The following is a 71,420-nucleotide window of genomic DNA, read 5'->3' on the forward strand; positions in this document are numbered from 1 at the left end:
CAAAATCACAGCTGCGGGTGGTCAGCAGAGCTCTGTCAGAACGTGGCTGTGGGCCCACACCTGAGCTAGAGCAAATCTGCAGCACCTACAGCTGACCAACAGCACTGCCTGGGTCTAGCATTAATGGTCAGGGGTCTGCTGAGTTAATTAATAAATATTATTAATTACAGGGATCTGACAAGGGTTATAGAGGAAGCAGGTTAAGTAAATAAATCTAGACACTCAATGAAGAAAAGAAGAAAACTGGTTACTTTGATTGATGTGTCCACAGTCATTTTGTGTTTTGAGTACTCTGAATGTATTTGTTATTTCAGTGAAAGATTGGATACCATGATGAAAAACATGTTATGAGATCATCAGCAGGTAGGTAACTCAACCGGGAATACAAAATACCTTGTTCTGACAGCTCAATCATGGGATATATGAGTCATAATCTTTTATTAATAGTTCCATTTATCTCATTCAATATGCTGCTCTTTATCTTTATTACCCAATGAAATAGAAAGCATAACATAACTGCATTTTTGTGATTTATTTTCCCCTTTCAAAAGCTTGCAGAATATAGGGAATATTACCTATGCACATATTGGGTGTTTGTCCCTCAACAGCTGGCCCTTTTTGTCCCGCATGTCTATTTGGGATCTTGTTGAGAAGCCGTTATCACGTCCTAGAGTTCAATAGAATAGAAGTATCTGTACAAGCCAGGACCTTTATAGGAAAAAATTGTCTCCAAAACCAGTGTATCACAAAACTATAGTGCTCCCTAGCACATCTCTCTGTAGCTTCTTGGATGCTGTTGACATTTGCTGTCAGGTTCTGGAGTCTTTCCTTACATCTCAGTGCTTCTAGCCTCACACCTGCGTCACAGTCACTCATCTGACATTATCTATTTGTCCACACCCTGGGACAAAGAACAAGAGGGACAGTTCAGAGCTCAAAAAACAAGATGCCAATAAATACACCAGGAAAATTACTGATCCCTGTTATTGAGCTTGTTTACTTGTTTTATAAGGCATGTTCTGTCCTAATGATTTTCAAAGAGTTTGAAATGGATGATAATAGGGACAGATAGCAAAATAGCTTCTATTTTGAAAGCTAGTGTTCTAAGAAAGAAAAAGGAAATGGGAAAAGTCAGCCCTGAGCAGTGTAATAGCATAAACGACTTCCCTCTCTCCTTCAAGGAGATCTCTTTTTTCTGCATTATCCGTGTGCCATCTGGATGCTTCTCTCCTCATCGCCAAAAGGTTGCCCTGAAGGGTGACACTGCCCTTCAATTACTCTACCTCAATTAGCTGGTCAAGGAAAGTCTTCCCATAAAGAGGGAATATGAGTCAGACAGAGGCCACAAAAGTCAGGCTGGGATACAACACATCTCTGTGCAAACTCTGGTTGTCCATTTGCAAGGACCTTCCATTACCAGAGTAGTTTTTTGAAAACACTTGGAGTAACAGAATCCCGTTTGCCCCTCAGCACTACCCAGCTTCCCCCATGCCACCCCAGAGGCAGTATGCAGCTCCCTACACACCCTGCCAGCACCGTGGTTTAATGTCTGCAGGCTTCTTCTCAGACACAAATACCTGAGTGTCACAGAGGCAGCATAGCTAGGCAGTGGAATTTGTCTCTGATCTCTGTACCCAAGTCAGCCTTGTGTCCATCTACTCTCTTGAATCTATGTGTCTCCAGAAGGAAAATGCAAGCTGCAGCAGTGAGTAGTAGAAGAGTGAAAGGAGACATGAGGATAAGTAGGTTCTCCAAAGGTGTGGTGGCTGTGCAGAGTGATAGAGCCAAGGATTTTCGTAAAAGCCCATGGCAAGGGAAAAAAATCCCATTTCAGGTGAAATCTACTGTGAGATAGGGAATGAGGAAAACTTCATATTCTCCTCTCTGGCCCCAGGCTGTCCTGTGTCTTTAGCCTCAAAAAAATACAACATGGGGCAGGACAACTTTATCTTGAAGTCAAGCAACAGATTGTGTCTATACTGGTGTTTTGTTGTGATGCCTAAAGACGAAGGAACAGGGTGAGCTGTGAAATGGGCTCAAGTCCAAATCCCAAAACAACAGTCATAGTTGCATTATTGGGCTTGCATCATATATTTACAGATGGTTTGAAGCAGGATAGCTCCATATGACAGCACAAATTATTCACAGGGCTGCAACAGGACTGTCCCTGGCTGTTTCTTTTTGCTGTTCTCTTGCCAGTTACCACCCTTGCAGTTCTGTTACTGAGAAGGACAGGATGAATGGTCTTCTTCATAGAATTTTTAACATTTAAATCTAATGCAGTCAATTCTACAAGAGGTAGTAAAAGAGCTTGGAGAGCCGTCCTGCAAAGGAACAGATGGATTTTGGCCAAAAATAACCAGGCATTCAAGTAAACAAAATGGAAACCTGCAATGTGATATGAAACAAGGCATCACAAACTTGGGAAATTCCATTTTCCCAGAAATACCTTTCATAACGGACTTTAGCCAAGCTTGAAGACAGCTGGCCAGAAATCAGCAATTCTGCTTCCTGAAAAGCATCACACTGATGAGATGTTTTTATTCTGACTCACAACACAAACAGGGTCCCTCCTTCCCTCCCAGTCTCACTGGCTTCTCACCCACATACTGTGTTGTCCCCTGAAATAGCTGATAGCCTGTGGCATGTAGCTGGAATGCCACAGATCCAGGTTTAAAAAGTGATATGAACCTGAGTCTCACGGAGGAGTGGCTATCCAATTAATCTCCTTTTTGGCCTGGAGAACCCTTCCTCCGCCGGCACCCCTCAAAAAAACAACCAATGAAACAAACAAAAAATCTTTTGGTTCTCTGCAAGCAATCTTTCCCTATGAAAGCCAAACAATCCTGGCCAGCTCAGCTTTCATTTATGCATGCACTGCTGTCTCTCCTAGGCAGAAACCAACTCTGCAGAAACAGATTGTCCTTAATTGAAGAGAGCAAAAGAGAAGACCAAGCACACATGGGTGGGATTTACGTCCTGACAGTTTCATCTTCAGAAGGCTGAGGCTTTTCTTAAACACATTATTGGACTCTACTGCTGTAGCCAGTACAGCTCCTACCTTTTCTTTTCCTGCTGTTTGCCACCCTTAGGGTCTGTCACTGCCACTGGGGCAAAAGCACACTGTTCCCTGAGGTAAGTCTCTGAGTTTTAAATAAGGGGTGAGGACTGTCAAAGCCAGAGGAACCGCTGAGCTGGTTAGTGTCCACGGCTCACTGAAAATAGTATCGATATTCAACATGATAGTGGGGGAAAGTCCTTCTACCCCCAACAGTGAATAGCCATTTTCACTGTGCTACAGACGCAGAACCTTTGCTTTGCTGGTGTATCTCCTCCAGTCTGGGATCCTGTCATCTTTATCATCAGACAGGAAAAGATTACCTGTGAGGCTGTGTAGCAGCATACTAGATGATAGGTGGATAGGGCTTTCTTCTAAGACACAACGTTTTTTGACACAAATGAAGAGCATCTGCATACATGCAAACATTGAAACACCTGGAAGTTGGAGGTTAAAAAACTATTATTACTTTGGCTTCTGTGAGCATGCAAAGAAGCCTGATGCAATCTGTCTGTAATTTAGGAGGCAGAGTTGAAAAGCAGATGAAGCTGACAGGTTGATACCATCCTCTGGTTTGCTTGGAGAAATTATCACAATGCCAAAGAGACTGTCACAGCAGCATGGTTGGTAGAAAACTCTCAGCACTGATGTGTTTGACAGTGTCCTCAATATTGCCAATACCATGCATCCTGAGAGCACCTAACTATTTCCAATATAAATGGGCAATAATGGACTATCATAAAACAGAACAAGAGAACTCTCCCTTTCCATGAAAGGGAGAAAAATAAAAGCAAACCAACCAAACAAAACCACAAACAAACAAAAAACCCCTCAAACAAAAAAAACAAAAAACTGGTATGGTGTCTGCATCCTTGTAGCTGCTGGCAGCTACTCTTGCAGTCACATTGGTGCAAGCAAGGGGTGCATCAAAATCTACTCAATCAGCAGCTATGTTTGTCTTCAATTAAAGTTTGCTTTGGTTACTGGCAAGACTGCTGCATGTCACAAAGAAGTAAGGAACCAGAGCAAAGAGATACAGAGTCACGAAGGAAAAAAATACAGGGAGATGAGAATCTGGAAAGCCATCTGGAGAGCAAAATGAACAAGAAAAAATGCATGAGATAAATAAAAGCAAATAAGAGAGAGAACAAGAATAAGCAAAAAAACCCAAGGGAAGATCAGAGATGAGCCAGGCACAGGAGACTTCCCTGGAATGCCACGCTTCCATCCTGTCTGTGCAAGGGGAAGAAAATGCTGGATACTCCATGTTATGTGTCTCACTCCTCCCATGCACGGAGAAGACAGACCAGAAGAGCATGACAGGTGGTGAAGAGGAAGGAAATCCTTCCCCTCGCTCAGCTGAAGCCTTTAATCTTTGCAAGCCTGTCTCCTTGCATATGCCCCAACCCTGCCAAGAACTCTATATCAACAGTAGCATCTTAAAGCAGGGGAAGTTCAACCTCACTCATAGCCTGCTTGATTCCCTCCAGGAGCTCAGGCCAAGTAACCTCATAGTTTACACTCTATCGATTAAGAACTTCAGAACCCATCTTAGTTGAAGGGCCCATTTGCACAAGAAAATACCCCCAGTTGTGGCCTTTATCATAAAGGTATCCAGCTAGAGGAAACTCTAGTGTGTAACTCACCTGCAGCACAGGTAGCAAAAATAGCATCCACAGAGAATTTGAGTGGTCTGCAGCAAAGTCAGGAGCTGGTAGCTGTGACATACTGAAAGAAACACAAGTAGAGAGCAGTGAGTCTCAGCTACTGTTGAGAACAGGTAAGTCAACACCTCTGCAAGATTTCTGTAGCACAATTAGTTTTTCCTCTGCAAAAAGGCAGTTGCACTCTGGCATGTCACCCTAGAAAGAATGCTAATCCCTCCCTCTGTACAAACAAGCAAAGATGTGCATTTTGCAGTGATTAAGCTAGGCCCACCTTGCAGCCAGTTAAGTTGATGCCAATGCAAATACCAGTTTATAGAGCCTGTGTTGGGAACTTGCTTCCAGGAACAGAAATCATGGCCAAAACATGGGTGCAGGTGAGATTGAAAGACATTGAGGTACTAGAGAGAGTTCAGAGCAGGGTGATGAAGCTGGTGAGGGGCCTGGAGCACAAGTCTTATGAGAAGTGGTTGAGGGAACTGGGGCTGTTTAGCCTGGAGAAAAGGAAGCTGAGGGGAGAACTCATTGCTGTCTACAACTCCCTGGCAGGAGGTTGTAGCATGGAGGGTGTTGGTCTCTTCTCCCAAGTAGCAAGTGACAGGACAAGAGAAAATGGCCTCAAGTTGCTCCAGGGGAGGTTTAGATTGGACATCAGGAAAAAAAATCTTCATGGAAAAGGTTGTCAGGCATTGGAACAGGCTGCCCAGGGAAGTGGTGGAGTCACCATCCCTGGAGGTGTTTAAAAGGCATTTAGATGAGATTCTTAGGGACATGGTTTAGTACTCGGATTAGGTTATGGCTGGATTTGATGACCCTGAGGGTCTCTTCCAACCAAAATGATTCTATGATTCTATAGCGAGCAGGGGACAAAGAGGAATTTCTCAGTCACTGCGTCATGCAGTACTTTTCCTTCATGCAGCTGCCAGCTTGAGATCTCTTGGAGGAATGTCTCTAGGAGATGGGAATGGCGGGAAGACAAACGCCCCCAGCGTATCTCAGCCCTGTGTCTCAAAAGGGGCTGGGGCATCCGGGGTGAGCCCGCTATTACACCGAGCCCTCTCCATCCGCTTTCCCTCGGTATTACCTTGCCCTGCTCGGGAGAGGCAGCAGCGAGAGGGATAACCCACCCCGTCTCAACTCACTGCCTCTGCCTTGCCCAGTCCTGCTCCCCGTACGAGAGGGAGACCGCCACCTCCCAGTCTCCTCAGAGGCTTTGCCCACTTCACCTGCCGTATACTCGGCGGCACTAAAAACTCCCTAGCCACCCCGGAGGCTTTGGGGGCGCTGGGACAGCCTGGGGGGCAGACATCCCCCAGCACCGCCCCGGCTGGCCGAGCCACCGCCGGCGGGAGCGGCAGGAGGTGGATAGGAACCGTCCGCGTCGGCCCCACCACGGCTGTCTGCTGCCCCTCGGTGGCCGTCTGAGGGTGAAGCAGCGGAGAGTCGGGGGGATCCCCCTGCCCCAGTCCCCCGCGTTCAGCCTCAGCGCGACCTAACCCAGAAACCTGCCTTCGCAGGCCGAAGGATGCTCTGGCTTCCTAAAAGGGACCTGTCAGCAAAATGCTGGCCTCGGGAACCTTCTCCACCCTTTCCACATCCCTCTGTCCCAGGACTGCTTCTCCTTCCTTTCAGGGCATAGCCACTGAGTTTAGGTGGGCTTCAAGCCGAAGGGCTGAACTGCAGACAGAACTCACACCTTCTTTTCAGGTGTGAGATGGAGCTGACTGCATGAAGCAGCAACACCTGTGGAGCTGCTTACTCAGGTCAATGCAGTTATTTGGACTAATGTGAAGTGTCATGGGACCAGAATCCATCCCTGCTGAGAAATTCTCCCAGTTACACAGAGGGAAAATAAGTCAGCACCTGGCCCACTGGGTTAATACCCTCTCTTTGGTCTTAACTTCAGGAGGTTGAAACAAGATGTTAATGTGTTTCATCATAAGGGAGGATTTAAAGTTAGGAAGAGGATGTTACATAGAACAGCCTGATTGTCAGCATTTTATTTTCCTCCTGTTTCCTGCTGTCATAGCAGACTACTGTTAGCAGGTTGCTGGCAGCTCTTGGCATTTCCATGACTGCATCATTCAGTGCTGCGAGAGACAGGTTCACGTGCTCCAAGCAGCTTTCTCAAGCCACTGGAATGACAGTATATGAACGACACATACAAGGGACAGACATTGAATCCAAATGACCTGTGTACACCTATTCTCTGGGGATCAAATAACAGAAAGTGAGTGTAACTGGAGCTGGCCGTGTACAGATATTTTTTACCTTTATGCCACTAACTGATGTTGATGCTATATTCCCCTTCCCAGCCTCCACTATTCACTGGATTCAATTCCTAGACAAACGACATCCAGTTAAAAAAGCTACAACAGCTTCTCACTGTTCGTCTCTTCTTTGTCTCTTTTCTTTCCATCTTAGCCAAGTTGGCTGCCTAAATATCCTTAGACAAAAGCAGGTAAATCTTTTTCTTCCTTCAGTTCCAGACAACATCCACTTGTAGATCCCATTCCACAGCCCTGGGCTTCACTGGCAGGCACTACCATTCACATGTAGAGCAGGTGTCAGCCAGGGAGCCTCACACTCTTATCACTTGCTAATCACTCGTGAATGCATGTGCAAGAGCCAGTCTTGTAGAAAAAGAGAGGGTAGACAGGTGAGGGTAAGAGTCAGGCATTTTGGGGATCCCTGTCTCAACTCCTGACAGATGTGAAAGATGAGCACCCTTTTCCCTAATTCTAGCCTTTCCTGTAATTAGACACTTGCCTCACAGATGATCTGCTCTTATGGAGACTTTCTGAGGCTTAAAAAAATCCAGATAGCATAGAACAGGCACAATGACTTGCCTGCAAAGTATATGCTAACTTGGAAGAGCTCAGTTAGTGAGATGTATTCTAGATTGTGTGCCCACTTAGGACCTGCACAATTGTAATTACAGTCACCCACTTGGCACATAATACTCATTAGTTCTGTTCTGATATGCATTAACAGTGGTAAAATACATGGTATCAGCCTCAGATGTGCGATGTGGAAGAAAGCAGGTGACACAGTGCAATGAACTCGAGAGAGCCTTTAACATGCACAGAATCTAGCTACCACTTCAGTGCCATGCTCAGACTAGAGGCTCTGGCAGCTATGGATTTTGCAGAGACTTTTCCCACTGACTGAACTGTAGGAAATTGTCCCCATCAGAATAGGAAAGATGAGCAATGAAGCCTCAGGAGACGAAAAAAAAAAAAAAAGGCAAAAAAAAAAAAAAAAGCGCTTCTGTTTCGTTTCATTTCAGAGTTCATAAGTGGTGTGTGTTGGGGGAACAAAAGGTAAGCTGCCTGATGCAGAGTATCTTTTTGGAGGAGAAAGTAGGAGGTGACTCATGCTTTGAGGCTACATGGGGCCTTGGTACATTGAGAAACACAGGTGGGGGAAATGGCAAAAAGCATTTGAACACAGCTTTGTCTGTGCTGTTTGCTTTTATTAATAAGATATTTAATGAGCCTGTAGGAACAAACACACTGTGGTTAAAGGGAAGAAGGGAGAATTCAAGCAGAGAGGATGCTCAGAAGATTTTTGCTCAATATGCACAATCTCTCCATGTACCCCCAGGACTTTTCATAACCCTGGCTCCAAGTTGTGCTGCTTGCAAGTCTTCCCTTTGAGAGACTATTCCATATTTCAGCTGATGGGCACTGGTAGGGAAAGCTTCTTGAGATGAGTGCTTACAACTCTAAGCACTCCAGTATCATGTCCATGGCAGGCATAGGTGAAACATTGGTAAAGAGAGATGAAACCCCAGAAATTTGAGTTGGCTCGCTAACCTGTTTCCCACATATTTTTTTTTTTTACTCAGCTTTCCTGCCTTTTCAGGGAGCCTCTTGGTTTTGTGCCATGGCTCCTCTGTCCTAGTCTACCTCTGCTAACAAAGGGCCACGTCATCCAGTAATTCTCAGGTGATTGAGATTGTTAACGGGAGGGAGACTCTTTGTCCTTTGTCCTTTTCTCGACCTGCTCCCTCAGAGAGTCAAGGGAAAGGAAAACTGTATTTTAATATGAATGAAGATCTAATTTTTGTTATTCTTTCTTCTCCGCCTTCCTTCCACCAACATGACATCTTGGGTCCAGACCGTGAGCTGTGACCGCGCTACGGGGGGCAAGCTGTCCGGAGCCGAGTGCTGGGCGAGCGCTGGGGGCTGCACAGCGGGAATGTTTTCACACGCCTAACTCAAGGAATGTTCAACTTTTGTAAAAAATAAATAAATCAAAGTTGTCTGCCTGCGAGAAAAGCCAGACAAGCTGACGTACTGTATATCGAGCTCAGCAGAATGCAAGAGAGAGATTCTACCTGCCTTCCCTAACCACGCACATCGCTGACAGTGAATGATGGCTTCCAGGGAAACCTTTGAGGGTTGTGGTTCCCTGTTCACTAATACCAAGCCTGCACCCTTCCGCTTCATGAGCAAAATGACACAGTGACACTCAGTGATGCTTCGCAAGTATTCACCAAAACACAGATGACTCGCGTTTGAGCTAGCTACAGGATGACAGAAGAGCACCTAATACATACATATGATCTGAGACAATCTCTACTGCTATAACATCAACCTGATGATGAAAATGAGTTTAGCAATGCTCTAAGGTAGGAAATCATAGCATTTCTGACCCAGTGGTATGAGCTCTGGAGCTGGATCAGGCAGCTACTGCTCCCACAACTGTGTAAACTGCTGTGTTTGCATCATTTCAGTGAAAGGTTGAGTTCCAGCCCTCTGAAGGTAGTGAACCTACTGACACCAAGGGATCCCTTATAGGAGGAGCTTGCTGAATAAAAATATCTTCCAGCCATGGTCCTGTCTCACCTGTGCTTAGGTCAAGCGGGCAAACTGCTTTTAGACCTAAGCTTCTATCTTTGCTGCTGAAGGACTATGGAGAAGGCTTGTTAGGGCATACTTCAGCCCAGTGAGTGGCTATTCATTTCCATATACTTAATCAGCCAAACTTATGCTGACTCACCTGACTAATGTTCCACAGTATTAAGCACATAATAAACTAAGAATTCCAAAAGCTAAGGCTGGCCACGTGAAGGGAGAGTTGGACACAGCCTTGGGTCAAAACCCAAATTTTTGCTATTTGGTCCTGTTGGGAACAACTGGACTAGATTAGATCTGAGCGGTGTTGCTGTTCCAGCTGAGAACAGCTCAAAAAAAACCCATGAGCCATGAGTGGATACTTCCATCTGCTCTATGATTCATTCCCAATAGGTATTTTTAAAAGCACATCAGCTGTAGGAATTCATGGGTAGTGCATCCAGTTTGCAGGCTGATGGTACCGCAGGGTCTCAGACCTACCACCCTGAGGAGCCTCTCAACGTCCACATAGTGCTTCCATAACATTCTCTGTGCCAGTATGACTTCTGGATTTACCTTCCCAATATGTTTTTATGTGTATCACCTATTTGGGGGGGAAATAGCTGGATTTCTTTTCCTAAATAAAGTTTTACTTTAGAATGTATGGTTTTATACATTCACACAAGACTTGTTTCCCCGCCAAAGACATTTTAAAAGATATATTGGGTCACCTGATTAGAGTTATGGTTGGGGAGAGGGAGGAGATTATCCTCACTGGAAATAGATATATAGAAAAGAGATTTGGAGGTTAAAGGATAAAAACAAAGTGAATAATTCCACAAAGATAAGTGGAATGAGAAAATCAAGACATGAACAAAGACGGGGGGGGTGGGGGAGGAAGGAGAAAAGAAGTAAAATCAGTTCCACGCACACTGCAAAGTAGGTCTGTCTCTGGGAGGGAATCTGATCTATATGTGAAAACTGATCTACACATGAAAACTGCAAATTCTGAGCGGTTCTGTTACGTTTCCAAACACACATACACACACATGCGCGATTCCCCGAGGGAGGATTTGCTGGCAGAGGCTGTAAAATAATAATCCCTCAGCTGCGGGTGTCCGTCGCAAACCGTGTCCCCTCCGAAGACTCGGGGGTTCCTGTAGCCTGTCAGCCGGCTGGCAGTACCCTCGGGAGCCCTCCGGTGCCGGGCGGCCTCTCCAGCCGGGTGCCCTTGCCAATAGTAGAGTGTCAGTACAGAAAATTATTTCGTCTGTCCCACGCTGTGGAGGCACACACGGGACACCCCTTGAGCTGTCATTGCCGAGAGACAACCCAACATAAGGGCTTCGGTTTGTAGACACAGCCCCCCCGCTTCGTCTCCCCCCCACCCCCGCAACCCTGTACTTTTCTCCGTTTTTACAACGGGCCGGTTTTGGTGAACTCCGAGAGTCTCCGCGGGGATAACGTGTCCCGGGGCAGCCCGGTCCGCGAGGGACGGTGAGGACCGGCGGCCCTTGTTCCCACAATGGGCAGCATGATGGCTTTACATCTGTGGGGGAATCCCTTTCCGTGCTTGCATCAGCGGGGCTGAGAGCAACAAGCAAGTGAAACCCCCAGCCCGTGGCTGCGAGGGTGGCCCCCGGGGCGGCGGGCAGACCCTCAGCTGGCACCGCTTGCTTCGAGGCGAGAAGTGGGCTCCAGCTCTTTATTTCATCTCTTTCGCCCTATTATAATCACTTTCTCTCGCGTTCCTAATCGTCTCTCCATCTGGATCCTGTCCGGATTCTAACCGAGAAACGACATTACTGTTAATTACGAGGTGATCAAAGGTGGGTCCGACAAGGACCCCTCCAGGCGAGCAGCGCCGCAGCGTTGCCTTACGGCGGTAGGCTCAGGGTACCAGCTGGGGCTCGTTTCACTTCATGACTCAAGAGGGGAGGAGGAAATATATGGAAGTCAAGGGAGGGCCGTCTCTGTCATCTCCAAAAGATTTTTGCTAGTGCAACAGGTTGGTAGCTACTCCCCGGCTTTAGTATACAGGTAGGTGCTTGTATCCTGTTTCCTTGCCCTAGGGGAGTAGGGGAATTTACTTGATGTGTCACGTGCCCTTATTTGTACTTATTCCCTGTGTTTTTCCGGGTTTTGTAACTCCCAGGCTGTGAGATCCTCCCCGTAAGCTATTAATTCCCTTTAAAGAAGCAGTGATATTTGGAGGGAGGGGTAGAAAGAGTTTATCTTCCTCAAGCAGATTGCAGACCATGGCTTCAAATCCTCAAAGTCCATAAGGCTTTCTTATACTTGTACTGCTCTTGTTTTCTTTGGCACCTGATTGGGTGATTCCCACCTCTCCCTGGTGGGTAGCAAAAAAAAAACAAAAAACCACCTTTTTTTTTTTTTTTTAGCCATCACTTCTTTCAAAACAACAACAAAAAACTGTCAAATGACTAAGGAAAGAGGCTTGAAAAAAGTGAAGTGACATTCCTCTGTGCCACTCTAAAACAGGTCTTCTTGTCTCAGCCTTGGGTTAGTCAATGGAGAAGCAGCTTGTTTGTCTTTGAGACCCCCTCCCCACCGTACAGACACCGCTCTGTAGCGCCGTCCCCCCTGCTCCCAGTCTATGCTTATTTGCGGGGAGGTGGAGGGCTTATCTGTTTGCAGTAATGGTTGCGATCTGCAATGCAGACACGCAAAGCCTCCACATGCCCCGAGGCAGGCTTTGGGTTCCACTCCATTCCTTGCATTTGGGTGGGGACCGGTGAGGAGGAGGTGGGAAGAGTGTTAAATGTGGGGGTAGGAGGGTGTCTGCCAAGCCCTGTCCAACTCACCCGGCGGCTCCGCTCGGGCCTTCTGGCCCCGAGGGGAAAACAAGGTCCTTCCTCCCACCGCCGCCCCCCCCCCCCCCCCCCCCCAGCAGGAAGGGGTGTGCTGGCATCAACGACCTGACCCCCCCCACCCCGAGGAGCCAAGTTGGAAAGTGGGGCCTGGTGTCCTAGCCCTCCCCCACGCCCTGAATACCCCCAAAGCCCCTCCCATCCAATCAACAGACTTTTAACATGACAATGGCCATGACAATCCCTTCTAGCCAAAGCCAGGCTGGGGAGGACATAAAGCATCCCCCCACCTCCGCCTAATGGGGTACCTGCCTGCACGTTGTCTGCAGCCTCTACCGCCAGCTTGCCGCCTGCTCGTGGCTGGGGGACCCGGCCTGGCCATGAATGCCCACCTGGCTATGCCGCCCTACCTGCCCTACCCTGGTGCGGTCAGGTATGGGGACTACTACTGGCTTTCTCCAGGGAGCATGGACAGCATGCCCGCCGAGGAGGCTCCGCCGGCTGACGCCCTCTCCTTCCCTGCGGTGGAGAAGACGCCCAGCCACCCAGGTACGCGCGCCAGCCCGGCAGACCCCGGGGAAGGGATCGGCCTGCTCTCGACTGAGGGATGCTTTTGTCTCTTGTGTGTTTTCTACCCTGGGGGCGAGGGGGGATGCCGGTGCTGCCGGCGGCCGCTCGTCCCGGCGAGGATTCGACAGGCGCTGCTCTGCCGGCTGCCTCGCTGGAAGCGGTGGCGGGAAACCGGCGCGGCTGCCAGAGGCCCCTGTGTCCAGACGGGACGGAGCAGAAGTGCGAGCAGAGGTTTTTGCTTCCCCTGACCCGAGGGTGACGGTACCCACGATTCTGCTCTGCATTGCCTGCGGCGCCCCTTCGAGTCCTGGGGCAGCTGCCATCTTAAATTCTTCAGAGCTGGACTGCAAAGTCTTTGGGTCTTTTACATCTGACCCTGGTCACCCCAATTATCTCTTCTCCTCAGATATCTCTCCGGCTTCCTCCAGCTCTGGGACCCTCATCCAATACACCCCCGACTCTGCCACTAGCCCCACCACAGACCACCCATCTCCCCATCCCTCTTCCCAGAAGGTCAAGGAGGAAGGTGAGGGTGTGGTGAAGAAGGCCAAGAGCCGCACAGCATTCTCCCAGGAGCAGCTACAAATCCTGCACCAGCGGTTCCAGAGCCAGAAGTACCTCAGCCCTCAGCAGATCCGAGAGCTTGCTGCTGCCCTAGGGCTCACTTACAAGCAGGTGAGCATCTTGCTCTGAGCAGCTGAGTCACATCCCTGGTGTGAAGTGAACTTGTGAGCAAGTTTTTTTGTGTGTTTTTACTTAGACCTCAAAGATGAGTTTCTTATGTGGTCTTGTTTATGCCACTACTTATGTGAGAGAGCAGAGAGTGTGAAGACTTATGACTCAGTCTTCCTCTTAGTGTTTGGTTCTAGCACCAACCACCCTCTCTGTGCAGGTGTTTAAAAGTGCATACAGAGCAGGGCTATGCAGAGACAGGTTACTATCTTGTATGGACATGTGTTGTCCCTCAATGCGAAAAGTCACATGCACTGCTATGCAAGCTGTGTTTCATAGAGTGGCACCTGGGTCTATCCCTAGACAAAGGGTCCCTGCCACACCGGCTACTTGTGTCTGACTGAAGGAATGACTTACTCCTGAGTCTGCACTGATCTTGGTGCAGCAGTGAGATGCTACTGTACTAGCTGTGTTTCTGTAGCTGTCCTGGCCCATCTTTCAGGTAAGGTTTTTGATGTCATTAAAGATCCCATGGTGACCTGAGGAGTAAGAGTGCTAGTTTTCAAGTCTCAGCTCTGTGAATCTACAGCTACATGGGTCTGCTGCATATTGTTAGCTGCTGAAATTTTCTATAGTATTAGAAGACAAGAAGAAATTGTGTTGTAGTAGAAGGCAAAACATCTTTAGAATTTGTAGTAAGCTCTAAGAATTAATTTCTAATGCCCTGTGTCCTTCCCCCATGACTTCTAGGTGAAAACATGGTTTCAGAATCAACGGATGAAATATAAACGTTGCCAGAAGGAGAGCCAGTGGATGGAAAAAGGGGTGTATCTACCACAGGTGAGAGAATTCCCCCATTACCAACAGTCACAGTTCCTCCAGTTTGTGGAGTGAAGTGCATCATGTCCAACTTGCTAACTCGAACAAAGCACAGGATTCGATATTACTGAGCCAGTTGTATTTCTCATAACAGGGCTTACAGTGGCATCTATTTTAAGCCTGCCCTGGCACTGAAAGAACTCAGTTTCCAGTCCACTTATCTCCCAGTTGAGACTAGACAGAAAATAAAACAGCCAAAGAGGGCCAGCAGAGCTACCCACGCTGTTTTTCTCCCCAGCACTGTGCTGCCAGGCACGTTGAGCTGGAGATGATGAACTTAAGATATTGTCATCTCTTTTATTATCAGTTTATAGTGAGGACCATGAGTACAAAAAAGACACTACTGTTTGGCACAGGGGAGAAAGGGAGACCCATCCCAAAGAATAGGCAAAGCTGGTGTGATGCTTTCCATAACTGAACAGTCTTTGTCTCTCCTAGAATGGGTTTCATCAGGCTGCGTACCTGGATATAGCCCCCACATTTCACCAGGGCTTCCCGGTCAGCACCAGCAGGAACCTTCAGGCTGTGACCAACATGCAGCAGGCTTACAGCACTGGCCAGACTTACGGGAATGGGCAGAGCCTGTACTCATTCATGGCTGTGGAGGATGAGGGGCTCTTTGGAAAAGGTGGGACAAGCTGCAATACCCAGCAAGCCATGGGTTTGTTAAGCCAGCAGATGAACTTCTATCATGGCTACACTGCTGATATGGATTATGTCAACCTGCAGTCAGAAGATACCTATGGCTTCCAGAGCACCTCTGACAGTGTCACACAATTCTCAAGCTCTCCTGTACGGCATCAGTACCAGGCCCCTTGGCATCCCCTGGGGACGCAGAGTGGTTATGAATCTTAGGCCTAAGTATTATTTTCTTCCTTTTGTTTCCTCTTATGGGGTTTCTAGGGTCTTAACTCAAGGATCCAGTTTGTATTCCTTTTTTTTTTGCCCTTCCTCCCCTACTCCTGTTTAAGTCATTGGTGGGGCTCACCACCCTGCTGCCTTGGGATAGTTTTCTGTTTAAAGGCACCTATCTGTCCATAGCTAACCCTTGGCAAAGGTGTTTTGTGTGCAGATAAAGTGGTAAAGGTCTATGTTGGCTGTCCAAGTTTCATCTTCCTCTGCTGCCTCTTTACCAGGTGATCTCTGGTCTGTTCCCTGTCATGTCTTGCAGCAGATCTTTGCTGGAGAAGAAAACTCAGCACTTCAGCAACTTTCCACCAGAAATACACGGCTGTAGCCCAGAATCTTCCATTCTGTCTTGCCTATTTCTGTTGTTATCTCAGTCAGCTGACTGCTAATAAGGTTGTTCATCTGCATCCTCTCCTCCCTCACTGAGAAGCTATGAGTCATCTGATTTCAGGTTACTTGATCCAGTCACTCCCAGCAGCTCCTCCTGGAGGGGTCAGCACCTGCCTACCCCTTGCTCACTGCCCTCCTGTGTACACAGGGCAGTTGAGAGGAAGTGAGGCGCAGAGGAAAGCGGGTTACTGCCCATATCTGACATGTAAACTTTGTTTTCCAAAACTGTTAAATTACTTGTGCCTGTCAGCTCATTCAGGATGGTGTCTCTGGGACCTAGCCCTACCCAGTTTAGGTCTTGCCCTTCTGCATCGCTGTTGAGAAACTGTTGGCCTGTCCTAGGTCTGTCCCAATCTGTAAACTGCAACAGCGGGTAGCCCTGAGCACCATTGTCGCAAGTGTGAGGAGTGGCTGTGTGTAGTCATTTTCACAGAGGTGAGAACAGTCTGCTTATCTGTACATGATGCTTCCCTAGCACTTCATAAACACAGCACTGCTACAGTGCAGCTTTCTCTGGGGTAGAGGCAGGTAGTTAGGTAAAAGATTTTGTTATTGTAAACATCAGTTTAATGTCACTTATCCTGGAAACTGGATGTTAGGGATGGGGAATCCTGTTGGGTCCCAGCAGAGTTATAATCCAAGGGACTAGAGCAGGATGGTTCTCTACTCTCTTGTCTAATCCCAGTTTTAAGAGTATAAACTAGTAGGATTTTTGTCTCTTGCTGAATCATCCTTTTCCAGTGTGAAGAATCTGGAAGTCAGCTCCAATCTGTGTAAAACTGACCTTTTTGGTTTTTGGGGTGTTTTTTTTTGTTTGTTTTTTACAAGATATGAAACTGCAGAGTTCAACCTGCCACTGCCCAGGAATACAAAATGGCAGGAGTTGGCCAGAGTAAATGAGATGGTAAAAGCATATATATTCATGTGGTAGAGTGTGGCTTTTTTTTTTTTTGGTTTGGTTTGGGTTTGTGTGTTTGTTTTGTGTTTTTTTTTTTTGTTTTTTTTTTTTTTTTTTGTGGTTAGCACACATTTTTACTGCAACCCTGTCTTCAAATGTCTGCCCAAGGGTTGTATGTCATAGTTAAGCTTTCACTGCAAAGGAGACATTTGTTGTTCCAGAATAATTTTTCTTGAAGTCTGTTTTCTTGCAGTCATCTCAAGAATGTTTAATGTTAATGTGCATGTTCTCTTTTTATACTTTTTTTCTGCTTAATGTTTTTAAAAACTTGTTTGAATTGAAAATAAATTGGTTTATTTTAATGTTGCAACAGTGTCACCAGCTTGCATTGGAACAGCCTGCTACAAGAATAGTTATTTTGCACAGGTTATACCAGCAGTACTGAGGAAAAGAGGTAACCCTACTGTGTTTCTTCCAGAAGTAGGTTCAAGTAACTGTTTAGAAGTAGGTTCAAGTGACTGTTTAAAAGGACTAGGTCACAGAAGTCCATCAGCCTTGTTTTCAACATGCAGTTGTGTTGCCTAGTGCAGATGAGGGGCGCTTCGGGGCAGGCAACTGGACTGTGCATCAGCATCCACTGTTTTAGAGATCCAATGAACCTCTTTCTGCTCAGTGAGCTTTGGTTCATCAGAGCCTTGCTTTCCTTATGTATTGCTCAATTTGAACACCTGTGCAACTTGCATGCAGCCAAGGGCTGCAAGGGTCCATGGAGACCAGCACTAGTGGAATAAGGCAGCTGTCTGCTCTCAACAACTGATCCTATTACTGTGTTGGCAGAGCCAAGCTCCTGTTAATAGCCACAGTTTAAACCAGCAAAAGTGATCTGTTTGGCTTCAATTTCAGGTTCATTAAACTACAGTACACCGCCAAAGCTTTTCATCTTTCTGAAAGTGATAGTTCGATAGATACTCCCACTGAGCACAACTAGCTAAGCTGACAGATGACTGCCCAGGCTCAAACTGCCACAGGTCCTTTGCTGACCAGAACCTGCTTGAGTGGGTGCCAAATCATGTCTGCTTTCCTTTTGCAATACTGTAATGCTCTGCTTCCTAGATTGAGGTGGAATATGTGCTGGAAGGAGGAGGAGTAGAGGTTTGAGCCTGTAGAGGAGAAAGCAAGCTTGAATTGTCCATGTGTGTGTTGCCAACCTTCAACAGTAGAAAAAGGTAAACCTGGCCTGGAAGAGGGGGGAATACCACATTCACAGAGTTTCTTGTATTGCAAAATGGAAATCCATTCTCATCCTGACTTGTCTCATGTCCCAACATCAGTTTGAATGAATTCTGGGTAATGGTCTAGTAGTAGTGTTAGTTTCAACAATTCATGTGAAAAAAAACATGGTTTAACCATATATCAATACTGAAAACTCGCCCTCTGGCTTTAAAATTAGCAGCTTCCAGGTGGTGGTGGTGTTTTATTTTATTTTATTTTTTTTTTGTTTGCTTGGTCTGGTTTTGTTTTTAAGATGAAAACTTGAGCTCTAAAGAAATACACAAAGTGTGCAGGTCTTTGCAGAATGATTGCAGAGCATGCTTGCTACAGATTACACATGTTGCTTGGATGTGTTTCTCTTCTATGTTTCTGACACAAGGAGGTAGCCAGAGCTTTGCTGGTAGATGTCCTCCTGCAGAAACAGATCATTGTGAAAATAGCCCTGGGACTGAGGTGGCTTGCTCTGCATGCTGCAGTTTGTGTTTTTGTGCATTTCCTGTGGGACCATTCTGCAAAAATTGAGTGTTTCTTCATGGGTGTGCTATTCCTTGAGTTGCATGGAGGTTTGACAAGCATATGTAGTTGTAGAGCTGGAGGGAACACGCAGAGTGGCTGTTGTTGGTTGGCATTTCAGTGCGTGGGCCAGAAGGGACTGCTAATATATCATGTAGGGTTTCTAGAAGCTGTGAAATTAAGTAGGACTCTGCCTTTCCACAGAACTGGAGATACCCTTTGTTACCTTGATATGCCTGAGCCACTTCACCATATGAAACAACTGCACAGGTGATTGCAGCACTACTACCAAAAAGGTGGAGTTGCAACTAATCCCATCAAACTCATACTTCCTAAAGTTCTACCCAAACTACCAGTTCCTTGGAGGAAGTAAGTGAATGTCAGCAAAAGCCCCTTATGTTGAGATATATTACATCTGTTAGGACTGCTGCTTCTGGTGACTTTGCTGTGTAACGGTGATTTCTGCACACTGCAAAGGTGATTCACCTTGCCAGCAAACCTTTTTAGGATCAAGATGTATGTTCATATGGAGCTCTTCATATGTATTATAGCTTGTGGGAATACACTGCACTTTTACAGTGTCAACACTCCAGTTTGTCTATGCTGCAGATGTAGCTCCAGTGGTACAGACAATTCCACCCAAACGCAGGCCAGGGTTTATTCTCTAGTTTACTGTGTTCCAGCTTTTCCTGTACCATAGGCAAAATACCAAGCAAGCAGACTGATGCAAGCAACCTCATTCCTTGCTCTCTGTGCCAATGGGACCAGCAGTGATGTTTTGTAAGCTATGCATTTCTTCTGAGTGGCCCATGAACGAGGACTCACAGCCCTGGACATATCTCCAGTGCAGATAAAAGTAATGGTATTTAACAGGCTCTTCCCTACAGACACATGTAAACATTTTGTTTAGCTATCTGACTATGCTGCATGACTCAAATGCTGAGCTCACAGGGTTTGGAAATTTTCAGTAAAACATTGCCACATATCTCTTGCTTGGCTCATCATCAGTGGCCAGCAACATCTTGGCTGATATTGAGCAGTCAAGAGGCATGAAGGACCCAAAGTCATGGTCTTAGGGAAGAAAGAAAAAAAAAAGTGTGTTTTCCTGTGAGGGACATATTATCTTCATGCTGTCCAAAGTTTTTGAAGAGCACCTTCAGGTCATATTTGTGACTTTCTTTCATAATCAGGCTATAATTAATTTCTCACATTTAATTGAAATAATGTGCTCACAGACAGGGTCTGTCTCAAGCAGCTGGGCTGTGCCTGAATCATTGAATCTTTTATCAATTACAACTGCTGCCTTGGGTGAGGCCCAAGATGCATCCAAGTGATTGCTCGATAGGAGGGAAAGACCAGAAGAGAAAGGAAGTCCTCCATAGTCCTCTCTGGCTGGCAGTGGCCGGGGGGCTACCTGTAACAGGAGCTACATTCCTGCTGTTATTACACAGAGCACTGGGACTTCAGCTCCTGATACAGCAGACATCAATGAACTCCCTTCCTGGAAGCTGCTTAGTTGCCTGTTTGAATTGCTGCAGGCTTTAGTTTCTGGAACCACTTGTGGCAACAAACTGGCTTTGAATGATGGCTTCTGAAAAAAATTATGGGTCTCTTGAGGAAAATGCAAGATTTGGCAGTGTTTGTTAGCATGGCTTTGCTGAATATCAATACTAGGGAGATCACAACTGTTGCTCTTATGACCAGCATCCTTCTGCAAGCCAGTCCCAGAGGCTTCACACCAAGGTTCTGCCTGTCCTATTGCACCCCCGAAGGAAAAGGGCACAACTGGTGACTCCTTTTCCAGAGAATTATTAATGAGGATCAGTCACAACCTCAACTTTTTTCCCCTGCAGCAGCCTTTGGTTGGGGTGGTATGGAAAGGTTCCAGATGATATTCAGGTTAGTAGCAGCATTGTTGGTTCCAAAGGAGCTGAAAAAACTCCTCCTGCTCATGTGAGAGCCCTGATAATTGCTGCTATTGTACTCCACCTTGAGATATTACCCAGCCAGCACCTTTCAGTTAAGCTAACTCAATTGATCCCCACCCCTCTGGTGGTGCAGTGGTTGCAAGAACATGTCTTTCCTAATCTCAGGCACTTGCATAGGATGTCTGTTCAGGCTGCACATTAAAATGGATCTCAAAACCTGTATGACCTAGAAATTTGCCAGGCCTTATTTTTCCCCAAATCATTCTGGTCATACAGTTTACAGTACAGCTCTATAAACAGTGCAGCTGAACAACAAAAATGTCAAAGAGTGGCTGCATGAGGGAGTGGGGGTGGGAACAAATAGCTGTGAGGCACAGGGACATAAACCATTTTTGCAAACAGAAGACTGTGCCTCTTAATGTGCCAGCTGAAGACATAAATTGCCTCAATTTTTTGCTTGTTTTTTTTTAACCATGACAGCTACTTCATTGCATTAAGATAGAGTCATTGTCATTATCATAAAGTGACAGAAAACCTGTGACTCTGGGAACCAGGGCTCTGTTATTAGATATACTTTGATACACACATCTGTTTTTAGACACATAGACCCTTACATTGTATTCATTTTAGAAATTATGGTACCTCTATGTTTTAACAACTCCTAGTATTAAATATTGCCAAGTAGGGCAAATTCTTAAGGTGGGTGGTAGTTACCTTGTCCTTTGACTCTACATATCTGACATTGCCAAGAGTAATGAAGCTGATGCATTAATAACACAGGAAAATCTATGTTCATAATTTCAGAGTCAGATCAGTAGCAGCAATGGCATATAATTGCTATGGCTATTTATGGTCCGCCTGGATTTCATACTGCAATACTCTATTACAGTGGAAAAAAAAGATACCGAAAAATACATAATCCACCTTAAAAAATATTTTATTTGCCAGATTGAATGCATTGTTTGGTTTTCTTAAGGGGGGGCAGAGAAAGATACAGACCAGAACAAGGGGCTTGCTTATCATTTTGATGTTTACAAGATCATCTTACCAGCCTTTCTGCAAACTACTTGTCACATATGCCTTCACTAGACACTTCATCAATTCTATACCTTGTGGCTGACCTACAGAACTGATGATCTAACCATCAGATGGATGCCTGGCATGTGACACTAACTTCTCCATCTTCAGTGAAAAGTATGTGACCTGCACCTCTCCATACAGCCTATGGCTTTGTGTGTTATGTATACACAGCTGTACAGTGATTTGTATAAATGGGATCCCCAAAGGAATCTGTGCCTCCTTTGAGACAAAATAATTTAGAAGATCCAGGGGATAATCTAGATAGCCAGATCTTGGGTCTTCCTATAAGGGAACTTGAGTGTCTGTGCCAATAAAGAAAGGGATGTGTATGTGCATGTGTAAGGGCATATGAATGAAGAGCTGTATGTTCATATATGGGCAAACAGGTATATCTGCATGTCTGTGTGTCTGTGCTTGCAGGCACATATTGGGATGTCAAAACAAGTTGTAGCTACATGATGCCCCCAAGCTGCAGGGCACATGAATAACAAGGGGAGAGATGAGAATAAGATTTGATTCCTGGGTGCTTAAGTACCCGGCATCTACAGTGCTTAGGAATGATAGAGATGGTGGCCAGCAGTGGCTGGGAAAGAAGCCCCCATGATGGTCGAGTGGTGAAAGTTACAGGTGTCACCTGTCTTTGTGCTGGAATATTCCACATTTCCAGGACAGCTGTGGTAAAAGTCTACTTTATGCTGGGCAATGAAGCCCACTGTCTGCTGGCTGCTGCAGGTGCCCCCACCTTTGCCAAAGACTCCTCCATCCTCGCCGGTCACAATTGTGTAGGTGTTCTGCCCTGCTCCGTAGTGCTGGTGAGATGGAGGCATGGTTTGGATGTTGCTGGCTGTGGTGATTGGGTAGACCTCATGGAATTTGGGGTGCCCGTCCAGGTAAGTACCTGGCTGGAAGCCACTCTGAAAGGTAAAGACAGTGAGTCAGACATATAGCTTCTCCACTGGTATCCACAGGCGTGACACGTACTAGGGCTCTGTTCCTTCACACTTCGTGTTTTCTCTTGATCAGCAGCAATAGCTTGGGAGGGCAAGAAGAACTATCCCCATAGCTCAGGGGTGGATACACAGTCATATATATATATATATATGTGTGTGTGTGTACATATACATATATATATACACACATATATAGATAATGTGAGGAAATCAGCTTTTCTCTGAAAGCGTTTCAGTGGCATAGCAAGCCTAGTGGTAGGCTACCTACAGAACATGGGCAGTTGTGTGAAGTCTCTGCCTCTGTACTGAACAAACTAGAAGGCAGGGTATGCTGATACTTGTACACTTAATTTGCCCTTGTGGAGGAAAGACATCACAGGACTTAACTGCCCAGATAGAAGGACCATGTTGACTCATGTTCTATGTTCTTACTTCTGTGAGCCACTGAGCCCGTTCAGTCCACAGACTTTGCTTCTGGCACCTTTTCAGCTTCATCCTCCTGTTCTGGAACCAAGTCTTCACCTGGGTGGGGAAGGGAGAGCAGAGAAAACATCAGCAAAGGAGAGGGAGGAGCAAATGTTATCAGATTCACAAGAATGACCAGATGACATAGATATATAAGCAGCAGCAGATAAAGCTCTTTAAGAGCTCCTTGGGGTTGTTGCCAAGGGGAGGTGTGTCTGTCTAGTAGCCTCAGCAGGTGGCTAGTTCATCTGCATGGTGGGGGGAGGGAGCCGCATTATGTCCACAGAACAGTTATACCTGTGAAAAATTGACTCATCTCAATCATGGAGATGAATGACTGGTGCAAATGAGACCCACACAGGTCTCTACAAACCCTCTGCACTACAGGCAAATTTCTAAGACACTGTTGCTGCACACTTGAAAGTAGAGAAGGGAGGGGTTTGCTCCTTGTAACCAGCGGTTCCCAAATTCAAAGCTCCTTGCTGGGCTGAATTCTAGAGCCTTTTCCCCCCAGGGCTGTGTCTGTGCTTTGAGAACAGTCTTTGCAGGGATGTGGATTGAAGGAAAGAGCAGGTTGTCCCACCAGCTTGTCCCTGACAGAACCTGAGTGCATGCATGCACGCACATGTGCACCTAAAATGCATATACAACATTTTTAGTCCCAGGACATCCCGGGGCATCCAGACCATCATATCCAGCTCTGATATCCAAATTCCAGGCAGATTTTGGAATGGTAACTGCAAGCACTTGTGCCCCATTCCCCAGCCCCCTCTGCTTTAGGAAGGCATCATTTGAGCCAGCACCAGTTCACTACACACTACCTGGAGATCAGTAGCAACACTGAAAGGCTGCAATGTATGAACCTAAAAGTACCCACATGCAGTGGAGAGCAGGTGTCAAGCAGACAAGCCATGTTGAGTGTGCATCAGTATTAGATGTTGGACAAGGTCAGCACTGGGAAATATTAGCAATAACTTTCAGCATGTTGCAGCCCTGGCAATCAGAGAACTGATGCATGCCAGCGTTTCTGTGAAGCTCCCCAGTGCATGGAAAAAATCTGTGAAGTGCTGTCAAGCCCAGGATAAAAGCTGTTTGTAGCAAACTATGTGTTCATCACTGTGTTTGCAACTCTATTACAAGTGTACCCTTAACTGGAGAGGCCCCAAGGAGGTACCACTGCCACTCCTGTCCCCCAGAAGTGCTTCTGACCTCTGGGCATGAATAGTCAGGACAGCAACTGTTAGCTGGCACCTTTGCTTCTACTTTCTGCTGGAGCCTCATCTTTCCATCCTGCCTTAGGTGACCATTCAGCTGCTATGACAGATACACCATGGGTCAAAATCTCTCTCTCTACCTGCTTGTAGGTGAGTCCCAGGGCAGCAGCAAGCTCCCGGATCTGCTGAGGGCTGAGGTACTTCTGGCTCTGGAACCGCTGGTGCAGGGTTTGCAGCTGCTCCTTGGAGAAAGCTGTGCGGTTCTTGGCCTTCCTCACCCCCTCCATTCCATCTTCTCTGCCCTTCTGAGACTTAGCTGTAAGCTGTGGGGATGAGGTTGCCGAATGTGGACTCGTGGCTGAATCTGGTGTAAACTGGCTGAAATTGCCAGAACTGGACGAAGCTGGGGCTACTTCTAGAAATAAAAAGACAATGAGGGAAGGTATACAAGACATAATGCACAGCTGTGTGGATATGAGCATGCTCCCTGCCTGCTATAGAGCTCCTGGCCAACCAAGCAGGGAGTTTCTTGATGCAAAGGCCTGTGTCACCCTCCTTCCTTCATGGATCTGTGAGCACAGAAAAGCCCACTGACAGCGAGCAGCTTCCCAGCTCAGCCCTCTGGAATGCCCATGGTTCCTTTTCACCAGATAGAAAAGTCAAAGCAGGCAGGCGAGAATGGTACACATTGGCTCACAGCGTTATTATCCTCCTCTAAAATGCCCCGGTGATATTTCAACTTCAGTATGGTGTAAAGAGGCCTGGTCATGACTGCAAGCATAGCTTTGAATTGGTGACTGGGGTTCTCAGAACTGCCTGCCTGCCAATCTCAAGGCACTTGATAGGCAGCGGCAAAGTGACTACCAACCAGAGTGTATGGTGGGGCAGAGCAGTCTGCTTACAATGATGGGGCAGCAGATGGAGACCATCAGTCAGGCCTTGGATATATGCTCACTCCTGTTTGCCCATGGTTCTCACCACAGGCCATCTGTCTTGCTTTCAGCTGGGACAGAGTTAATTTTCTTCCTGGTAGCTGGTATAGTACTTGTGGTTTGGATTTAGTATGAGAAGAATATTGATAATACACTGATGTTTTGGTTGTTGCTAAGCAATGTTTATACCAAGTCAAGGACTTTTCAATGATGAAGATGGAAATGCACAAGAAGATGGGAGCGGGCACGACCAGGACCAAACTGATCAAAGGGATATTCTATACCGTATGATGTCACACTCAGTATATAAACTAGGGGAAAGTTAGCTGGGGGACTGCTGCTCAGGAACTGGCTGGGTGTCAGTTAAGGAGTGGTGAGCATTGTGCCTCACTTGTTTTGTATCTATATATCTACATCTATGAATTTACTGTTACTATTAGTATTATTATCCCTGACTAAACTATTGAACTGTCTTTATCTTAACCCATGAGGTTTACCTTTTTTCCAATTCTCTCCCTGCTCCTACTGAGGTAGCAGAGGAGTGAACGAATGGCTGTGTACAGTGTTTATCTGCCTGCCATGTTAAACCACAACACCATCCCACTGCTGGAAACACATATATAGATGAAGGGACCTATTTGGCTGAGAGGGGCTTCTGGCAAGACACAAACAAAGGAGATAAATTTGACACAGAAGTGGGGAGTGAGAAAGGAAAGGTAGATTCGTGGGATAGTTGAGAAGATACAATAATTCTGTACCAGGGACACAGAGGACAAAATTCAAGTGTGCAGATGAAAGTATCCAAGACCCTTGTCACTTGTCCTGGTACATGTCTTAAGGCGTTTCTGTTGAGGACAAAGTTGAGATAAAGATCTAAAGGAAAAACTTCCTAAGCAATCTGGGCTACTAGTCCAGACAAAAGCTGCCAAGATGCCAAGTCATTCAGGCTGCCTGAATAGGAAAATGCTAACAAGAGAAGTTACCCCAGCACCTCTCTGTCAGTTGCCTTTTTTCTGAGATCTGTGAGAGGCTGAGACCTTCTCAGGCCAGCCCTGACTGGAAGGGCTGTGATGCCAGTCTCCCTCTTTCCCCATAACTGCAATGATAAATCTGTCAATCCCTCCTTCCTCCAGCTACTCTTCCGCAAACCCTTCTGCGTGGTCCATCTCCTCTCCTCCTACTGACATTTCAGGAGAGAGGAGGTGCGGTGAATAGGGCAGGGCCATTTTCTGACTACTGAGCCCAGTCAACAGCTCTGAATCTCCTTCCTAGTCACCCTCAGAGCTGTGACTCCAAAGCTCACTGACACACCCTCCTCAACCACCCAAATGTATATTACGCGCAAAGTACTGACGCCCTCCTGAGGAATGGTCTCCCCATCCATCCTACCAAACCCTTCCTTCTGTCCTAAACTGAGATGCTTAATTAGCAAACACTCCATAGCCTTGAGGTGCTGCTGGGCCTCAGAAAGGTGGCCATGTCTGCGGTATCTTTTCCGTGTTACCCTCCTGTCCTTGACACTTCCTGATGGAGGCATACCTGTCTTTGTGGTGCCTGCCACTCTAGGGTTGCCTGCTCTTTTAGGCCTGTTCTTGGCTATTTCATATCCCTAGGCTATTATAATTACCCAGAGCATGGGCTGTGTGAAGAGGCAGGTGTGTAGTGGGGCAGGTTTCTGGTGCTGGCAAGCAGGACCATGAGAATTACAAATGGGATTCTGCCTACAAGGAGAAATGGGTTGTCAACAGAAGAGGTGCAAAGTCCTGAGGTGTTATGTGCAGGGGCGTGCAGAGCCTGAGAGGAAGCTGGACATCTGTGACCTGAAAACACAATAAGCTAAAATTTTGTGGGGGATCACAGGATGCATGGCTCCTGCAGGCTGCAGAGTAAAAACCTTATAGGTAGGAAATTAGCATGTTGAGAATGCGGGCTTGGAAAACAGGAAAGTCTTCTGTTAGAGAGGAACCACAAGAAGACACCATACAGCTAAAAGTCCCACATATTCCTGCTCATCCTGTCATCCCAAAGCCTCATGTAATTTACCACCTGCAGCTCAAGCTCAAGACACAGGGATTCTCCCTCCCATGAAAAGAGAGTGAAGGAAAGAGGAAGCAAGAAATACAAACAGCAGTGCAACAGACATAAACATGAAAACCCAAGACAGACCCAGTCCCACAAACGCTTGTCATCTGTAGGCCTTTGCTTCCATGACTGGGCTCTCTCTGTAAAGAGAGGCAGCAGAAGAGTCAATGAGGCTTGAATGAGTCAATCTGCCTGCTGCCTCTGTGGAGCAAGCAGCGTGCAGAGAAGCTAGGCCTTTCTCCAGACTACAAGTCAAGTAGCCACATGCCAAATAGCCACCAGACACTTTGGCTGAGTTTCTGACAGCTTGAAACTGGCACTCCAAAAGCTTGCTCTCCTCCCACCCATTAACCTTACAAGAGCATTAACTACCCTGCTGGCCATACAATGGGGCTGGGCAAAACCTGCTTTCATCAGCTATTCTATTGCCACTTACTGGAGTGGGAGAGGAATGGCAGGAACAGAAAATGCCACTGCAGTGGGACCTGGGACTTTCTCGCAAACAGGGAAAGGCAAGGCAAAAAGAACATGGAAATGAGAGGGAAATAGAGAGGGGAAAATGGCATATTAAAAGAAGCAGCGAGTAACAAAGCTGGATTTAAAGGGAACAGATTTCCCACCACAGTGTGCACACCTTGGCTCAAGTTTAATGAACACACAAAGGGCATGAAGACTTTGTAAGGGGTAAGGGATGCTATGAGTAGAATTACCTTCAGGATTTGTTTCTCTCTATAACACAAAGACAGCATTTGACTAAAAGGAGGCCCAGACATTCCTGCCGAGAACAATGAACTTCCATGAGACCATGTTGTCACATTGCCCTTTAGCCTGGAGCACAGACCTGCCAGTGCCTGGACTATGCAGGCTCTGTTCAGGTTTAGGAAACTGAAGAAAAGTAGCATGGAAAGGCGGTGTGACTGCCCAAGGTCACCCATCCTTCTTTACCACCATGTCACACTTTGTCCAGCTCACACATCAGCAAAACAAATCAGGGAGAGAGAAAAATTTGCTCAAGGTGGCTGGCCTGGAACCACGGATATCCTGGGGATCAGCTCTAGAACTTAGCTGAAAGACCTTACCTGCTGTCTGCCTCTTCCTTTCTGCCTCTGGAGACTGACTGACACTGGTGGCTCCAGCTGGCCCAGTCGAAGTGGGGGCATGTCCTGCCTCTGCAGCCGAGTTCCAGTAAAACTCCAGGTACCCCATAACAGGCCCACCAGGGTAAGCCTGGTAGGGGGGCAGAGCCAAGTGTGCACACATGTGGAGCAGATGAAGAGGGGGTTCCACCACCTTCTATTAGATGTCACCTTGACTTGAGGGGTTAAGGTAGCCCTGAAGTGTAGACAGGCAGTCACCTTTATAGCTGGTTATACCCTGCCTGGGACTGCAATATTCACCATCCTCTGGTCCTCGAAGCTCTTTGTCATGTTAAAGAGCCTGATTGGTGGGGTGGAGACAAGAGCAGGGTGGAGTGGGGGAGAGAAAGCCACACATGGCATCAGGGCTAAAACATGTCCCCTCTGAATTCTTCCCATTCTACAGGTTCCTCAGTCATACCTGATCACGGCTCTGATCAAGAGCTCCAGGAAACCTCCTCCCACTTGCTTCTTTAGGCCTAGCTCAAATTGTCGTCACAAAATAATCCTGTGAGCACAGATGTCCTGTAGAAGACAGCTGTTCACTGCACTGTAAGAAAAATCCCAATCAATCTCCACCACATGGGAGTGGACGGGAGGGAGATTGGATGCTGAGCTGCTCAGTACTGTGCTGGGCAAACCCAAGCCCTGGCTCCAGGTTACAGGAAGGGTTCTGAGATCTTTGCTTCTTGGCTTGTGTCTCATTGGAACCCCCAGAAGACCCACACAAACATTCACATACCCTCCTGACCTAGCAGCACTTTCCACACTCTTAGTGCAGAGGTCAGAGATGGATTAAGGGTGAAAAACAAGCAAGGATCAGACCTGGGGTTAGAACCTACATTTTTCTTTAAACTGAAAGGAGTTTCTTTCACGCTGGCATTTGAGGGAGCTAGCTGAAAATGTGTCTGTCTCATCTTCCACATGTCTCTGTCAGAGCAAACTCAGAAACACTGGACAAAGCCACATCCAACACCAGATCTCATTTTGCAGAGCAGACACAGAAATCTCAACTGGCTGGTCTACAGAGGTGCAATCAACACAGGCATTTTCACTGTGGAGGTTGGAAAAGATTTAGTGCGGGTGAGATCCATAGCCAACAGATTTGTTCCCTCATGGTCTTTCAAAGACACATCCTTTCATTTATGTAGTCTTGGTCGTGGCCTTTGCCAGGCTGTTGCAGGCTGGTTGGAATAAAGAAAACGAGGAATTTACTTTAAGCTGATATTTGCTGACATACGGCCACCCCAAGGGGGACAGGCACCCACAGAGCTGTTCATTAAATAAGTATAGGTGAGTGAGCCACATAACTCAGCTATGAGCCTGCAGGGTGGTCTGTTCTATGGGCTTGCTCCAATCCCTTTCCCTTCAGAGGTTTTGCTCTGCCTGTGTTTAGGAAGATTTTATTACTTTCATCTCAAAAAACACTGCGAGTTTCTAGGTAATGTCTATATTTCTTAATGGACAGGCTCATTGTTAATGGACAGGTCCCAGAGTTAATTCAAATATTTCTTGTTGGAATCAGCCCTGCCTTGGCACAAGGACATATTTATGCCTCATGTCAGAAGCTTGGAGCTGAGGGTGTAGATCTACAGAAATGTAAAATGATTAAACCTAGACTGCCCCTGCAACCCTCTGTGCCTCATTGTTCCACAGGTGTTTGTCGCTGCCTTATTCCCAAGGCTGTGCTAGCACCCAGTACCTGCCCAACAGGCCAAAGAGTGGAACCTGCTTGCTGTGAGAGTATTCTGGTATCAGCAGAGAGAAGAAACAGACAGTTGGAGGTGAGCAAGACCATAGAAAATGGGATTTAGGTCAGTTTAAAAGGATGTGGAACACCACTTCTACCAGCACTTCTGCTGATGCTGTGTGTTTCATGGTAGATTACTAGTCCCAGCTTCCTTGTCTATAGAGTGAGGGCAAATTGGGAGCCTTCTGAGATTCTTGCATGGGAAACAAAAAGGAACTGTATGACTGGCCTGTGGGTTAACCTGAAAATCAAGGCAACTGCTCTTGAGACATCATGGACAGACCATTCAACTCACTTGCCACATCACAGCATGATTCTTCTGCCTTCGGATCATCCACTTTCCCATGAGGTGCAGACTGGAGGGAACTAAAGGCCTAGCTAAGGACTCCTTAACTTGGCATCATTGTATTATGTTTTCTGTTTGAATTAAACACTTTTCTGTGCCTACAAACTGCAGGGACTGACCTCTATGCACAAGAAATGCAGCTTTAAATATGAAATTAACTTGGAAAACTGAAAGCAAAAAAGGGTTTTTGAGTACATCTACCCTGATAGAATGCCAAGAACATCCTGAATATGGCAATTACTCTGCAACATTGTCTACATGGTGGGTTTGGCAACAGCTCCCTAAAACTAGCATTGCAGGCAGGCAGCTGACAGATGTAGCTTGGCATCGAACAGAGACAGACCCTGGCTGGTTTGGTAACATGTTATTCCAAGTTGGGCCAAAATACTCACTATTATCTCACAATGATCTCCATGAAAGCCTTCCCAGGCTGATGCTCTTCATTCAGAGGGCTTTCTTGTATCTTAAACAACCTTTATCTGCTCTTCTGCACCATGAAGCTGGAAGCACATGCCAATAAAAAAGGGCATGTTAGGCATGTTAGTAACATGATCTCTCATCAACAGCTAAGTCCTTTTCTTTCTCTGAGATGGCACTGAACTCTGGAATAGTCACAGCAATGCAACAGTCGCCTGTAAATGCCTAGGTTTCCTCCATAAAGGTAGTGAGTTAGGAAGACTTGTAGTTAGAGAGACCAGGAGGAAAGAGGAAAAGTCCTCATTCTCTGTTCCCATGCCCTCCATGATGTGGTTGTAGCTTATGCTGACTTGCACAAGGTACCCACAAAGCAGTGAACACAGGTGCTACTGACAGGGTGACTCTAGTGACATGGAAGGCAGGAGAGGCTGAAAAAACAACCTTGAAAACTGGGATTATGGACATCGTTCAGAATATGCTTAAGCAGAGCAGAAGATTAAGAACATGCTCATGGAAGTGGTTTCTGTATTAGGTGCTCCTTTCACTGGCACAATCCATACAGTAGTGACAACCTGATTTCCGTGCCTAACAATGTTTGGTCACTGCCCAAATGTCTTCCCCACCTTTCACAGGTGACCTTGGCAAAATTATCCTTCCAGGAAACAGCTTTTCTTTTTTTTTTTTTCCCTTTTTTTTTTTAATTCTGCTTTTTACCAGGATTTTAGGTAATAAATTACCTTTGGAATCTCTTCATTTGTCAGTTGCTGCTCTTTTACACTAAAAGAGGAATCGGACAGGGTCAAATGGGAAAGCTCGGATCTGTATAAAGACACTGGACAGGCCTGACTCTGAGGTGTCTGTGTTCAGGCGAAATGTCCCATGACAGCTAACGTGCTAACAAGTCTTGATGTGTACAGCATGGACGTAATAGCACAAAAACTGGAAGCTGAAGCTGACAGCATCCTGAATAGACTTAGATGCTCAGTCACAGCTTGAGACCTTGTGGCTCACCTCTTCTTGGTGTAGCTCTGCCCAACAGCCTCTTCAGTGAAGATACAGCCAATGCCATCAACAGGAGCTGTGGCAGTTTGGGCTGCAACAGTTTAGAAGTCCTTGTGGCTACCGCTATAGCAGGAAAACACCAACTTCCTTGGAGACTTAGCCTCAACAGACCGCATTCAGAGGGGGTGTGGGGATTACCTCTCCCAAGAGGGACCTGCACCAGCTGAGCACCTGGCAACTCTGGAGGCTTTCTGGGTCAAACAGTCTTTTTTCTGTGACTAGTAAAAACAGCAAATATTTTTTTCTGGCCAAGGTGACTTTTTTAAAAGGTATGCCTTTCAGTCCCATTTCCACAAAACAGTAAGTTAAGACTCCTAAGAGCTGGAAGATATGAGGGGAGCTATGGTTACACCTGTGTTAAAAAGACTGGGGCTAGGAAGTCTGCAAACTTTAAATAACATTCATCAATATTTCCTAGCTGTCTTCCATTTTTCCTTCTGTAAATGTAATTTAGGAGTCAGCTTCCCATGTGAAGTGGTTTTGGTTCATCAAGGAAGGGAACAGTCTGCAGAGGCCACTTCTAAATTATTCAGAGTAACAAAAGCCCAACTTAGTTTGCTGTGCAAAATTTTTTAGCAGAAGGTAAAAGTGAAAATCTGTGCCACACCCACACATATATATATACATGCATATGTTTAAATCCTTCCCCTCTGTCGTCTTCTCTCTCACACTCTTTTTTTTAATTTTTTTTTTTTTTTAATCTCCTCAGTGACAAAAATGGAAGTGCCAAGAAATGAATGAGCTTAAATTCCAACAAAGCAGTTTAAGGCAAGCTATTGGTCATTATCATGAGATGGACTTTTCTGCTCATATATCCTTCCTGAAGTCCTTCACACAGCGAGGCCCTCTAAGAGAAATGCAATTTGACCCTGATGCTAAAAGGAAGGTGAAATTTGGAAGAAAAGAACTCTGCTAGCATTGCCAGCACTCTCACAGTCTCCTGGGTCTCACCTTTAGGATTTTACTTCCCTGGTCTGCTAAAAAAATGTGATCAGTGTAGGCAGAAAAGAAGGTCCCGAACAGTGTCACCAGGTCTACCACTTTTAGCCCCATTCCAGCACCTCTTGAAATGTAGTGGATAATTCCTCCGCTCTCACCCATCCTTCAAAAAGCTTTTTTTCAGTCCACCTTCTATCTCTTTATTTCATATTTAAAAGGCATCTGTGGTTCCTGGACAAAGCAATTTCTCTGGCTATGTGGCTACAAATTTATGGACAGTGTGCAAGTACAGCAAATGCTTAGCAAGCCCGGTGCTGCTGTGTGTTTTCCACTTCCCAAAGTGCCTGTCCATATGGCTCAAGATGGGCTTTCCATGTTCCTTTCATGGTTTTCACTCATCCTGCTTCACGACCAGCGCATGGTCAGTGCAAAAGCATCCTAAAGAAATTGTGAAAGGGTCCTCAATGATTTGTGAGCATGTGGCATGCAAGTAGAGGATGAACTGACAGGGAAATCTGCCCACAGAACAAGGCAGGAGGAAGAGGAAACTGTTGGGACACCTCTGCAGGGGTATGAGATACAAAGAGAGTAGATGATGGGTTTTGGCAGATGGAAGAAATTCAGAGGTTTCCAGACGCATTAAATGCAGACAAAGGCTGTCTTAAGTGGCTTACAGGCTCTGGAACATCAAATCTTACAGACTCTTTGACATATCTAAGATTGGGAGAAGAATGCAGTATGCTCCTTTTCCAGTCACCAGCTCTGGTATCTGGGATTCCACCAGCCCAAATGTGCCAGGAATTAAGTCTCCCCAGACAAACAGCGATAACAGCAGAGCTCTGATCAAGGGACTGATATCAAAGCAGCAAATCTCTCAGCCTCAGGGATGAATCATCAGAGCAGTTTATCCCAACCTCTTCTCCTCCTTTCAAGTATCAGGTTCAATTGCAGCAACAGAAACACAAAAGGCTTCGTCATTCTAGGTGCTGCAAAGACAGGGAAAACACAAGCAGGAGGAATGGAATTCACAGGTGATACAAGGCTGGGAGGGTGTTGCAAATACCACAGAGAACAAAGAAGTAATGCAAAAGGAACCTATCTATCTTACTTGGGCAGGGGGGAAGAAGGAAAGATGTGGGCTAGTCATGCACCTGGGGAGAATGAATCCCAAAGGCAAGTAATCAAAGGCAGATGTCTAGAAAGCACAGCATGGGAAAAAAAAAAAAAAAAAAAAAGGAAGAGAGGGCAGGCAAAAGAGTTGCACATTTGCCAGTTGAGGTATACCAAGTTCAAGCAACAGCAATACTATTTTTCCGGCATGCAAGCATGTGACAAAGATCTGTATAATCTCATTTTCATGGATGGAGAAACTGAGGCACCACATGGGCTCAGTAAAGGGCCTGTTATTGTGTGACACAAACCACACTTTGGCTAGGCAGAAACACCAGGTTGTCAATGTAGAAAAGTTTTGGTTAAGAGCTAAGGGGCAGTACTGTGCACAGTTACGGTGAGATTTTGAAAAGAAGGTTACATTTTGGTTTGTGTGCTCTGAAAAATAAGTGGGATGAGGAGAAGAGGGAGGCCCGAGGGAGGGAGCAGCAAGCACAGGAATGTTATAAAATGCAGGTTCTCTCTGCTAAATGAGTATCAAACTAGAACAGCATCTCATCTTCTCTGCTTCTCAGCAATCTGTGGATCTAATCTCTACTTACATGTAGGGGGAGATCTGTCTTGTCTGAAGGCATTCCCACTGCCAGCTCCACTCACGGTGCCCTTCCCACAAAGCAGGTGAAGACAGGTGGAAAGGGCTGAACTAACAGACACAAAGCCAGAGTTGTGGCTTTCATGAAAGTAAGTAAGGTTGTGTGTCACTTCAGCTGTTCATAATCACCTCACCCATGAACCAGCCCACTCTGGTACAGAGACAAGCCAGAGAGCCAAGAGTGGTCTGCTTCTCTGCCTCATCGCCATCAGTTACAGTTCTGTTGGGTGATCCTCCAGCAGGCTTTACTGTGGCATCAGTCACATCATTGCTGGACCTTAATAAATAATGTTGTTAACGGGTCTGGTTCCCCCATGGACTAACACCGCTCTGTAGGACAAACAGAAGTGAGGCCATCAACTCCGTAGAAAAAAAAAAAACGTTGCTCTCTGAAGCCTGTAGCCACAGAAGTGCTGCTGAGCTATAATGTTTTGGGCTGTGGTTGGGGGGACAGGAGAAGGGGGAAGTGGGAGGGAAGGAGTTGCATGTTTTGTGGATTGGTGGCATGACATTCATGTTTCAGAGCAGTCCTGTGTTCTGCCATGTCAAAATTTACCTCTATGAGCTATCAGTTGCTCCAAAAAATTGTTACTGTAATTACATTGCAGATGAATCTAAGCTTTTCAGGGAGAATTGGGGGGTGGGATTGGCTGGCAACCATCTTTATTGACTATTTGCTAAGGGTGAGGAACCTGGGAAACACACATGCTGTTAGTGTGTTGCCACATAACCAGGCAGAGTAACAGAGTTGGCACTCTCCAGTGAGGCTGCATTTGCTATCTTGTGTTTCCCTTCAGGTTCTATGCTCTAGTAGGAACTCTAAAGTGTCAGAAAATATTTGACAATCAAACTTTTTTTCACAGATCAAAATACATGCCATATTCAAATACAAAAGCCTCTTGTCGTCAACAACTGTGACCACTTTAGAATGAAGCAATTCATTGCATACTAAAGCAACATTGTTGATCAAGAAATGAGTTTCTGCCATAGCACTATTTGTAGTTACTTTTACTTTCTCTGAGAGACTGCAAATAATAACAAGTAGAAATTAACACCTCGCAAATACATTTAACTTTTCATTTAGCTATAGCTTTATTCAGCATGACTGTAGATAAGGGTAGGGTAGCAGTGAACAATGACTGAAGCTTAAAGAACATTTTAAAAATAAGTACCATGGCCTCATATCTGTCCCAAAATGGCTTGTTTTATTTTCAGGGAATACTATTTAATTTAATTGTATCGGGACACCTCAAGAGCAAGGAAGCAATTCATGGCCCAAAGGTAATCAACCAGTTTTGGGAAAGTAATGTTAACTCCTTGGGAATATAATAGAAAGAGTGGGTGGCTGGTGGCCTATGGAAGTCTCAGCATGAAAAAAAAAAAGGCAGAAGAGAGTTTTTTAAAGGTTGTTATATTCATTTGAGAAGAAACACTTTTTGCTCACAGCAGAAGAGGTGTGTAGAAAAGTCAGCTGGGCTCACCACAGAAAGCAGAGCACTCGGGTTTCTCCCAGCCTCAGGCTCAGGAGCTTCACCAGCATAGTGACCAAGGAGCTGCAGGCTGCAGAGCCACCCAGGTGGCACAGCCATGGAATGAGCTGCAGAGTCAGCACAGCATAAACCTCTGTCTCCAGTGGCAGCCCTGCCAGGATCCCTGCCAGGCATTTCCCACTCCACCACAGCAGAAGTCATCATAAGGTGACCTTATACTAGGTCAGGACTTGAATATGCAAGGATGGCAGTAGGAGCATCTGCTGGCCCATGCTCCCTACGAGACAAAGCTTTGGCTTGGTTTTGAGCTCAGCAGGTCCCCTATGTCATGCAGAGTTTGGGATGGACATAATGAAAGTTCTGTCACTGCCCAGGAAACATGTGCCTCAACACTCCACACCCTCCCCCAAAGCTTTGTCCAGGGGCTATACATCTTGAAGAAAACCTGAGGCAGGGGAAGGACAGCAGCATGAAGTAGGACTTAAAGAATGTCCCTTTAAGAGGAGATAAGGAAGAGCAAAGAAGCAGCAAAGAAGTGAGGAAGAACAGGAGAAATGGGCTGAAATGTCAGGAGAAATGCAGAGATAATCCCAAAAGTGTGAAGGAGTGTAACATCAGGTCACCCTCAGCTCTTTATACAGGCAGGGCCTGTAACACATTACATCAGGCAGAAGGAGCTAAAGGAGAAATGGGGCCATCAGAAAGCAGTGTGAAAATGTTATATGGTAGATGGAAGGACCAGGTAAGGTTCAGGAGCACAAGAAAGGCCTTGAGGTATGAGAGACACCCCAGAGATGGCCAGGTCATGCAAGTCCATCTCCATCTATGCTTTCAGTCTATCCTTCTCTGCCCTTCCTAAGAGTGAGACAAGATGTCATCCTGGTGAAAGTGGTCAGTGATCAACCCAAAGGTGTATTGGTTCCTAGTTCTGGGCATGCACAATTAAGTTCCGAGATAGAAATACCAGAGAGCCTGTGAGGAGCAAAAACAGTAATTATGAGCTGGAGGGATGAGAGGAATTCAGCAAAATTCTAGCTACTTTCAGGGTTCTGGGACATCATGGAAGGGAGAGCAAGGACCCTGTTGATGCAGAGGAGCATGCATTATGTTCAGCGTATAGTGACTGCATTGGTACTTGTGGGGTTGGAGAAAAGAACTTGCTTCACTGAAAGGAAGAAGAGCGTCCACCACCCTCACTGCACTTTTTTGCCTCTTTTGTTTGTGGTAGCTGGGCCTCTGATGGAGACAAATCACATAAGGCAGTGTTAGCAAGGAGCATGTGGGCTTTTCAACTCCAGTAATAGAGGCTTCCACATGGAATGACAGGACCCCAGGACTCTAGCTACTGCTGGAAGACAGCTTGGCACTGCATTGTGCTCTTCTTGTGAATCAACACATACATCAGAGGTGAACTGCAAGCTTTGCAACAATTTTGTGTCCCACTTGCCACAGAGACCCTCCCCAGGGTGGGGTGTGTGGGGTAGGTCATAACTGGAGCTGGGTGAAAGCCTGGATCCTCTCTGCTGCAAAGTTGAGCATGTATGCATGTCTTTTTTTGCCTTACTTTAACCTGCAGGAGAAAGGAGGTTGCAGATCTACAAGCTGTGATCAAGGCTCTCAGAAGGCCTTCCAAGAGCTAGCTTGTTGTGTGGACTCTTTGCACCTTTTCATTACACTACTGGGGAGAATCGAGCATGTTGTATGTGTGCAACCAGAGTGCTCACACCCACAGATCACACATCAGATATGTGGTCATCATGGCTGTGTTCCAAAACCTTCCCAGGACCACTCAGTTCTCAGAGCCTGGTAGCAGGGAACACGTTACCTTTGGCTCCCAGATCTTTCCAGTCACCCAGCACCTCCTGCAGCCCTTTGCACTGGCACCAGGAACAGTACAACCCCGTTCCTTTGTGCCCCTGGTTCAACACTTTGCCTTTCCATGTCAGGCAACATCAGGGGATGATGAACCACAAGCTGTGCTACATCTCCACAGTCTCTTTGGTGTTGGGGCACTGCACAAGCACCGGTGTCTGTGCCTCTGGTGCAGAGTTCACTCCTTTAAGGCTTCCTGTGAGCTTCAGATTTTCTTGGGTTCTGTTAATAATTTGGCCTGACCCTTCCTTCAACTGGAGAAAATGTTCTCTCCATTCAGTTTAGTTAACTAAAGGTTGTCACAGTCAAGGAAAAAAACTGTGCACTACATCTCTGCTAAAGCTTAATTTCTAGCCAAATCTAGCATCTGTACTTTGGCTGGCCTGTCCTCACACACAAAGCCGGTCAGGAGATGGATTTGCCATACCCAAGGAAAAATCTCTTTATTTCTACTTTTTCAAAACCATTATTTATTTTTAACTTCAGTTACACTTGGAAAAAGAAATCAGACTTGCTCAGACAGCAAAATTGCCCTAGGTGATGTGTTTGGAAAGACTGAAGCCTTCCACTAATACAATGTTTTAAACTTTTTGTTGCTGTTGTGACCAAAGCATTACAACATATACCTATGAGCTATACATAATCAGTGTGAACTTTATTCTGGCATCAGAATAAGAAAAAGTCAGAAGGAGGAAACAGTCAAAGAGTAAAGGTGGTGTGATGCTGCACCATCACTCCCAAAAAGCTTTGTTTCCCATGAAATAAGGAAACTGGAAAAGATTTCTTCCAAGGTTTCAGCACTGACAATGTTTCTGAGATGGATGAGCCCCTGCAGAATTCTGTGCAGTGGTGGTATCTGTCCAAACTGGGCTTTACTGGCATTTGTCTTGTCTGGTTCTGTTTCTCAGGACCTTGTCTTGCATTACCTAACACAGCTGGGAATAAACCTTTATGGCAAAGCTGCTTCTGACATGTTACTCTGCCAGATTTAGTCTAGCTGAGCCAGCTGTATTTGGTATGCCCATCAGTTCTTCCTGGTTCTGGCACTTAGAAGGTCCTGAGCATTTATCAGTTTGCCCTGAGTCCTTTACACAGGCAGCTCTGAATGCCAACTGACAATAAATTCCAGAAGCTCATGCCCTCTGAAAAGTGTGTTTTGATCATGTTTCTCTTTGTGTTCATGTGAAAAAAAATCTCATTCTGCAGACAATCAGGCATCCCAATTTCTAGTCTGCAGAATGCGAGTAACTTCTTTGCAGAGGTTGATGACTTATATCCTGTGGGGCAGTTGTAATCTGGCTTACATGGGTGATAAGATACAGTCTTGAAGGTATTGCTTTCATAACTGAGTGAAAATATAGCTATGTTGTGCTTAGTGGAAATTCTCAAAGACCACCCTTCATCTCGCACCATACCAAAGTCTTATTGGTGGTAGTCGTTAAAAATTGAGAGTGCCGAATCAAGTACAATTTCTGTGGGAATAAGATATAACAACATGGCTGAAAAACTGCTATGATGTAGTTAGAGATAGGACCAGGACAGGTCCTTTAGGAAGCTCCCAGTTAAAAAGACCTCCAGCCAAGAAATATGTCATGCCTGTGTGCAGAAACTCGGTGGGTAAAAGTGGAAAGACCCAGACAACTTTTGTCCTTCTTCACACAGAATCACAGAATGTTGGGGATTGGAAGGGTCCTCGAAAGATCATCTAGTCCAATCCCCCTGCCAGAGCTGACAGTACACTCTATTCCCTCATCCAAATCATTGATGAATATATTGAATAATACAGGGCCCAGTACTGACCCTTGAGGCACTCCACTAGATACAGGCCTCCAGCTGGACTCTGCCCCACTGACCACAACTCTGTGGCTTCTTTTCTTCAGCCAGTTCGCAGTCCACCTCACTACCCGATCATCCAGACCACACTTCCTCAGTTTAGCTGTGAGGATGCTATGGGAGACTGTGTCAAATGCCTTACTCAAGTCAAGGTAGACCGCGTCCACCGCTCTGCCATCATCCATCCAAATTGTTATGTCCTCATGAAAGTCAATGAGGTTGGTCAAGCACGACTCTCTCTACAGCAGTGACCGTCAACCCAAGTGTGGCTCTCCACTCCTATTTGATGATGCCAAGATTTCATTTAGATGGACGTTAACTTTGCTTACCAAATCCACTGGAGCCATCACTTTGTTCCTGAAAATACCCAGGTGCAAGGAGGGGAAGTGGTTTGCTCAAAATCACTCAGCCAGTCAGCAGGAGTACAACATGTGAGCTCCTAGGCTCCAAGCCCCGACTCTGACCAGGAGATGGCACTGCCAGTTTTGCTGTCTGAAGCTGATAAGACCTAAGTGGTGTACCTTGTTCTGTTCGCTAAACTTTCACCCTGATTGTCCCTTCTTCCATTGAGATTGCTCAGGTCAAAAGCTCAGAGAAGACAACACACACTGGCACATTTTGCTGCACCCAAAATATCCAGCCACCACTCCTCTCCCTATGTATGTCAGCCCCCTTCCTGTCCCTGTTTTCCCCTGCCTCACATCTCAAACCTGCCAAATCTGTGTAGATCCTCCAAACAAGGGCTGTGTCATGTAGTATTGCTGCTGTCCACTCTTCTCACCAACTCCTATCAAGCTTTGCTTTATCCATGGGAGCCCAGAGCTCCAGAAGTCCTGTTTCTAGCTGCTGAAACAGGTAAGCCTTCAGTATACCACTTACTCCAAAGCTGTCTGCATTTTTTTTGTTCATTCCCACCACCTCAGTATGCTTGACAGCCATCTCTTTGAAGCCACAGAGCACTGTTGGGTGGGCATGAAAGAGCTGTTTTGGATGAAGCATGGTGACAAAAAAAAGACTGCTGGATGACAGAAAGTGCTGAGCTGCATATTCTCAGAGGATATAGGCTAGAGTTTATTTATCTCCTCTGCCTCACAGCTGCTTGCTGCCAATCCACCTTGTAGTCATGATGCCATGACTAAAAAGTGGGGTGTCTTACTGAGACACCTAATAGCTAACTAACACTACCTGGTAGCTCCACCTTGCTTCATTCAGCTCTCTTCACAGCCATGCCACTTTCAAGGATTCTCCCATATGAGGTCTTTTCAATCACTTTTACCTCCACAGACCTTACCACTCTTCGCTGCATACTTCTTCCCTCTTATTATCACACCCAGATTCCTCCTGTTTCCTGATTTAACTGCTAGACACACTGCCAGAAAGTGACATGCGCTGGGCAGAGACTCCTCCTGGCTAGTTCACTACAGTGACAAACTCCTGCCTGCTCTAGGACTCCCTTCTGGACTCACTTGCTGTCTCTGCCAGGCCTTCTGCTGCACTATCAGTGTTTCATTCTGTTCCATCTTTCCTTGGATTCCTCTTGTTCTGTTCCCTGAACATCACCTTCAATTTGAGTTCAGCCTTGGCCCCGATCCACCAGCTCCACACTGCCACTCTGAGCTTGATTCTTTTGACTGCTCTGGGACAGTGTGAAGTGCTCACTGGGCTTTGGGTATGCATTGTCCTTTGTCATGGACAGCCTCCACATTCACCTAACATCAGGAAAAGTAGGCAACTGTTTGTGTCCCAGAAATCCGTAGGTTCAGTCATGCCATCAGTCACTCTTCCACAGATTTGCAGCATCAGAAAGTTGTAAAAAGACAGTGACACAGCATCAGCAACTATTTTTCCTGGCCTAACATCTTGGTGGGTACAGGGGCATGAGGCATGAAACACAGCATCTTCAAGCCATTTTGTTGTGCACAAAGTCTGGGAATTTTGGATTAAAACTATCCTGGCTAAGGAAGGAGTTTCACAATAAATTCAAATGCAACAAGCATGTGTGCAAGAGGTGGGGGGGGAAAAAAAAAAGATAAGCTATGGAGGATGACAGAAGAATTGCTTGGATACTGAAGGACAAAATCAGAAAGGCCTTTCAGAGCTCATCTAGAGCAAAAACTTGCTTGGGACAGGATGTGTGACAAGAGGGATTCCGTAATTATCTTAGTAGCCAGTCCAGGGAAAGTACAGGTCTGCTGAGGAATGGAGGACAAACTGAGGGTAGATATCTCAGCCTTAGAGGAGGATGAGATACTCAAAGCCTTCCTTGCAACAGCCTGTAGAAGCAAAGCCTGCTCCCAAATCTCCAAACATACCACAATGGTTTGGAAAGTTGAGGAACAGCCAGGGGTGGAGCAGCAACAGGCTTGGTACTACTTAGAGAGGCTGGATATATCACAATGCATGTGATTGGATAGGTTACACTTAAAAGGTGTTGGGATACATCTGAAGTTGCTGGAAGAATTGCCTGATATGATTATCAGACTGCAGTCTTTCATCTGTCAATCCTGACACCTGGGAAAAAAAGTAACGTTGTGCCCAGCTGTACAGAAAGCAAGCAGAATAACTCAGGGAACTCCAGAACAGCCATGCTTACCTCAGTACTATGTCATCTTGGCCCCTGCTGCCAGATATGCAAAGGACAAGGGGGTAATCAAGAAAGGTTGATACCAAGGCCAAACTGACTGCCTTTTAAAAGGTAAGGACTGGCTATATGGATATGGGGAGAGTGATTGATATAATATACTTTGATGTGAGTTACACTGTAGATACTGTCCCACACAGTGTACTCCTTTGGAAGGAGGGGGAGGTATCGCAGCAAACTCAGCCTACTGAGGAATGGGAAGAGGTAAAATATCCCAGTGAAGGTGAATGACACCACCGGTAGACTAGCTCTTCTTAATTCCATGCTGGTGTCCTGGCAATGTGACATTGCCCAAAGAGTGCCCTGAGCACTCTTGAACACCCTGACACAGGGTAGAATACATCAGAAAAACTAAGCATAGAACCTACACCAGCTCATTGTCCATTAAAATATTCTGTAGCACTGAAGGTGGAACTGGAGGCAGAGGAAAAGCTAGATAGACTATACAAAGCCACAACCAGCTGATCAAATTTTAACAGATTTCCCCCAAACTTGTCATGAGCAATATCTGGAAGTGCAAGAAGCATCCCACATCAATTGCCACCACATACTTCTGATGTTCTGCTGATGTACATGCACTAAATGTTTGTTTTTCTTGAGCATGTAATTTGTAGTGATACATTTGTCCATGAAACATTTGGCAGCTCCATGAGGCCAGAGGATATGGAGAATATGGAGAATTCGTAACAAGGGGGACAGAGTGAGGAAAAAAGTCTTCACACTAACTTCAGCTCATGCGTAATTGTCATGAGCTATTCCTTAAGAAAAATCCAACAGTACATCTATCTAGGCACAAGATTTTGGGCCCACTAGCCTGCTCTGGTGCAGTGGTGACCACAGTGGGACAGCTAGCAGGATGCTTCAGAAGGCAGCAGGAACTAAGATAGCAGGACATACAGGTTGACTAGCATTTTTCTGTGTACTGGGGTATAGAATAGGCTGGAGCAACACTAGAAGAGGTGGGTCAGTCACTGTGAGGTAGAAGGGCAAAGTGCAGCATGCCAGTATCTGCAGGTTAGTATGGATCTTGAATTGATAGAGATGAGACCTGGTAGTAACTATTAGTCCATTTTCTGAGCCACATGACAGGGTGCTTCAGAGAATAAAGCAAAGAAGACCTATGTTCATATTTCTCTCCCAGTCCACTGAGAGTGAGGTGCTGGCATTAAGGGCACAAACAGGAAATATGGAGAGGAGGGAGTTTATGGGTCCCAGTTCCAGGGTGATCAAGGCAGAATGGAAAACCCTAGGTACAGAACTATTTTGGAGGATCAGTTGATTTTAAAAGGCAAATAAGGAGAAGGAGATAGAGCAGGGTGATGAGAAAGTCTTCTCCAGTGTCGAGACCTCCCCACAATTCACTCATAAAACCCAACAGCTGTCCCTCTCAGGCTTCTCTTCCAGAAACACCAGTTTTTCTTTATGATCAGCACAGACCTAGCTGCTAAGAACTCATGTCCAATTCCCCCTCTCCTCGTGAGACACTGCTCCGTCTCTGCCCATCAGGCTACTGGCCACACCACAGCCACCTACAGCATTGAACTCTGACAGTGTAGTGTTGGTACTGAGGCAAGAAGGGATGGTAATGGGCCACATGTAGCTGGTCTTTGTGTCTTTCAATGTGACTGATTCCTCTGTTGTCTCATGTACCTCCTGTAGGGTCCCAGTCCGATTTCAGGCTCAGGAAGTTTTAGAAATGATCCCAAGACTGAGATAAGACACAAATGAGGTCAGATGCCACCAAACAATCTATTTTATTTTTACACCTGAAGACAGAGTGATAGCATAAGTGGGAAAAATTAGGAAGAACATTAAGCAAGTATTTGAGAAGATAAGCAAGAGCTAGACACCGCCTGGATCCAAACACCATCTTAATCAGTCTCACTGGGACTGACAGCTCTTCAGGTCCCAGTAGTTGCTGGCAGCCCACAGGTGTCAGGTCTTGTCAGTCTCAGGGTTTAGGTCACAAAAAGGTCTTTCTTTGTGCGTCTTTTATTGCAGTTGGCGACGGGCGTTGCCTGGACAAACTGTCATCCTGGTTCCAAATGTTGGTGGCTGATATCACTTAATCTTCACTTGAGCTTACCCAGGCTTTAAGAATTTTTTTTAATTTTAGCAGGTCACAGTGATCACATATTTTCTGAGTTTACATAAGCTTTCTCCACAAACAGTGAGCATAATGGGCAAGCATCATAGATATTTTCCTGTCTTGTTCCCTAAAACAAGCAAGCTATGAGACAATTCACAAAACTAAGACCCACCATCTCTCACACCTCCTCCAAGAGGACATCAGCACCTTTCCGTCTCCAGAGTTCCATAAGAAAAGAGATAAGAACCATTCTGAGGGTTTCATACCTGTCAAGGTAAACATGTGAACCAAGGGGGCAGACAGGGGGAAATAATTTCAGATTATGTTATTTCAAAAACTGGGAGAGATAGAAAGTCTGGTTTAATCACAGGAACATCTTCTATCCCAACTAGCTTGCCTTGCACAGTTAATGCCCTACCTTGAGCAAATGGTCAAGCACACTGTATGTGTGCAACCGAAGTATTAACACCCACAAACCACATATCAAATATTTGTTTATCTCAGAAAAAAGACCTGGCATCTAACATGAGTCTAAACTGTGTTTCACAGTATTGACGGGAAGCTACTTCAAACACGGTTTTCATGGCTGTGTTCCAAAACCTTCCCAGGACCACTCAGTTCTCAGAGCCTGGGAGCAGGGGACACGTTACCTTTGGCTCCCAGATCTTTCCAGTCACCCAGCACCTCCTGCAGCCCTTTGCACTGGCACCAGGAACAGTACAACCCTGTTCCTTTGTGCCCCTGATTCAACACTTTGCCCTTCCATGTCAGGCAAAGTCAGGGGATGATGAACCACAAGCTGTGCTACATCTCTGCAGTCTCCTTGGTGTTGGGGCACTGCACAAGCACCGGCGTCTGTGCCTCTGATGCCAAGTGAGTGCATTTGGGTGTGACCATTCCCATGTTGCTTTTGGCCTCCAGTCCAGCAACAATTTCCTGGGAACTGAGGTGTCTCCTGTTTACATTCTTCCCCGAGTTCAGATTTCAGCGTCTGGTTCTGGCTCCCAAGAGCCCTCAGCATTTCCAGGCATGAGTCTCACCTTTCTTCCTTTCCTGACCCTTTCAGCAGAGTTCACTCCTTTAAGGCTTCCCGTGAGCTTTAGATTTCCTTGATCTCTGCTTTTAAAGTGTTACTAATTCAGCCTGACCTTTCCCATCAGTTCTTCCTAGCTGTGGCAATTTTTAGTGCCCTCTTTCAAGCAAGTAGAACCCCAGCTTTGTGGACCAAGAGATGAGATCCCACTGCTAGCAAGGCTGTAGGTCTGAAACAGCTTTTTGTTTCAGCTGCAAAGGTTCTTTTGGGCATTGATGGTGGAGAGGACACCTGTATTTCCCTTTCCCTCAAGAAGTGATGACCTGTTGCCTGTGAGCCATCAGCTACTAGAGTCCTATGTGGCTTCATGTTATTTTGCATGCAGCTCAAGGGCCCATACTTTGTTGCTGTGGTTGTTGCCTTTCTACTCTGCATTCTCTTCTTTCTCTTCCTCATTCTCTCACCTGTTTCTGTTAAAGTTCATACTCCTCTTTCTCAGGCCCTGTTCCACCTTCTCATACTTGTGCCTCACATTCCTTCCAGAATCAGAGGGCTTTTTAGCTTGCATCTTGTTCCTCTTTTCCTTGAAGATCAGCAACACACCATTCTCTTTTTAATGATTGCTTCAGTACTTCCTCATAATCTTCACTGTTTCTCTTCTGTATTCAACCTCCTACAGGCTCTTCCAAACATTACAAACTTCCCCAGCCACACTGCTGCATCCCTTCACACCTTCACCTCTGCTCTCAGCTTTCATTCTCTCCTGGTTTTGCATCCCTATGCCTTCCTCAGTGGAAAATTATTCTGGTGACTCTATCCTAAGTCTTGTGGACTCTTTATGTCATAGACTTGCATCATAGACTAGACTCAAAGAAGAATTATGAGGTTAAGACATGTCACTGAGAGGTTTGGTCCTTATCAGAGAGAGCACTTTGAAAGAAATAAGTAAAGCAGAGAGAAAAAAGATAGTCCAGACCCCAAAGCATTTAAAGTATGAATACAAGCTAGAAACAAGATAATATGCAGCCTGGGTGAGAACAGCAGTTGGTGACAGGAATATAAAGAAAGCAATAAGCAGCTGAGTACTTGATGACAAATTTGTTCATGATGGAGAAGATAACAGGATGAAAGAGAGACCAGAGCAGAAGTGAAAGAGTGGGCGATATTTGACCAGGTTGATCATTGCATGAATGACCAGTTACTTGTTCAGTGCTTTATTTGCAATGGTCCCACACTGGATGTCACAGTGGCTGGTGCACCAATGTGACTGTCTTACACAAATCCATGTGACTATTTGCTAAACAAAAAAAAAAAAACAACAGTTGTGCAACACAAGCAGAAAATAGACTTAGCAGGTCAGTCATGTGTCTGTCAGACATGCTGAAGCTGTGTCTCATCGAGAAGAAAAAGAAAATTCTTGTAAACATTGTGTATTTTAGTGGGGTATAGCATAGAAACAAGGTTTACCACAGCAAGTAAATTGTTTTAAAAGTTGCAAAGCCTGCCTCCACTAGATACAGCACACTTTTAAGCAGCACGAATTAAATTGTCTTAGCAACATATATGTTTTAGGAAACAAACTCATTTTCTTTCCTTAGTCTAAGCAAACCTAATTTCCCTGAGTGCTGTCTCTTCCCACCAGCATACTATGAAGACAACTGTCTCTTGTGTGTTATCTCACATTGTAAAGACAGCACCAGGCTAAAGCCTAGGCATGACAGACCAGAGCCATGCACCCCAGGGTTTCCAGTAAGCATCTCAAGTGTCTTCAAAGAGTCCTTCTCAAAGTGAAGAAAACCTTGGATCTGTGTCCATGGTCTGGTCTGAAGAAAGCCTGAAAAAAACAAAACAAAAGAAACCTATACACAAAAATTCCCACACACAACAGAGATGTACATTTTCTGTGCAACTCAATGTGATCTACCTACTGGCAGGACCTTCTCATTATGTGTATAGCAGAAAAAAAGGGGGCAGTGAGTCACCTTCTGTTGCTGCTCCATTGTGGCCCCACCACTATGTCATCAGCGGAGTGTCCACACCTTCTTTCCTCTCGGATGAAACCTGTGATTATGCAGTCACCCACCAAACTAGCAAATGGCCTTTCTTTGAGGTCTTTGAGTTCTACTTAGCAGCTTTGCTAAGTCCTACCTTTGCAGGTAGGACTGCAACACTGCTTGGACTCTCACTCAGGTACCTTCCCAAAAGAGAAGCCTCTCCATGGTCTCCACAGCTACTGAGAAGTCTGAATTTAAAAAGAGCACAAAATCAGACATAAAGATTTGTGCACACGGTACACAGCAGAGAAATTTACCTCCAATGTATATTTTTTCACATTTTTTCTCATAGAAAAAATGTGGTACAGAAATATGTTCTGGTACACAAATATGTTCATCAGAAGTAACACGTATAAAAAAGCAATAAATGTGGGCAGGGATGCTGTAACACTCCTTATCATGGTCCAGCATGTAAAATGGTACTGAAACCTTTGACATTGTTAATGTCACTTAGCACACCTGGGAATCTTCTCTTGTCCACTCGGCAATGTTTTTTTTTTTTCCCAGAAGGGTTTTCCAGTGATCTAGTTACTCATATACTAGGGCCTTCTGGTTCCACAGACATGTCGAGACTTTCCATGCCATTTGGGATTTTTCTTGTGGTAACACCTCTGCCAATGCCTGCTCAGATGGGGAACAGGCTGGAATAGAGATGGAATGCAGAGCGGTCCTGACCTGGTATGAACTCCATCTCTGCCAATAGTATGATATCTGAGATGGTGCTAACAAACTCACAGGTTTTGTAGTGTAGGCTATTGGTCAAAAGCACGGGAAGTGGCAAAAGGAGGGGGGTTACTCCAAGACTTATTCTCTGATTAAATTTTCACTTACTTGATTACTCGCACTCTCCCTTGCTGCCTTCCTCCCTTCCATTTCAGGGCCAATTAGGGATGGCATGCAGAGACTTGGGAGCATCCGGCTTCCCATCAGAGATGATACTTCACCAGCTCTGAGTATACTCAAGGTGTAATGCAGGAGTACTAGCAGGAAAAAAGCCCACTGCAGCCAAATCTTAATCTCACACACTGCTCTGGGGGCTAGCTTGATTTTCAGGCCTGTGGAATGCTTTGAAAGCCTCCGCAGAGCTGCTTGCATGGCAAGCCAGAACAAAGTTCCATGGGTAGCCTCAAAGACACACCTGCACAAGCCATCTCTGCCACTCATCACCCCTCTCAGATTGAATGACATTTTATGGGGCGATTGTGGTGGCTGTAAGAACTGCCTACATGCTCACTTGAACATAAACAGTTTCAAACAAAGATAACTCATCTTCAAGCACTCAAACCATTTTACCAAAACTAGCTTTTCCTTTTTAAGCTTCTTTATAATTTTCAGGAATAAAATAACATCATCTAAAATGCTGATTCCATGATCAAAAGTTTATGACAAAAGCTACACGAATCATTAATTTATGACTCAGTGAATAATGTGCTTTGGCCCTGAATAATTGTGCTCTCCAGTTCCCATTTTGACAAGAAAATTGAAATGTTAGTCTGACGTAGATATTCTCATGAGTATGGATAGCCGGGTTTTGGGTTTTTTTCAGCTCAGTCACACAGTTGAAAAACAATCATACACAGTTTAGCCCAGAGCAGTTCCCAGCTCTCAGGTTGGCTGCATACCAAACTTTGCAAAACATGGATGCCATCTAGGAACATGCAGCCATCAGTGATATGAGGGTCCAGAAAACCTGTACTAGTTCCAGCATTTGCTGAGCTTTTTCAGAGTTTACATTATATCCCGTTTCCTGGTTGCTCTGTGTAACTCTGGAGTTGTATGAACCTGATTCTTCCTCTAGGGTACCTCGGGTTGGTTTTGGTTGGTTGGTCTTGTTTTGGTTTTTGTTTATTTTGGTGGGTGTTTTTTTCCCTTCCTCTCATTCCCATCATCCTCATCCTTTGTTCTTAGTTTCTGCCTGTGAAACAGACAGACTCCTCGGCCTTGTAAGATGGCTGTATGATAGGGAAGCAAGTGCACTAGAACAAGAGCTTGTTGCTTCTTGGCAATAGGTGGGTGCAAGAAAGCCACGGGTGAGAGCACCCCACAGACCTTCAGCAGGTAGGAAATGCCACAGCCCTTGGGATAAGGGAGGGGCTCCTGGGGACCCGCCTCTCTCCAGGCACTGGGCTTTCCTCTTTACCACCCAGCTCCTTTCAGACATCCAGTACTGAGCGTACACAAGCAAGATTTCCAAGGAGGACATGAAGATCACTTGCAAGACAGCAGGAGCAAAACAATTTACAGGGGAAAAAGATCTCTCTTCACCTTCATGGCAGAAATTGAGGACCACTCTCAGAAGAGGGCAGGGGCAGAAGTCTCAGATGTTTTAGCTCTGGGCAGGATTCTTAACCACCAGCCAGTTCCCTCTCCTCTGAGAAATACCAGGAAAGTATTTGGATGCAAATAAAAGGATTTTGGCAAACAAGAGCCAGAGAAGAACACCTTTTAGTTTAAAAACTCCTAAGGAATAGTAGTAAGGGAATTAAGGCGATATGCATGGAGGCTGTGAGAAATTACCATTTCCACTACAACTAGTTGGGGACATTCTAGGAGGTAGCCTCAGGCTGTGATAAAGGAGAAAGAAACAAAATACCTGCAGGGTAAAGGCGAAATCCAAATCAGATACTTAGCTCTATAATTTTTATTTTAAAAACAGGAAATAACCACATTAATAAGCATATAAAACTCATCAAAAATATTCACAATGCTGTTACAGAAGAAAACAAAGATATATCATGTGAGAAAGACCTACACATTTCGGTCCAAGCTAACATACATCTCTGATGCAAAGTATGGAATGCTCTTATGCACAGCTGCAGGGGTAACTTGCTAACATAGAGATGCCCACATAGAAACATCATGTCTGGAAGTGCTGGAGGTTCAAAGGACACAATCTGTATAACTGAGCCAAATATGAAAGTAGGGGAAAAAAAAGTAATATAATACTTCTGAGAATATCCGGCATGGAAACCTGATAGAAAGCTAGGGAAAAGTGGATGTAATAGGATTGCATTGTGCAAAGCTGGAATATTTCAAGTGAAGTCACAGGAAGTACTTAACAGCAAGTTTTACTTCTCTTTGCAACTGTTTCTCATTAGGGAAGGTAGAAATGTCATCATTCTAGTTACTGATAATGCACTAGTTACTGATAAAACTGACCTGCTCTGAAGCAGTATATTGTCAAGAAAGCTTGGGCTATCCATGCAATGACAAGTTTGGTCTCATTGCTATGTTTCTGAACCTTTATTCCTTTTACCCATCTTGGAATGTGTGGTCCTGCCTCTCTTCTAAGATATCCAGTGATGAACTCCAGCATGAATTTGCAGTTAGATCTGAGTTTGATCAAGTCCAAAAACTAAGACCTTGGAGCAGGAGTTTAAATCAGACCTACTTTTGTGCTACCTTTAGATGGTTTGTGCAGATCTAGATAGACAAGGGCCTGGCATGTCTCTTGACAGAGTATTGCAGCTCCCAACCCTTGATTGCAAGTTATACCATATGTGCTACATTTTGCCTTCTTCAACTAAACTGTGCTAGCTTGGCAGCAAGGGTAGATGTATGCATACTCGATTGCCTAACAGTACGATGAGCTGGGAGACCAGTATTTACTGATGTACAATTACTGTCTGCCATGTCCCTTCTAACAGAGGCAGTATTACAGACCTGTACACATCTACGCAGCATGCTGCACACTGGTGAGCATCACAACATCATGCAAATCTTCCAGAGAGGATACATGGTGCAAAAACATTTGGCCTACAAACCAACCAGTGGACTGAGCACTACAGACCTTTCACACTAAGCTAGCCACTTCCAGTAGCTTTGGTCTCTAGTCCTGCTTTGCAACCTTTATGACCTTACACATGCCATAACTGACCAGGCCTTTGTCCAGAAGGGTCAGGCTACATGCCTCTGTCCAATATTTATACAAACAATTGCTAAGAAAAACGTATCTTTGGAAAACAATTTTTATCCTCACACATCTTTGAGTAGTAATCTGAAAATTTCAGACTTTCCAACCTACTAGAATACAGCAGAGCAGGGAAGAGAAAGCAGGAAATGTTACCTTCTGGTTTGCAATCTCAACCCTCAATCATCCCATACAATGCTTAACCATGACTGAAAATATAAACAACCATTCACTGCAGTACCATGCTTTCCGAACAATACTTGGCAATAATATTTAAAATTGCCTCCCAAAACATCCCCAATAACAGATATTTTGGTGGGCAATCAAACATACCTCTTCTCACAAGTACACAATTACTTGCTTTTCTTTCCCGAGGGCACAAAAGGTGATGTGCAAGACTGGTTCTGTTGTACATACTATCCAAAATACCCAACCTCCTGTTTAGTACATTTCTCCTTCACAGTCTTATTGCACCTCAAGTCCACAGCATCTTTTGTTAGAATAGCTATTTCTCTTAAACGTCTTCAATTTCATTATCTGTACATTTTTGTACACTATTAAAAAAATAAATATTTACAAAGTGACATACAAATAAATAAAAAGTAAAAGAATGTTTTCAGTCTGTCTATACAAAAAAATAAAATAGCAGGGAAAAATATGCATGTAACTTGGTCCCCTTTTTCCTGAGGCTGAAAAAAGTGCACACTGGATAGGAAAAAGCAAGGAGATGGCTTTTTGGTAGGCTTGTTAAATTCCAGTGTAACACTGCACATACACATAGAGTAGACTAAAAGGGCTGGGGACTTGTTTGGTGGGCCACTTCAACTCACTACAAAAATAGTAATTAGATTCAAATATGTAACGCTCACTGCGTGCATAAGTATGTTAACCCCAAATAGCAATTACAGGTGAGAAAAGCAAAAATATTGCCAGCTTTTTGTCTGTTGTCTTGATGTTTGTAACAGAGAAGATGAGATTATTTTTGCAAGTACCAGGTGCCTTCCAGTACCTGAACATGGGATCACCCATATCAGATTTGCTTAAGGTTGGTAAGCCTGGCAGAATAGGGAATATGTGAGTGCAAAGAAAAAATAGCAGCAATTGACAGGAGGGGAAAAAAAAGTCCCAGTTCTTTCTCATAGTTTTCTTTACTCTTTTCTTTTAATGACTCTTTAAGCATGTAAGAGTCAAAGAAGGGGTGTGTAATGAATCTTAGGCAACTTCTTTGTCAGGTTGTATGCTGTTCAGCTCCACCATGGGGTTCTTCTCTACAGGTGATGTGGGGCTGGCTTCTGCTTGTCCTTCAAAGCCCCTGGCGATGTCTTCAAAAGTCCTGCCCTTGGTCTCTGGCACTTTGAAGAATGTGAAGACAAAGAAGATGACCAGAAAAACAAGGAAGATGAGGAAGACATAAGAGCCACATAGTTTCTGTAAGAAGGACAAAAAAAAAAAAAGTTTTAATTTGAAAAGCTCATAAACCTAAATGCAAGGGCATTTGCTATTGACAAGTCAAAATCCTAAAACCTTTCTCCAACATCTTTACTGACTTTTTTTCAACACAGCATTTTTTGAAATCAGGTTCCTGTGGGCTTCTGAAACACTTTTATCTTCATGGGTGTGACCAAAATTGAGGCTTTTAAAGGGAAAGCTTTGATGTGCTAATTAAGATGGCTCTTCCAGCTACTTGTAAGCTACAGACAGTTAAGACAGAAGAAGGTGAGCCACAACACTCTTAACCTTCAGTAACAAGCAGAACACAGAATCAGGGACTTCTGGAAGACTGACCAGCCCTCTGCTCAAAGCAGGGACAACTTCAAGGAGAGATGAGGTGGTTAAGGGTCATACAGTCAGGTTTTGAGGTCTCCAAGGATGAAGATTCAACAACCACTCTCTGGACACCTGTTCCAATGCTGCAGAACTCTCACAGTGCTTTGTGGACTGGGTCTTTACCTCTGCATAGGGGAAGAGCATCCCCACCAAGAAATTAGAGGTCCAGTTGGAACAACCAGCCACTGCCATGGCTGCAGGTCGTGGTCCCTGGCTGAAGAGTTCTGCCACGATGAACCAGGGGATAGGGCCAGGGCCAATCTCAAAAAGAGCCACAAAGCCAAAAGTGGCAATAATGCTGATGTATCTGATCCACCCCACAGTGTCCTGCAAGAGAACAAAACATGATCAGCTGCAAACTGAGAGGCAAATATGGCACAACATAATAGCATCTCCAGTGTCACAACTTTCTCAGCTGCACTGTGGCATAGTTTCCAGTTGTGCTTTCCACTGCACACTCAGCTCTAGCCCAAGCTGTACTCGTACAAGGCAGAATTCCAGGGTAAGGCAGATGTATAGTCTAACAGGTTCCATGCTGGACAAGAACACTAATTACCTTCAGAGCTAAAGCGATGGTCATAAAAACAGCACACACAGCCATGCCACCCAAACCGGCTAAATGGAGGGTCCTGCGCCCTGCACGCTCCACCAGGAACAGCTAGAAACATGGCAGACAAAAAAAAAAATCTGTTACTTTGGCAGCAAGAGCAGAAGAGGCTGCCTTGCTCAGGGTTGCCTCGTACCTCTTTCATCTGCTTGTAGCCCTCAGTGACAGTGGTGAGCTCAAGGCAGGTCACCAGGCTACTTCACCCATGGCACACTTTTCCCCTCTGGTTTTTGCTACTGCCTTCTCTCAGCATTCTCTTCCCCCATGCACTTCGTTTTCACTGTCCCTTTCTTCTAAAATAACATCTCTTTCTCCCCTTCTCCTCTTCCATAATGCTTTTAATGCATTCCTTGCTGTTATAGTCCATTGCCCAGCCCAACGCTTTGCCACACCCTGTCAGTCACACCTCCCAAAGAAGCCCAGGCAGACAAGTTACCTCTCACCATAAGGCCCTGTTCCACTTACCGACACAACAGTGAAGACAGTGTTTACCACGCCAGCTCCAATGGTGGCATACACAGGCTGTGTGATCCCTGCTCTTTCAAAAATCCCTGTAGAATAATAGAATACCTGGGAAGAGAAGCCAAAGTTGGACACTGTCATGATTCCAGTGTTTGAGACCATGCCTCTTGTTCCCTCTCTAATTGTTTGCAGGCCCAACAAAAAGCACTTACAGTAAAATATATTATCTTCACCAATGACATAGATAATGGGATCAAGTGCACCCTCAGCAAGTTTCCAGATGACACCAAGCTGAGTGGTGCAGTTGGTACACCTGAGGGATTGGATGCCATTCAGAGGGACCCAGACAAGCTTGAGATATGGGCCCATGTGAACCTCATACAGTTCAACAAGGCCAAGTGCAAGGTCCTGCACCAGGGTCAGGGCAATACCCAGTATCACTACAGGCTGGGGTATGAAGGGATTGAGAGCAGTCCTGCAGAGGACTTGAGGGTACTGGTGGATGCAAAATTGCACATGAGCTGGTAATGTGTGTTTGCAGCCCAGAAGGCAAATTGTATCTTGGGCTGCATCAAAAGAAGCATGGCCAGCAGGTCAAGGGAGATAATTCTGCCCCTCTACTCCACTCTGGTGAGACCTCACCTGGAGTATGCAGTTCTGGATGGGGCTCTGAGCAACCTCATCTAGTTGAAGATTGAAGGCGGGCTGGAATAGATGACCTTTGAATGTCCCTCCCAACTCAAACTACTCTATGATTATATAGTGCTGTGCTACAACTTTAAACACTCAGAAGCTGCACTGAAGTGATCAGCAACATATAGGACACCTCTCAGAGACTTCAGAAGGCCTTCTGTTATGTCACCTGAGAATGCAGTCACCAGTTCATGGGGGTGTTTTTGGTTTTTTTTTTTGTTTTGTTTTGGGGGTTGTTTTTTGTTTGTTTGGTTTTTGGGTTGTTTGTTTTTTTTTGGGGGGGGTGGTTTGTTTGTTTGTTTGTTTGTTTGTGTTTTTTATTGTTGTTGTTTTGTTTTTTTTAAATACAACAGCATGCTTCCAGTCAAGGTTCATTCACTTGATGCAAGGCTGCCAGGATATGTATGGGAAAAGTGAAAGCAAATATAATCTCCACCTTCCATCTTGGCAATCTCTGCAGTTATCACAAAACAGTGACCTCCAGTCAAGGCAGAAAAAGCAGTTTTTGGAAGCACAGTTGTCTCAACATAAGTGACAAGTGCAAGTGTAGCCAGAGATAAAGGAGGGCCAGCAGATGGGACAAGAAAATAACTCACAGCATTGATGCCCGAGAGTTGTTGGGACAGCTGCAGCATGATGGCGATGATAATGGCTTGACGGTAGCTTGGAGAACGGAAGAGCTCTGGCACAGTTACTTGCTTCTCCTGGGACATTTTAGCACTCTCTTCTTTCATCTCCAGGATGTCTTGAGACACATCCTGTGTACCACGGAGCTTCTGGAGAACTGGAGGAAGAAATCTAAAAATGCTGAGTATACACACAACCCCCACTCTGCCCTGCTGTTTCAGAGAGGGCACACTGGTCCAACAGTCAGTCTTTGGACCTGCTGCATGGGAAAGATAGAGCTTCTTTCTACATACAGCCTTCCATCTTTTCAACCCAGAGGTCAGGGTGCTGTGATCATCATGGAAACTAGGCCCAAATCAAACTTATATTTGACCCCTTAATTTTGTTCACAGACTTCCCAGAGCTGACTCTAGCCATCTACAGTAGCAGATGGAAAACAGCCCCCAAGCTCCACGTTAAATGTCAGCTGATTTTCTGCCTTTCAGGAGGAGCTGATAGAGCTGCAGTAGCTGGCTGACATCCCATCATGTCAGGTGCCACTCCAGTGTGCTCACTGGTGTGATGCTAGGTTTCTCAGACTTCCTGGCTCTGGTGAAACCTAAAGGATGGGAAGGTAGGCCTGCTGCCCTCTGGGTGTCACACCCTGATCCACCACAGGCTCCAGTCAGTCCTGGCCTTCCACTCAAATTCAGTGCAGCCTGGGAGCAGGATTACAGCCCTACCCCTTCAGAGATGAGTTCGTACCTGCTTGTGCTTTGTCCTCCTCCATCTTATTGATTAATAGGAAACGGGGACTCTCGGGGCAGAAAAACAGAGCCACGCACTGCAGGACTGCTGGAAAGATGGTGAACCCCAAAAGCAGTGGCCAAAGTATCTCAGTTCCCATGATTGCCTCCAGACCAAAGATCTACACCAAGAATTAGAAAGAAATAGTGATGTAAACACTCCAATTCCTCACCCCCACATCAGTGAATGACAGGACAACGTGCCATACCTGATGGCCCTCCTCGCCCTCCCCACAGCCCCTCTTTCCCCTAAGGGCAGGATCAGGTTTTGTCAAGCCTACCTGGGCCACCAGGATGCCCACAACAATGCCCAGCTGGTTGAGGGTGCCAAAAGCTCCACGGACGCTGGTGGGAGAGACCTCACTGATGTACATGGGCACAAAGCCAGTGCAGAGACCACAGAATAGGCCAATAACAAAACGGCCAATAATCAGCATCTCCACTGACTTTGCCATCTTAGAGAAGGCCATGAGAGTGCCACCAGCAAAGGCCAAGACATTCACCAGCAGCATGGAGTTCCTCCTGCCAGGGTAAAGATGTCAAGACTGAGCTTAAATTGCCAATACAGTGGGAAAATCACTGGGAAAGAGGTAAACCCACCCACGACCTCCCTGTCTCAAGGGTGAGAGGAGAACAGAGTAATTCCTGTTCAGCTCCTGCCTTGGCCTGCGACTCTTCTGCTTTCCTTTTGCAGCCCAAGGGCTTCATCCTCAGCCTCCTTCTCCTCCCTTCGTCTCACCTCTGCCCTCTTCCTCTCAACACTCTATCGCAGAATAGAAAATTTCCCTAATGGCCTGAATCCCTCTTCCCATCTTACCTGCCAAATCTGTTGACGAACAGGCTGACTGAGAAGGAGCCAATCATACCACCTACTGAGAAGATGGCCACAGAAAGGGACCACAGAGAGGTAAGGAGCTCTGAGGAGACAACCTGCCCGCTCCGTTCTGACAAGGTTTTGTTGAAGAACCTCTGGATGATCTGCAAGAGACAACAGATTTACAATCCACTGGAAGGCATTTTGCACTAGCAAGAGGGGAGTTTACTACTTCCTTCTGTTCTCATGGAGGCAAGAACAGGACCTAAAATTTCAGTAGGTGACAAGTTATAGAAGGGAAACATCAGAATGCAGAAAGAGGAACTTTCACTGAGAAGTTTGGAGACGGGTAGCAGTAAAATGAGGGAGAGCTTGCTTTGCTGAATGTGGTTGGGGTGGGCCACAGATGATTAAGGAAAACAAGTTTATCTTCTCAATGTTTCTTCTGGTTGAGGTGAGTGACCAGTGGATCTTGGGGAGGAAGTCGGGGGGGAGGTGGTGAGAGACAGTTGGGAGTGAGAGGGAGCAAGAAAATGTGTCCAGAGAATGGAAAGGAACTTTCTGGCAATACAAGAACTCTGACAGCAGGGACTGGCTTTCTGTGATGGAAATAGTTTAAGAGACACAGAAAGTTTCACTGAGCTAAGCCTGAAAGACTGCAGCATTATATAAAATAGTCTTCGTTGTCCTGTGATCATGTGATAGGGCTGTGCTGCTGATTTCCAAGCCATCCTCTTTGATAACGAGGGAAATTCTGCAAGGTTTGACAGGGACACAACCTCAGAGCATCTGCCCCCAGCAGATGGCAGCAGGACATTAGCTAGGGAGGACCCTTCCCCCACCAACATGTGATGTGACATCTTTTCCCGGAGACAGGGTGGATGTGGTATTGGTGACTCAGTTCTCGAGAAAGAAAGGAACCATCATATAGTTAAGAGAAAAACACATTTCTCGTTTTCTTAATCTCTTCTTTCTTAGGCTATAGTCAGTCATTAGGCAATTTGGTCAGAGTGCCCCAGTCACAACCCTTTTACAGGCACTGAATCTACACTTAAAATAAGGAATGAATAAGCAAAGAAGCATGAGGTGGTCCCTGAGACAAACTAAACTAGAGCAACAGTAATGCCTACCAACCCTTCAAATATTTTCTTCACGCTGCTCTCTACATTCTGCCATGGCTGGTTTGATTCAAAACTGAAGCGGCTCACATTCTTCCACACACCAAATATGGACCTCTCAGGAAATGGCAGATGGACCCCTCCTGCCCCATCCGCACTCCTAGTTAAAAGAATTAAACCTCTCTAGTTGCACTCTCTCACCAAAGCTTTTCCCTTCCTGTTTATTTCTGTAGTTGAAAGGGGGTTTAAATGTCTTCTTGACTTCATAAAAACCAACAAAACTAGTAGCTCTTCAGAAGACAGCTCTTCTTTTTATACCTTTTTCTCATCAGCAACTCACTCATACCATCTCCCTAACTTATTCTCTGTCTCACCTTCTCAGGAGCATTGATGACACCAGTGTTGTACCCAAACTGGAGAGATCCAATGGCAGCAATGGAAACAGCATAGATAAGGGGTGCTGTAATTTGCTGCAGAAAGAGAGAGAAAATAATTATTTGGTTAATTCAGCTACTTTCTACACAACTTAGCAGCTGTAGGTCATAGGTACCACATGCAAGATGCAGCAAGAGTGGCTACCAGTAACAGAGACCCTGGAAAGAGATGCAACTGTAAGAAGTTGTGACTAGAAACCAGAACTTCCCCTTTATTGTCTCCTGACCTTCAACTATTCTCAGCTCACTAGTAATGAATACACTGGCTGCATTAGTGGCAGTTATTTTGGGTTGATCTGCTTTACAGAAAAGCTTTTGCTGGCATGTAATGCAACAAGGGTCTAATTCTTCCTCATGCCAAATGACAAGTTCCCATAAATTGAATCTCAGTTCTGCCCCAAGAGCTATTCTGGCAGTCACTCACACCGTTAAAACATGCACTCTTCAGCAACAGGCCTGCTTTTCCCAGACTAGAGCTCCCCAACCCTGCCCCAGGGCACCTGGCACAGCAGCCTCCTCACAGAGGCAGCTGCCAACCTTCGTGTTTTTCTTGATGCTGTAGCAATACTTGGTATTTTAAATGAAGCACAGCCCCTGGAATTTGAATGTGTGTGAATCTCTATTAAATTAAAATAAACTACTGAACCCTCAGAGTAAGCTTGAAGGTTCAACCTAAAGTCGCACAGACTGAGAAATTTAAGTGTCAGTCAAAAGCATCTGGCATTTTCTACATTTTTAAAACTTGTGGCATTTAAGCCAGCTGTGTTAGGGAGGTATGGAGGAGCAGGTGACTCAGGAGTTGGCACTTGAGATGGCCAGTGTTTGGGTTGGCACAATTTGGAAATATCATGTTTCTGTCTCAGGAGGGACTGGAAGCTTTTCCAAAAATATTAACAGTTCCTTTTCCAAGGCTTTCCAATTATTGTCCTAAGGCTAGCACGGGAGATACAAGTATTCCGTGGGGCCTACTGCCACAGCTCTTCCAGTATCTCACTTTCCGACTCAGCTCCAGGAACAAGGACTCCCAAGGCTGCCTTAAACAGCCAATAACCATTTGCCAGTGCTCACATCACCTTTACTAATCTTTCAAGTCAAGAATGTAGATGCATCTGTCCTGCATAACCCTCAAAACAGCTACCAGTTAGGCCTCAGTAAACAGAAAATGGGGAAATTACTCTCAAGCATGGTTTCCCCCACCTATATCATATAAATGTCTCAGGCTGAGCTCTCTTCCTGCTGAGGTTAGTGGTGGAGACAGATACAAAAGGGGACAAGGCCCTTTTCTCGCAGGAGGCAGATGATTCCTGAAGTAGTGTCCACACCTGCATATTCCCTAGGGCAGGGGTGTCAAACTCATTTTCACCAAGGGCCACATCAGCCTCATGGTTGCCTTCAAAGGGTCAAATGTAATTTTAGGACTGTATAAATGTAACTACTTCTGCAGTCTTAAAATTACACTTGGCCATTTGAAGGCAACCATGAGGCTGGTGTAGGCCCTGGTGAAAATGAGTTTGACACCTCTGCCCTAGGCAGTCTAGGCCTTCTTCTCCCTGCCACCCTGGGACCACATCCCTCATTTTTGTCACAAGGAAACTTGGCACCAAGTCACAATGACACAACTCTTTCAAAGCAGCTGGATGCCTGATAAAGGGCATTAAGATATCTAAGGACAGGTCCATCCCTAATCAGCAGGTATAATGAAGCTGAGGACAAAAACCAGCTCTCTGCATTTTCAACAGTGACTCAACACAAGAGCGTCCTTCCCCCAGGGCTATGCTTTGTCATGGCTTAAAGTAGTCACAGCTGGACTTTTCTTCTGGGTGCAGCAGGGACCACAGGGTACCTTTGTGGGCACCTCTTACCTACATGGTACATACAGGAGGAAGGTAGAGGGTATTCATACTCTTCTTGCTGTTGCCTGCTATTATCTCCTACCCAGGTCTCATACCACATGACATCACATGGCCTGACCAATCCCCTCCAGTGATCCAGACCATGATCTAATATATGCATCATTTGTTACTGCTGGAAATGCCTCACTTCCCAAAACGCAAACAGGGAGCTCAGAAATAGTACAGCTACACCCACCCTAACTAAAGGCTGAAGTCTATACACCAGCAAGGAATTCAAACCATCACCCCTCCCTCCAACCACAGACATCAGCAGTGTTCATTATCCAGGAGATGCCTCTCACCAGCCCCCCTCTCTCCTTCACTGACTGGAACCTCAGAGCAGTACAACTTGTTGAACCCAGCTAAAGCAGCCCTCTCAGCCCTCCTCTGAGCGACCTTGACCAGATACTCTCCTTTCCTCTGCCTCATCTTCTCACACTACCCGCATCTCCCATCAATATGGCGGTGAGCACGCCGGGCTTCCCTGATTCTGGCATTCCTGTGTAACTGTAATCCCCCGGCATCCCACACCGGGTTCAGCTGGATATTTGCGGTCTCTCTCTTTCCTTATGCCTACCTACTTTTCTCCCTTGATGCTTCCAAACACGCAGTCATTAGCTCACACCACTGGTGCACGCCTCACTCGTAGCTGCAGATGGAACTACGATACCGACAAAAGCTCTGCCCCTTGCTCTCCAAGGGAGAAAGGGGGAAGAGTTATGTTTTGATTTCTTATTGAAATTTAAAAGTACGTTTATTATAGGCCGTGCCAGCACCATTTTAAAAAATGCCTTCAAGAGTAATCCGCTTTTAGCATCACGAATCCTGGGAGGACAAATGAGTGGTGCGCTGCCAGCAAAATAAACCTCGTGATCAATACAATATGGAGAGCACCACGTGAATCATCAGGCCACGCGCACGAAAATCAATCTGACGACCTGCAGCGACCCCTCTCAAAGTGCCTGTCCTCCCACCCCGCAGACCTGGCTTCTCCCTGCTAAAGGGCCGCGGCGGCAGCCCTGCCGGAACCACCACCGCATCCATCATCACCGCGACCAACACACACCCGGCGGCACCAGACAACGAGGCGGCGACGAGTCCCGGCCACCCTCCAGTCGCGACCACATCCCCCCTTCCCCAGCCCTCGGCCGAAAGGCCTGGGGACCCGAGGGGCGGCTGCCCGCCGGCGACCACCTCGCAGCAGCCGGAGGAGGTAGAAGAAATCCGTGCTCCCTCACTACCTTTTTGTTATCCATCCTCGGGACTAACGGCGAGCGACCGCCGATGAGAAGCTCCGGGTGCCTAGCCAACGGCTGCTGTGGAACGGCTGCCTCAGCTAACGGAATCCGCGGCTCGGCTTCTCACCAACACTGCCTCTACGAACCCTGCCAACAACGACGCCTACGCCCCGCTGGAGCCGCACGTTTATCGCCTCTGTTATGGGCGGGGGCCGATGGGAGGGGCCAGGGAGGAGCTCCCCGGCGTCCCGCAGTTACCAAAAAAAAAACCCACAACCATCCACCACGAAAACAGCGACTCCCACCGCTTTCTGACTGAAAACTGAGGCCGGCGGCCTTCCGGCAGCGTGCGTGCTGAGGCGCAGGGCCGCTATGGTGCACGGCGAACAGGGCCGGGCGGCCGACGGGCAGCCCTCTGCCCCTGCTGCCCCTGCTGCCCCTGCTGCCCCTGCTGCCCCTGCTGCCCCTGCTGCCCCTGCTGCCCCTGCTGCCCCTGCTGCCCCTGCTGCCCCTGCTGCCCCTGCTGCCCGGTGCCAGAGCGAGCATCTGGGAACCAGCATGGAAAAGTATTCACCACACTTTTCATGGCACGCAAATACCAGCTTATGGTAGAATCCTGGGTGGTTTGCATGACATCGGTGTTTCCAGTCTGTCGTTCAAACAGAGGCAAGCAACAAGCAGTGATGGTCACAGAGCCACACAAAGAGCACAGGCAGATGCTCTTCCCACTTCCCAAAGCTGTGGGTGAGACCCAGGTTCCAGATAATTTGATTTGGTTTTTTTGTTTGGTTTGCATGATTGTTTTATTTTTTTTTTAATGTATTTTTCCTACACAGTGAGAATCTATGGGAGCAAAGCTTGACCTGTGACCCTGCAGCTGCATTTAGCCTTAGACTGGTTACCCTTTCAATCAAAACTGTGTTTCATATAAATTTGCTTTCCATCCTTCAGGTCAAACATTTGCCAGACCCTTCCAGGAGAGTCATGAAGAGCTATGCATTGAATCTCAGGCAAAACCACTGTCAAATAATAAGAGTCTTCACTGAATTCAGAATCTGACAAGCATTTTGACTCCAGGAAACAGCAAGGGTGGGGGAAGAAAGCTGACTTATGACAGTTTTTTATTGTTAGGAAAATTATCTTGGGACTAGCCATCACCTTTATCACCAGATTCTGGGGGAATGGATCAGTCACATTTTAATTTCACTTGTGCTCTTTATTTGGCACGGTCACCTGATCACACATAACTGGAAATTAGCAGGTTAGATGGGTGAGACTTTCCCTCACTCCCTTCATGGGTATTTAGATTATGTTGTTAAAATATTATTCCCAACAGAAAAAGGGTTGTGTAAAAGGGCAAGAGGAGCCAGTTCGGTCCTCTTCCTTAGGCTACGTGATAAAAGCTCCACACCCACAAAGGAGCAGGAGGAGCCCAAATGACATCCTGCCCCAGCTACTCAAAGGAGCCATCAGCACATCAAAGGCCCCATTTTCACACGCCCAGAGGAGCACAGGGGCACAATGGCAGGTGCGAACCCAAATTAAAGACTCAGCGGAAGGGACATCCTGCCGAGACTGCCCCTCCCGGGGCTCTCCCAGGAGAGCCATCAGCTCCATTGTCCCGGTGTGAAACCCATCACCAAGAGTCAACAGCTGGAGCACCTTTCAGACTAGCGGGGGAAGGGGGTGCTGTGTACGGGGCACCGGACACGTTACAGGATTCAGAAGAAGGGCATTATGGGACTTCATGGGACTTACTATGAGATGATTAGGGGAGGAATTCTGTGATTCTATATGTTTGGACTCGATGATCCTCAGGGTCTCTTCCAACTGAAATGATTCTATGATCTATGACTCAAAGTGGTGGAAAGGGAGGGATGAGGGGAAAAAAGGGACAGTTCCATGTAAACTGTTGGCTGGCCAGCATGTGTGTCCAGCCTTGCCCTGCACTTGATTAGCACAGTTTGCCCTATCTCGTTACTAAATTCTATTTCTAACTCTTTTCCTTGATGAGATACTCTCTTTTGGGGTGGGGTGATGGGGGGGTCTGAGTGCCAGGTCTCAGGGGTCCATATGCCTCGGGTGCAGTGAGTGCAGGTGTGCCAGCTGAACCAGATGTCACGAAGGGGCCTGGGAGCCTGAGAGTGTCTCTAAGCAAAGAGCTGCCTATTGGAGGGATCAGGGCAATCCCAGCTGCTACATGAGTCTGGGGGTCTCCAGTGGTGAAAACCACTACTGCCTGTGTCTCCAAGGGTGAGGCCATGGCAGGTTGCCTACTGGAGTGTGTGTGTAGTGGGGTCTGCAGCCTTGGGGTTTCATATGCCCAGGTGGCAGCAACTGGGGAGACTGGGATTTGGGAGCAGACTGAATGTCTCCTGGAAGGATCCAGCTTATACACATGTATATTTATGTATATTTCCCACTACTGAACCTCCAGCTTGCTCAGTCTGGGAGGAGAACAGGATGAGGCCATAGGTGCTGCTTGTGTAAATGCTCTCTGTAGATCTGTGTGGCATCCATGTATTTATGTGGTGTATATGTGTGTTTGTGTGCATGTACCTGTTGGGAATACATGTTCAGCCTTGCCACTGTTTGCACCTGGGAGCAAGGAACTGTGGCAGCCTTGCCTCTACCACGATGCCAGATCCAGCCCTAATTCTGTAACACTCTTTGTTTGACTAATCTTGGCTTGCATTTATTTTTCTTTTTCCTAGCTTATTTTCCATTTGTTTGCAAGCATAGCAAACTCCACCTTGAATCTGATCACCAGCTGTCTCAGACCTTGGCACTAGCCCTGGAGATTTTAATTCACTGGTTAGTGTGGGAGGTTGCCTGGTTAGTGTGAGAGGTAAGCATATCCAAATTTCAGAGGCAATCTCCGGACTGCAAAAAGCATGCTTCTGAAATGTCCTCATTCCTAGTTCATTCTTGACCCACATGACTCTGTTGTAAGTGCTGAGCAATCCAAACTTAGATTAAATTAAATACATACGTGGCTACCAGTCCAACTTAGAAGTAATACGAGTTTAGCTGAAAATTAAATCTCTAACATGATACAGAACACAGTGGGTGGAACTTCCTAATCTTTACAGAGCTGATGGAGTAAAAAGAAGTAAGAATGACACACAAGCTCAAAATGCATCTCTGAAGGGCAAATTTCCCTAAGGAATGTGGGGAAAATACCCCACCGTCCCATTTCACTGAATTCTGTCCCAATCTGAATCTGCTGATGATCATATATTTAGATATGAAGTTTGCATCATAGCCTGTTCCTCCTAAATATCAGTTTTGTTCCTGTCCTAGGACACACACCCACCTCCTACATCATAGATAATTCTTCCGAAGATCAGCTGTTAGGGGAAATACCTTAATACCTCCTTAGCAGAGCTATCTGACACCATACCAACTAAAACGATCCACCTAGTCTTTTTGTTAATGTAATACTCAAGTATTATGCAAAGTGTATTGGCTGCACTAGGAGGCCCAATGCAGGTTGCCAGACATAAGATTTCTAAGGGCAGAAACAGCCCCAGGTAGAACTTGATGCTGGCTGCTCCACAATGAAACACCAGTATCCTAACCAGGGAGCTATAGAGATTGGGAAAGGCTCATCTTTTGCTTAACAAGTTGTTTGTTTGGTTGTGGGTTTTTTTAAGCTTTGAGAACACTTGTATGTCTAAATGAGTGCATGCCAACTAACATTTCATTTCCAGGGAACTTACATTTTCTGATGAAAGCTGTTTTAATCAGAGAATGCCTATCTAGCATTTAACAAGAGCCTCAACTGTGGACAAGCCTGTTCTTATCTTAATTTATCCCAGAGGCTGGAGCTGGCAAGTGACCCCACAGAAGCACCTTGCTGCAGCTTTTTGAGGATATCAGTGGCACTCCAACAGGTACAATTCTCTGGCAAACACATTTCATACACACAAGGCCTTGGTTCAAGGGACAATAAGGGACGAAGTACAAGAAAAAAAAATCACCCTGTCCATACTTCCACAACCTAATGGGAACAGAGACTGATCAACAGGGGCTGATCCACCACAGAGTCATCACTCTCCTGTCCAAGCTCCTGGCAAGCTATATTTCACCTTACACTTGCTGCTTTGACATATCTGCCCAGCTTTCATTTCAGTGGTGCTGCCCCACACCATGAAGCTCTTTACAGTCTCTCGCCCCTCCAAGTTGCGTGAATCCTTTCTCGTGTTTCTTATTATTTTGCCTGGAGAACAAATTCTTCAGCGATAAGAGGAACAGGGACAAGAAGGACAAGGCAGTGTTTGCCTTGAGAAATGATTTTGTGTTTTTCTGCTTGTTGTGCTTATAACAAAAGAGCATTCAGAACAAAAGAGAGAGAATAAGAGCTAGCATGGGCCAGATGCTTCCCCCACAAGCCTTGAGTAACTTTCATTGTTGAGAGGAGCTGAGAAGCAGTTGGAAAAAGGAGGAAAGATAAAAGAGAAAAACAAGATGATGGGTGATGAGTAGGCTGGTCTGTAGACAACAGGAGGTTAAGAGAGTGAGAAGAGAATCAATGAAGAGACAGAAGGCAAAAACAAAAAGAAAGGAAAAGGCATAATGAGGCGAAGAAAGCAAGCACTAAAACAGATTAGAAGGGCAAGGCAGAGGAATAAAAGAGAAAAGGAAGGAAAAGGCAGCAGCAAAGTACTAGAGAAAAAGAGATAAGAGGTGACTAGATAGAAAAGGTGAACACAAACAGAGAGAGGTACAGGAGAAAATTGCAGAATTACCTGACTAGGACAGCTAAACCAAAGTTGCCTTTAACCTCTGCCCTCTATCACAGTGAAATGTAAGTTGGAGCTAATGTCTCTGAAAACTTTCTTATTAACCTAGTCGATTAATCGAATCACTGAAGTAAAAATTTTTTAGTAGTTTAACAATTGCTTGTGAAGGAGAAGTAACCTTTGTAAAAAAAAAAAAATAATAGCTCTGCAGAAATTAACACACTGGAGGGAAACTCCAAGCAGTAGCAACATACTGAAAATACTGCTTCCTGTATGTATCTTGGTGCCACACGAGAGACATGACAACCCTCAGGAAGTCATCTAAGGTCCCGCTTAGAATCATAGAATCCTCTTGGTTGGAAGAGAGCCTCAGGATCTTTGAGTCCAACCATAACCTAACCTAACTCAAGTACTAAACCATGTCCCTAAGAACCTTGTCTAAATGCCTTTTAAACACCTCCAGGGATGGTGGCTCCACCACTTCCCAGGGCAGCCTGTTCCAGTGCCTGACAATATACTTCCCATAACACTTCAGGCCTTGTACTCTTCTTTCACTCTGATGAGAAAAAGACTCCTGCCCAGCATTTAGGCCACAAGCCCACTTTTTTCTGAGTAAAGTTGCCTGGACAACCAGGCTTTCTAGCAAAGAGAGTACCTATGTATCTGTGCATTTGCCTTTTTAAAATGTTATTTATCTTATTTTAGTGCTGGTCCACACGTAAGAATAGAAATAATGAAGTACATGCTGAGAATGCTGTAAATATATAGTTTATATAAGCAACTGCCCTTCTTACGATCTCTCTCAGTTTCTGCCTCCTTTTCTCTGGGAAATAGAGGCAACAGGTGAACTACATCTGAAACTGCCCCAAAGCCCATGTCCCAGTCCTGCATTGTGATGCTGCAGCAACTGGGGAAGTGGAAGCACCAGCAGAGCTGTGTTGAGGGCTCAGGGGTAAGGTAGCAGAAGGCTGCAGGGTAGGAATGAGAGGCTTTGGCCAAAAAGTCTGTGGTGAGCTTTTTTTACAGAACAGTTGCTGCATCTCGCTGTGGTCTTCTCCACTCTCAGCAAGAAACTGAATTTGAAGGACAATGTAAAGAAAACAACCTGACTAATGAAGTTCAGTTAAAAGCACCAGCATAAGAGACTTCCCTAGCAAGGTCCTAGTCAGCAGTGTAGCAAAAGGATTCAGGAGAGTGAAGAGGCCAGCAGAGGAACAGAAGGTATGGGACTGAGAGAATTAGGGTTGCCATTCAGCTGAGACCACCAATGAGCCTTCCTTCCTTTTCCCAAGAGCTGAACAGCACATACATAAGGAGTGGATTATTTTTTATGAGTCTTCACAAAACTAATATTTACTTTGTATTTCTCAATAAAATACTACATTCAGATGGAAAACTGTGATTTCTTAAGGAGGTGTAACTTTTTTTTATTTGAAAAACATAGAAATAATCCCTCTTTGGTACATACGGGGCACCATGCCAGTGCGACAAAAGGATGATGGGAAGTTTGATGAATGCAGCTAGACAATGTTCTCTATCTGCTTAACCAGCCACAATGTTTCAGTCAGACAGATAGCGATCAGAAAGCATAGGCTTCCTCACAGCAGCATTTTATGCCTAGCCTGGTCAATCCTGTACCAGTGCAATGGGTGCTAGGGCATGCTGCCTGCTTGGCACATAGAGCCAGTCTGGGCCTGCACACCATGGCATGGGGTGGAGGCATTTCAACAGTGAGTACCTTATCTCATGTCCCCATTTAGGCATACTTCTCACACCTCAGCATTAGTAAGAGAAAAATACACACCCAGCCAGGCCATACACATACAGTATGCAGAGTCAAACCCACCCACTATACATACACACTGCCCAGCAAATACACACACATATTGACACAGCAGCTCCAACACAGAAACACACTGACACATAACTGAGCACAAGCAGAACCGCGTATTCACAAACACTTCTGGAGCCATTTCTCATCCAGCTGGAGCGCCCAGGTACCCAACCCAATTCACACATTTCCCAGCAATGGCAGGAAGGATTATAGCCTGAGGCGGGGCGGGGGGGTGGGGAGCAGAGGCTGTGAAAATGGCTCACTAAGATCACATGTGATTATGGCAGCAGGATTCACAGGAAAGAAACAAAGCCCCTGGCTGACCCTTCTCTGATCCCCTCCCTGTTGTAATCTAAATTAGCTGCCGTTGAATTGAAAACACTCTGGAGGCAGGATTTGAGCCTACTCCTCTCCCTGTTCGGGTTTGTTCCACCTCCTCGGCTGACAATGGCTAAGTCAATGTGGCACACAGAGGTTTATCACTCCTGACCCGGCAGGAGGGGGTCTGAGCTGCCCTGTGGCAGTGCTCCCCTCTCCCCCCACCTACAGCACCCCACACTTCACGGTCAGTAGCCAGGAGCAGCACAACCAGCCCATGTATGACAGGGAAGAGGGCAATGTGAAGAGTGCTCCAAAACACCACACACCACTCCTGTGCTGAGATCCAGCCCAAGCAGATGAGAAAAGACGACATTAAAACCTATCTCTAGGAAGAGCTGCTTTACGCAGCCTGACATTCTCTGCATTGCCAGCAGGGTCAGTCACCAAAAAGGGGGTGGGAGGGATCCCGGCATGCAGCCTCATCACCTCATCCCAGTAGTTCTGTCCTGTTTCCCCTTAGAAACTGGGTGCCAGCAAGCCCGGGGGGTCATCTCCCCTAAGACACCTCCTCGTTTTATACAGCCTTTTCAGGGGAAAACGATGCACTTCCTGATACATGCTCTCTGTCTCTTCCCCAGCCTCCTTCTTCACCCTCCAGCCGTGCTGCCCTGCTTATGCAAACCCATTAGGCTTTTGCATTGCTCCCTCTGTGTGCTCCACACAGCCTTTATCCTCCCCTGTGTGCTCCACACACCCTTTATTCTCCCCTAGTATAATTCCTACACCCCTTCACGGCTCACTTCCACTCCTACACACATGGGTTTCTGCCTGTCCTTTTGAAAACTAGAGGAATTAAATTCAGCTAGCCTAGCTGTGCAAGGATGCTCTGTATGCAAATGCTCAGGTGTACTTCTTTGGGCAGGTGGAGGATTCCTTGGGGCCCATACTTATATATAAAACATTCATATCTGAGTAACTTTATGTTCTGATACATAAACAGATATGTAACATGTGGTATTGCGGTGCCTGTACAAACACTAGCATGTCTGAGATTACCAGTGCATGAATTAATAATATTAAAATGTCTACATGTGTATTACTTTATGTCCATATATATACATATGCTTTTATTTCTGAGCATACATTTAAATATCTAAAGATATTTGCACACATCCTACTTCATACATACAAAGTATGTATATATACATGTGTTCATGTGAATGAACATATGAACATTCATGTGAACATGCGTTCATATGAATGAGCAATATATAACTGTATTTTTGTGTTTGCATATCTGTGCTTGCTTGCATCCATGTATCTACTATATTTGTTTATATGTATGCACTTTTGTGAACCCGTTCCCTATTTGAAAGCCTATATTTTTATTGTTTATTTCTGCTGGGCACAGTTTGTCCAAAAGCAAACATTAACTTTCACATTCACAAAAGCATTGACATTAACAAAAATAAAAGCTATTTTGCTTTCCTAAATGGAAACTTCTGTAGGTAATGAAGAAGGTTTTTTTCTTACTACTTTGTTGTGCAAAAAAATATCCCTCTTTGCAGTGATAAGGTCTCAAAACCTGGAAAAAGGGAGAGCTTGAACAATAGAGATAACAGTTTTGCTGAAAACATTAAGAAACTTAACATTCTGAACAAAATCCTCAAAATAAATCTCTATTTTTCCAACAAGATGTAAAGGGTTTTTTACCACTTTTAATATTTTACATAACCATTCACAATGGGTTATGCCACAACTGCTGTTTTGTACAGCCACTCTTTGCTTTATACTTGAGTGTAAGGAGAGGTTCTTGGTACTCCCCAACGACAACTCCCAGAAAAGGCTGCCATGGGAATCGCACAGGAGCCGTGGCTCCTCTAACCCAGACCTCTCCCAGAGAAAGCTTTGCAAACTGGAGAGGTCACAGTCCTGGCTGCTCAGCTCCCTCCTTCCAATCCACATGACTCCAGTGACAGTCTTCCCCCCAAAATACTTTGCTCTGAAACAGCTCTCCCTGTGGCCCTGTTTCAGCATCTGGCCTGTTCATTACTGAGAGAGGTCAGGGACTCCAACAATAGGCTTATAGGCAGAGATGGTTTAAATATCCTGAGTATGGACAAGCTTCATATCTGAGTTCCCCAGAGGTAATGCACATTGTGGGAGGGATGCGAGGAAACAAGCTCAGCACTGCTCTGTGGCTTTTGGTCTACCACAGCAACAGCTTCATACAGAACCTATGCCACTTGTTCCAACAGGGCCTTCACTCTTGGATTCATTCCTTCAGGGGATTTGGGAAGATTGTACACATATGTATCACACAGAAAACACTGTCAAAGTTGGCTCTGACCCTGCTGTGGTCTGTCTGAGCAAACAGGCAGTGGACAGTTGGGACGAGCTGTCCATCACATAGCTCCAGGTAGGGCTGAGGTGGTGTTCTCAGGGGAAGCCATCACACATCTTTCCAGGAGGGAAAGTGCTTGGCCTCAGGTCAGTGCTTCTGCACAGATTTGTTCCAGTTTAATTGACCAGGTGGGAACA

General features: G+C 45.8%; 3 protein-coding genes across 3 annotated transcripts; 1 reads left to right on the forward strand and 2 right to left on the reverse strand.

The window, feature by feature from the left end:
• Positions 1 to 12,759: 12,759 nt before the first annotated feature.
• LOC308040969 (homeobox protein NANOG-like) lies at positions 12,760 to 15,370 on the forward strand (the record flags this gene model as incomplete). Its single annotated transcript, XM_080345356.1, has 4 exons — positions 12,760 to 12,943; positions 13,371 to 13,639; positions 14,387 to 14,476; positions 14,954 to 15,370. Exons 1-4 carry the CDS (start codon positions 12,775 to 12,777, stop codon positions 15,368 to 15,370), a joined length of 945 nt encoding a protein of 314 aa, XP_080201482.1. The 5' UTR covers positions 12,760 to 12,774.
• Positions 15,371 to 22,056: 6,686 nt separating this feature from the next.
• On the reverse strand, positions 22,057 to 28,408 carry LOC308037071 (homeobox protein NANOG-like; the record flags this gene model as incomplete). The annotated part of the gene is made up of 4 exons (XM_080338551.1): positions 22,057 to 22,419; positions 22,888 to 22,977; positions 24,275 to 24,549; positions 28,228 to 28,408. The coding sequence occupies 4 exons, from the start codon at positions 28,406 to 28,408 to the stop codon at positions 22,057 to 22,059; spliced, it is 909 nt and encodes a 302-aa protein (XP_080194677.1).
• Positions 28,409 to 50,285: 21,877 nt separating this feature from the next.
• On the reverse strand, positions 50,286 to 62,120 carry LOC308052978 (solute carrier family 2, facilitated glucose transporter member 3). The gene is made up of 10 exons (XM_080363699.1): positions 61,983 to 62,120; positions 58,790 to 58,885; positions 57,301 to 57,461; positions 56,765 to 57,005; positions 56,443 to 56,605; positions 55,668 to 55,855; positions 54,382 to 54,486; positions 53,866 to 53,967; positions 53,433 to 53,636; positions 50,286 to 52,910 (listed from the first exon to the last, which is right to left on the reverse strand). Exons 1-10 carry the CDS (start codon positions 61,995 to 61,997, stop codon positions 52,695 to 52,697), a joined length of 1,491 nt encoding a protein of 496 aa, XP_080219825.1. The 5' UTR covers positions 61,998 to 62,120; the 3' UTR covers positions 50,286 to 52,694.
• Positions 62,121 to 71,420: the final 9,300 nt, after the last annotated feature.

This window comes from Nesoenas mayeri, assembly GCF_963082525.1.
Source record: "Nesoenas mayeri genome assembly, chromosome: 1".
Taxonomy (NCBI): Eukaryota; Metazoa; Chordata; class Aves; order Columbiformes; family Columbidae; genus Nesoenas; species Nesoenas mayeri.

Excerpts from the sequence above, each read along its gene's own strand:
- LOC308052978 (XM_080363699.1), bottom strand. Across the intron at positions 53,968-54,381 it reads CTGTCTTCACTGTTGTGTCG|CTGTTCCTGGTGGAGCGTGC; the intron begins GTAAGTGGAACA and ends CCATGTTTCTAG. Across the intron at positions 53,637-53,865 it reads CCATCGCTTTAGCTCTGAAG|GACACTGTGGGGTGGATCAG; the intron begins GTAATTAGTGTT and ends GTTCTCTTGCAG.